Raw genomic sequence first — 72,089 nt, 5'->3', positions numbered from 1 at the left:
TTCATAGATGACTGATCTATCTGATTAGTGTTGTTGTTTCGCTACTGTCTTTCAATGATGTCTTCATTAGATCTGAAAGTAGAACTGGCTGTTTAAGGAGATTGAATCTGATTGATTGATTGATTAAGTGAGAAAGGTGATATTTGATGCTATTTGTTTAAAACTTTGTAAATTGATAGTAGATCTTTAGAATGTCATTGATTGGTACAGTTTGTGGTTCAGAGTTTTTATGATTTAGTATTTTTAGACATATACACAGGTTGGGTTAAAGTAAGTAGTGTATACATGCATGTTAGCTTCATTGAAGTAGTGTATACATTCTGACATATGATTTTTGAGGTTGCATTTGGTTATGTTTGTTGATGCAGTATCCTGGGTTCAGCTCTGTGTTCTAGTGACAATTATCTAACTATTCATATTGATTGATTGTTGATAGATGTAGTTATTACAGTGAGATTTAATGTTTCTAATGGGTCCAGTATGAAAATTTGATGAAACTTGGCCTTCATATTGTATTGTTATGTACGAGGAGCATCTAGTCTGAAAATTTATGAAACGTGGTCCCTGGAGGAAGAGTAAGTGTCTACGTACTGGTAAACATATGAGCTGGTACAAGAGCTAGGGGGTTAGAGCTCCCTTCCAATAGAAGGTGGAAAACAAGTGAAGGTTGTAGCCTTTCGCAGGTAGATGCCTGCGTACTGGAGAAGTTTGCACCAATACAAAACTTGAAAACACTTTTTATTATAAGAAGATTGAAGACTGATGTTATCACCAAAATAGGACCCTGATAGGCTGTTGATCAGAATATCTCAGTGTAACTATTTCAAACCAATCTTTTAGCTAAGGCTTAGCCTCCTCAACCTGAGAGGGCTCTCTCAAAGGGTTAATGATTTTGATTAAAGATATGGATAGATGGCTAACTCTATGGTTTGTGATTGTATATGTTTATAGGTTGAAAGATGAAGGCTCGCTACCATTGGGCTATGGAGTCAAAGTATGTTTAGTACCACAGCAAGATCAGCATAACATGAATTCAGGGCATAGAGAATTTTTATACATCAACAAAACAAAGATACAATGCAAGGAAACACAGTTTATAATACATGAAGGAAGTTAGAGCATCATTGATGAGTTCTAAGTAACATGTATTCATACCACTGCAAGTAAGTGAAAGAGGAATGCCATGAGACAATAGGACATTAAAAAATCTCTTTGAATCCTGAGTAGTGAAGCCAAAACATTCTACCTAGCATGGAAATCAAGGCATTATAGAGTTCAAGTGCAGAAATGCAAATGTAAAACAGTGAAACACGGTTAGTTTATCTATGAAGGAAGTCAGAGCATCATTGATGAATTCTGAGTATCATAAGTAAACATAATTGCAATTTAAGTATTGGAAGATGCCATCAAAACAAGAACATACAAGAACTCTTCATGAATCTTGAGTTGTCTCAGTAGAAATTCTGCATTAGGTTAAAAATATACACAGTCTGCACATAGAGTAGCAACTGAGCCAAAAAGTCTCCAACCCTTTGCTAATTCAACCTCTTGCTCTATATAAAGCATTTAAAATATGTATTCCTTCATCCCTCATCAATAGAATTCGAATTTTCTATGAGTGGCACCTATTCTAACCATAAAACAAACCATTAAATGCATTTGACAGCTAACTAACAGTCCTAGAGTTCTAATACAATTAGGAGTGTAACTCCTTATTATGATTACAACAACCTTATCTAAAAATTTAAAGCATTATTTGACGGCTGCAACCTCATGAAGTTGAATTTGATGAAGCCTCCCATGTTGTCACCTTGCTGCTGATGATAACCCTAGGAATTAGGGAACATGTTTCCCTGTTTTTAGGTTTAGGATCCTTGAAAATGGCACGTGGGACAGAGCATTTATCTTCTCATCCATGACACATTTTTTAAAAATGAAGGAGGTTTTTGTATTCCATGATGTCTAGAACAAAAATCTCTCTTGGTTTTTTAAAACACTTCTCCAGCTGTCCAGAATCTATCCTTGAAAAACACGTGTAAAACAGGAAAAATCTGTTTTCTGAAATTAGGGTCTCAATGAAAGCTTAGTATCTCCCAACTAAAAACACTTATGAAGAAAGTGATATAGGTTATTGCATTGAGAGAGTTGATGAAGAGAAACCTCCCTTAGAATTCCAAAATACGTTTTCCTGTAACCAGAAACTGATCTTGAAAAAGACTGCTAAAACCAGAAGACAAAGCTTGACTTCTAGCAGTTTCGTAGCGCAAGTTTAACAATAAATTCCTCCAACCTCGGAACGAATTTGAAGAAACTGAAAGAGGTTTTTGTATTTCAGCGTGTTGGAAAGAAAAGCCTCTTCAATTTTCAAAATTGAGTTCTTAGCTGCTCAGGAAACCTTCTGGAAGTTGACTAGTAAAAGCAAAAAATAGAGTTTTTTATGCTGAAACAGGCTTTTTCAGGGGTTTCGTAGCGCGCTACAAAAACACTAATTTTGTAGCGCAAAATAGGATTTTTACACTGTCTGCACTACGAAATCATGGATTCATAGCTAATTTGAAAATTTCTCCAAAACGATGTGAGATATGACTTCTAAACACATGGTGAGGCTTCCTGTTGTAGCTCTGATACCACTTGTTATAGATCTAACCCAGAAATATATGATAATGGAAATAAACCCAGAAACAATAAGATAGAAATAGATAGAAATGCTTCTTTATTGATCAAAACCCTTAAGGTAGGGCAACACCATACATTCACTCCTTAAGGAAGGAGAACACTCCACAAGCCATATGCCTGTTCATACAATATTCCTTGACTATATTCCTTGACATGGAGTCTCTAGCCTCTATATAGGCCTCATACATATAATACCATGGGTCATTACCATGGTTCCCTCATACCATCAACTAATACCATGGGCCCATTACATTATTATTAACTACTTGTGGTCCCTTACATGATATGGGTTAACCACCTTATTTATTACTATGGCCCATCCCATTATTACATTATTACCTTGGGTAACTCCCTTGGTACCCCATATTATCCCCCCTAGGTATATAACACTCCACCCCCCTTAGCATGTTTCGTCCCCGAAACATGGGAAGAACACAAATAATAAGATCTACTCAAAAGAGTAGTCCACTGGTACCATGCACGTGCATCTACCCATCCAAGAGAAAGGTGAACCCTCGATCTCGCTGGTGCCTCGCTCGCTTGAGATGGAAGTTGACCATGGCAGCTCTTCTGTGTTGATGTGTAGTAGGTGGATCTTCGCTCCTCGCTATCCGTCATACGGGGGTTGTTTTCCTTGTGGCTAATTGGTTGCCATCTTGTTGGTTGTTTTCTTGCGGGGTGATGTGGGTGATGATATGTTGAAGTTTTAACCCACGGTGTCTTTTTCTTTAATTCACCCTGCTGTGGTGCCTGTTGTGGTGTCTTCTTTTCCAATATGACTTCAACCACTGAGCCCTCCTCTGATGTATCAGCACCTGTAACCTTTTCTGCTTCCGCCTCTGTTTGTGTTTGATTGTCTATCATCACTGGCTCATCATCTAATATGTCAGACCCTGGAACATCTTCTGCTTCAGCCTCCTTGCACTCTACCTGTTTATTAATGGAAATATCCTGTAATGTAATTTTCTTCTTTTTATACCAGAGCTTCAGGAATTTCTTCTATACATTAATATTGATAGTACCCACTATTTCCATCCAAGGGTATCCCAAAACAACATCCATGTTATCCATATCTGAAGCATAAAAATCACCATGCAACACATACTTATCCATAGAAATCTTCAAATCCTTATACAATTGAACATCCTCATCATCCACCTGTGTGTTTTCAATGTGTTTTTCTGGAACTTGCAATTTTTTTACCAAATTAACATTGATAAAATTATGCTTGCAACTAGGATTTATAGAAACAATGATCTTCTCTTTCTAAATCAATCCATGAACCTGCAATAAGGATATACCAGTAGGAAATAGCCCCACATGTTTCTCTTTATCTTGTTTTCTGGCATGAGACCATCTGTCTAAAAGTAATTTTTCAAATTCTTCATCGGGCAGGTTGGAACACTTCTTTTGGTTAAGTAATCCCCACCATGTGGCTGCCTCATCTTCAAAATTAAACACTACAAAAGTTCTCCAATGATGTGTCCATAATAACTTGTGTGTTTTTATGTATTCTTCAATAGTAGGACCATTATCTTTTCCTGTAAAACATAGAACCGCCATGAAGAGGGTTCTGAAAAAATTCACTTACTTGGCGAAAATTTGAAATTGTCACAGTTTAGTCAATATTGCTTAGAATCCCTATTATGACATGTTTTCAGAAATGGAACAATCATTCTGCATCTACCCATGTGATAGAAATCTTGATCATGGCACTAAAATTTCTGATCTGCGCTGCAACTCTCCCGCCGTCACCAAAATTTTTGCAAAAAAGATCTGATTTTAAAGCAGCGATATCTCCCTCATCCGGACTCCGATTCGACTGATTTTTTTTTGAAATTAGGTATTTTTTCATAAAGATTCCATATCTATAATTAGATTTTGTAGATCGTGCACCAGGCCGTCCCGATCTGCGCCACAAACTCGCTACCCTGAAAAATTGTCTGCAACCCCACTGATTTTTAGATCAGCGATATCTCCTTCATCCGGACTCCGATTCAACCGATTTTTTTTTTTGAAATCGGATATTTTTTCACAAAGAATATAGATCTGTAATTAAATTTTGCAGATCTTGCACCAAAATGTACAGATCTGATCTGCAACTCGCCGCCCCCGAAATCCTGCAAAAAAAAAAAAAATCTCCTTGGGTACCTCTCTTGGTACCCCATATTATCCCCCCTAGGTATATAACACTTCTAGGACATGGAATGAGGCTATCAAACTTTATTTGGAAAAGAGATATGGCCTTAAAAGACTTCTAACCTTGTGACCTAACCCTTAAAGCATGAAATGACCTAGAGACCCTTTAACACCATGACTAGAAGAAGGGTTTGTAAATGAGAATGACACTAACTGTGATGAGATGACTCAAAACTTATAAGACTATGACTAGAAACAAGGCAACTTTCCAAAGCTTAGAGACAAAGATTTTAGGGTGATAACAACTGAGATGACAACAAAAGTGGTTTTTTCCCACATTGGGTTTCCACCTGAAAAGTCTTGGTTTTCATGTGTGCTTCTTATGTGTGTTTATTTATTCTATTATTACTACATTTTTTTACTGGTTAATGCATCACACTCTGATTTAAGACAATGAATTAGTTGTTTATTATATATACATTGGTTTCATTCTTTATAATCGCAAACATACACTAGTTGGTTTCAGTAAAGTAGCGTATACTGTTTAAAAATCAAAATCATTATTGTGAAAGTTAAAATACTGATTCACGCCCCCCCCCCCTCAGCATTTTTTCCCAGCAATTGGTATCAGAGCAGGTCCTTCAGAAGAAGCTTGATCGCTTGAAGGGAGATCTCTCAAGCTGAATGATCACGAAGGCATGGGATCTATCAGACCACCAATATTCAATGGAAACAACTTAGTATACTGGAAGATAAGCACCAGATCCTATCTTCAGTCACTTGGATCTGACGTTTGGGAAATTTTGGAAGGAGGATACCAATTTCCAGCAAAAATACCCACAGATACAGAAGGAAATAAGTCATATGAAACCAATGCCAAAGTCATGAATACTTTATTGGGAAGTCTGTTAGAATCAGAATTCGTCAAAGTCGTGCAGCTCAAGACAGTAGAAATATGGGACAAAATCATTCAGAGCTATGAAGGAGACTCCTAGGTAAAATGTGCTAAGCTCCAAACTCTCAGAATTCAATATGAAACTCTCCAGATGCATAGTGATGAAATTATTTCTAGTTACTTTTTACAAGTAGGTAAGATTGTAAATTGTATGAAGAATTTGGGTGAAGAAATAAACGGGGCTACTTTAATAGAGAAAATTTTAAGATCTCTATCTTCTAAATTTGAGTCAAAAGTATCTACCATTGAAGAGAAGTAGGATCTACAATCTATTATTGTTGTTCAACTTCATGTAATTTTAACTGCCTTTGAAATGAGGAAAGGAGGTCCATCATATATTAGAGAAATCGCTTTGAAAGCCTCGGCAAAGGGAAAAGAAAAGGAAGATCTCAAGGAATCAGGATATATTTCAAAAGAAGATGAGATAAACTTTGTAAAGAAGCTTCAACGGGATTCGGAAGATTCAAAGGTAAGATTCCATTCAAATGTTTTACTTGTGGTAGATTTGGTCATTATTCTGCTAAATGTCCTCATAAATACAATCATGACAAAGGAAAGGAGTCTGCAAAAGGTAATAGAAAACAGTTTGTTAATAGAAGAAGTTATTATACTCATGAAGATAATAATGGCTTGTTTAATTGTGATGAGGATGAATCTGAACAAGATATTAAACTACTCATGGCTTATGACAATGACAATTTTATGGATGCCTTAGAAGAGGAAGATTTTCTTGAAGAAATCACTCAACTTAAAATCTGTCTGGAAGAAAAGAATATGGTCATAGACACTTTGACACATCAACTCACTAAAAGAGAAAAGCATAATGAAAAATTAGAATGTGAAGTAGTGGGTCTAAGAAAAGAACTTGAGAAGACAAAATATCTAAATCTTAGATTTGCTAAAGGATCAAAAACCTTAGATCAAATCATCAAGGTTTAGCGTTCTCCTCTTATAAAGACTGGTCTTGGATATACTGGAGAAACATCCCAACCAGAAAATCCTTCAACCATCACTAGAAGTTATCTTGATGCAACAAAAACCAGTGAAGATTGTGTCAATCCTCAGGTAAATCATGCTCATTTTACTCCAAGGGTGAACATCAATAGAAGCACCAACCAAAAGGTGAACAATACCAAAATATTTTATGATCACAGAAACTTCTTCTTTAATGGACAATGTTTTTCATGCCATAACTTTGGTCATAAGGCTACTTAATATGTTGCTTACAAAATTATCATGACTAGAGAAGCACAAAAATAAAGGAGCGTGACAGGAATCAAGAAAAGTTGTTATAATAACTTTTATCCTCTTGAAGATGAAATTGAATGTTAATTTTGCAATAAATTTGGTCATGAAGAATCTGAATGCAGGAGCAAATTTCGGCCAACAATTCAAAAGGAGCAAACATCATCAAATTCCAAAGTATGTAAAAAGAAGGAATTTCAATGAGAAAGATGTGGCATAGCTTTGTTTGCAGAAGGGCAAGAAAATCAGTGGTACATTAATAGCGGATGCTCTAAACACATGACAGGTGATAAAGATAAAATCCTTTCATATAATTCTTTAGAAAAAGAAAAGAATGTCTCTTTTGGAAATGGCACACCTGCTGTCATTAAGGGTAAAGGTTCTGTTTATTTAAAAGAAAAGGTTAAAGTTGTAAATGTTATGTATGTTGATGGTTTAAAGCATAACTTTTTGAGTTTCAGTCAAATGTGTGATCAAGGAAATGAAGTTGTGTTTCGATCAAAAGGATGTGTGGTCCGTGAGCTTGACACAGGAAAGACCATAATCAAAGGTACAAGAACTCCAAGAAATCTATATATACTAAATGGAGGTCAAGAAAAATGTTATCTAACAAAAACAGAAGAAAACTGGCTATGGCACAAAATATTGGGGCATCTAAGCTTTTCTCAAATAAGAAAATCATGGAGGCTCAAGGATTTTCATGATCTTCCAGATATCAGCATCCCAGAAAATACCATCTGCAAACCATGTCAATTTGGTAAGCAAACCAGAGTTCAATTCAATGCCAAAGAAGGATCAGCAAGTAAGCCTCTTGAACTCAATCATACTAATCTACGTGGACCAACAAGGATAAAGTCACCTCATGGAGAAGAATACTACATTTTATTCATTGATGATTTTTCTAGAATGTGTTGGATTGCTTTACTAAAACATAAAGACGAAGCATTTGAAAAGTTTAAAGTCTTCAAATATTTAGTTGAAAATGAATTAGGTCTAAAAATCAAATGTCTTAGATCTGATCGGGGAGGAGAATTCATATCAAATGAATTATTTTAATTTTGTGAACCGCGTGGAATAAAGAGACGATTCTATGTTGCTAGAAATACTCAACAAAATGGCGTGGCAAAAGGAATGAATAGAGCAGTTCAACAAATGGCTCTAGCTATGCTGGATGAGTCTGGTACTCCTCACACCTTCGGGGGTGAAGTTGCACATACTCTAGTAAATATTCTCAACAAATCTCATGTACATGTAAATAGTGATCAAACTCCACATGAACTTTGGTATGGTTAGCCTCCTACTGTAAAACACTTCAGAGTTTTTGGAAGAAAATGTTTCATCGAAAAGACTGATGAAAAACTTGGTAAGTTTGAACCAAGAGCAGACGAAGGAATATTTCTTGGTTATTCATCTAGAAGTAAAGGATACAAATGTTATAATAAGAGACTTCGAAAAACTGTTGAATGCATTGATGTTGTAATCGATGAAGCATGCAGAAATCCGGAACAGTTGACATCAGCAAAGGAAGATGATAATGATGAAGATGGTGAATGCTTTCTTGTATCAAATCAAAATGATATAAAGGAAGAAACCAATGAAGCATCAGAAGAATATACATCTGACAGGGAAAAGGCTCCACCCAGGTTTGTTCAAAAAATCATCCAGAATCTCAAATTCTAGGAGAAAAAGGGTCTGGAGTACATACAAGAAAAACTCTTGTAGGAGCTTCTAGTTATCTAGCATTATTATCCTCCATAGAACCACAGAATGTCAATGGAGCTAGCAGAGATGAATGTTGGGTTAAGGCCATGGATGAAGAACTTGACCAAATTGAAAATAATGATACTTTGGAATTAGTTCCTAGACCTCATGATAAAAATGTTATAGGAACTAAATGGATATTCAAGAATAAGTTGAATGAAAATGGAGAGTTTATTAGAAATAAATCAAGGCTTGTTTGTAAATGGTATACTCAACAAGAAGGTATAGACTTTGAAGAAACTTTTCCACCTGTTGCTAGACTTGAAGCCATAAGAATGTTTCTTTCTCTTTCAAGTTTTCAAAAATTCAAAGTTTATCAAATGGATGTAAAATCTACATTTCTTAATGGAGATTTATAAGAAGAAGTATATATTGAACAACCAGAAGGATTCATTCTAGGAAATGATGCAAAGCTTGTATGTAAACTCAAAAAGGATTTATATGGATTGAAACAAGCTCCAAGGGCATGGTATTATCGTCTCGAAAAATATGTTCAACAACAAGGTTTCACAAAAGGATTTGCAGACAACAACTTATATACAAAAATTGAGAATGATAAACTGCTAATTATTGTTTTTTATATAAATGATATCATCTTTGGCAATAATGAAGAATCTATGAGTCAAAATTTTGCTTTAGTTATGCAGTAAGGATTTGAAATGTCTTTACTTGGAGAACTAACTTATTTTCTTGGTCTACAAGTACAACAAACAAAAAATGGCATCTTTCTTTCACAAACTAAATATCTCAAGCAGATTTTGAAGAAGTATGAAATGGAAGATTCCATACCAGTATGTACTCCAATGTAACGGGATGTAGTCTCAGTTCTAATGATGAATATCCTACAGTGAATCAACCAGTGTACAGATCTATCATTGGAAGTCAACTTTATCTAACAGATACCAGACCAGATATCATGCATGCAGTAGGAATTGTTGGAAGGTTCCAAGCCAATCCAAAGGAATCAGATATTCAGGTTGTAAAAAGAATATTCAAATATCTCCAAGGAACTCAAGAATTTGGTCTATGGTATCCTAAAGATATATATCTCACTCTTCATGCATATACATATGTGGATTGGGCAGTAAATTTTGATGATCAAAAAAGCACTACTGGAGGTGCATACTATATGGGATCACGATTAGTGTCTTGGTTCAATAAGAAACAAAGTTTGACTGCCTTATCTACAGTTGAAGCAGAATATGTGGTTGTCTCATCTTGCTACACACAACTACTTTCGATGATGCAAACATTGCAGGATATTTAAATCACATGTTCTCCACCCATCCCCATTCTATGTGATAATACAAGTGCCATTAGTATTTTGAAAAATCTATTCATGCACTCCAAGACCAAGAACATACCCATTAAGTACCACTTTCTATGAGAACAAGTTCTTGAACAAAAGGTTAAATTGGAGTATGTTCCCTCCAAAGAACATGTTGTTGGTATACTTACCAAACCTCTTCCCAGAGAAGCATTTGAATATCTCAAACAAAAGCTGGGAGTTGTTTCTTCCTCATCCTACTATTAAAACTAGTTTCAAAGGAATTTTTCCTATACACGGGTTTCATGAAGCAGAGTCGTGTATATACGCGAGTTTCTGTGGCTGCAAGAGTGTATATGTTTTGTTGATAGAAAAACAGTGGGTCAAACTCAAAATTAGTTTCTGACATGGGTGTTCATTCTGATATTGATGGTTACAGTCTGCTGATATGATTTATTCATTGTTTTTTATTTCACTGATGAATATACCTTGATGAATGATTTGTTGACAATGCACAGTAGCACAGGTTCAGGGGGAGCATTTCCCTTCAAAAACATTATGCATTGTTGGCATCATGGTTGTTGAATTCAACTATGGTCTCATATATTCATATCATTTCTTGTAAATTTCATATAAATACCTATGATGTAATAATATGTCTCTTTCTGTCATAGTATATTATGAATGAGTCCTTTTGGACATATGATGTAATTTGTACCCCCATTATGCATGGGAAGGATGATGTAATAATTGCATGTTTTCAGTCTTCTATGAATATTTGATATATCCCCTCTTGGTTGGGTGATTGATGTATGTATGAGTCATTGGTGATAGGAAGGTCATACTAACATCGTTGAGTTATAGATTCATGTTATTCTTTTGAAAAATATCTCTGTAGACTCTGCATGTATTCAAGGGGAGAATGGATAGCATAGTATATCTCAAAAGGGGATAATATCTTGGTCCGCCCTTTGCCCTTGATGTCAAATGGGGAGAGTATCTTGGTGTTGCTTGATATATCTAACATATTCTACAGTTTGAAGTGATCAACACATATATGGTTGCCATCAAGTCAAAAGGGGGAGATTGTTGGCATTATGGTACAGGTGTTGTCCTTGATGGGAACCCACTCATAGGTCAGTTTAGATTTGATAAACGGAAATTCACATTGTAACAGGTCAATTTAGAGGTAACAGGGTAATGGTATAGAAGAACAAGATGATGGGACAAAGAATTACAAATCAGAATCAAGCAATTGAAGAAAAATAATGTTTTAAGTAGTATATGTTGGTGGCACTTTGAGTCGAGATCAGCTGGAATCATTTTGCGGAAGGGCTCTGCGATGGCGAATGTTTACACGAGGGTTTACGCGGCCGAGCTCTGCGATGGCGCTGGCTCATGCAACAATGGAGGAAGCGGAAGGGTCAAGCTCAGTCCCGGCAAAAGGAATGGAGGAGCCGTGAAATTTTTCGCAAGACAGAACTTAGATCTGCAGCCTTGTGACGCAGATCAAGCAAAATGGTTCAAGCAATCGCCGTCGAGCTCTGTCCTGGCACCAGTGCCATTGATCCGAGGGTCGGCTCATAGATCCAGCGTAATGCACTCCTCTACAGTCCGATTGACAGATCGACCTCTGCTATGGTCGGATCTGGAAGTCCTTTCTCGGGGAGAGCGAGATCTGGGAGCGGCGGTCAGTGTAGTCCATGGGATCGATGCCGCTGCCCTGGAAATGGAACTCCGAATCCAAAAACGAGCCAACAGTCAGAGGGATCTGCGTAATAGGAGGCCGGATCTGGGAATACAGCTTGATCCCAGGCGGCAGAATGGTGACAACAACCCTAGATCGGGCAGAGTTTCTGCAGATCTAGTCATGCATAAGGGAAAACGAACCAAAACGGAGCCAGATCTGAAACTACGTCACCAGCCAGAGCAGGTAACAAATAATTGTTTTCAGATTCTGATTAAACCCCCTCAGGGGAAAACTCGTTTAGTATGGGTTCATGCAGGAGACACCTCCAGGCATCTGAAAAATCGAATAAGGGCAGAAATGGGATACCCAGTTCAGGCCCAGCACCTGGTCAGTGGAAGGAGGTCCCTTCAGGACTGTAGATCGTTGGAAAGTTACGAGATTGGGCCAGGTTCAACCATTACTTTAAATCTCAGATTAAGAGGGGGGGCTCAGCCTCCAGGACAAACAAGCCCCACAGGGGGGAACAAGGGGAAAAAAACTGCAGCCCAACCAAAGGGCTCCTACAAAAACATCTTACAGGGCAGCAGGAATTCAGGGCTCCCTCCAGATCAAGGCGGACACATGCCCAAGCCATACATAGTGGATCAGTCAGAGCAAACCCCAGCGTTAAACTTAGATTCTTCAGGGCTTGATGATTTCGTCAAGTCCTATGAAACGCAAGCTATAATTTGCCGTTTCAACAGTTTCTGGCCCAAACCTATGGATCTTTTCCATTGGATCTTCTCCAACTGGACCATGGAATGTGATATTCATTTATGTTCAAAGGGTTTCTTCATAGTAAGATTTACATCCAAGGAAGTCAGAGATACAGTCATCAGTGCCGGGCCATGGTTTTGGGGAACGTCCGGGCTGTTTGTGACCCCATGGTTTCCTGATTTCGATCCAAATAAAATGACTGTAACTAAAATGCCAGTCTGGGTTAGACTTCACAATCTCCCCTTGCACTTTTGGGATGAACGAGTGCTGGAGGGCATTGGGAACAGCATAGGGAAATACATCAAAACAGATCTGGAAAGGATCGATGAAAGGATCTACACCTTCGCACGTATCTGTGTGGAAGTAGATTTAAGTAAAGGGCTGCCGGAAAATATAAATTTGATTTACAAACAACAGAACTGGCTGCAGGTATTAGATTATGAAAACACCGCCTTCAGGTGTAGGATCTGTAGGCAGACAGGACACTTACAAAGCTCTTGTCCAGAAGCCAAGAATAAAAAGAAACAGCAAGGGAAGCAGAGAAAAGGATGGCACTTTCCTGCCCCAGATTCAGAGGACGAAGAATCGGAAGCAGCTGAGGAAGAACTCCCAGAAGAGAAAACTGAGGTAGCTCAAGAAATGGAGAATCAGAAAGGAACTTCATCAGACAACAAGGCAGTGGAGACACGCATGGATCCTTGTACAGGAGGCATGAAACGGCACCACCACTCAGACACTTCAGATTCAGACAAAGAACCTGGTCCACAGAATGCAGAGACACAGTTAGTTATTGCTTCGATCGAGCCCTCTCAAGGAGAATAGCGTAAGGTCGAAAAGAAAAAGGGGAGAAAAACCTGATGCGTGAGCCCTACTCACTGCCGATTTTCAGTTTTTCTGCCCCTCTCTTTCTCATTTCTCTCTTCTCTTTTCTTATTCTTTTTGCACATTAATTCACTAATGTTGCATTGGGTGCAAAAGCACTCGGGCCCCTGTGGCTGCATACGGAATGCTTCATTGCATCTGCTTGTGTAAATTTTCATTATCTTTTTAATAAAAAGTTACCGTTTTTTTCCTTGGAAAAAAAAGTAGTATATGTTGGTTCACCTAGTCCAAATCATGTATACAAGTGGGTTCACAGAACAAAACTCACGTATACGTATGCACACACTTTCACAACAGGAAAAGCACGTATGGGATGAAAAATTAAGAAAAATTAAAGTTAAGAATACCAAGGGTCCATACCATGGAATTAGCCCACAATATTGAGCGAAATAATGCTTACTTGATCCCATCTAAGAATACCATAGGTTCTAAGTGTTGTTTTGCTCCGAGGTATTGAGAAAGGCTAAAACTATATAAGGAGGAGAAGATCAAAGGGCTAAGTGTGTAAGTGAAAGGGTTTTTCATGAATACTTCTATCTGAAGTATATTTTATGTTGTAAGGGCTATGGTTATGATATCATCTAAAATATCTTGTGCGCCTTTGGATACAATGTTGGATCAGGATCATGCGACCTGAAATGACTTATAATTGTATGATTTGATAATGGATGGTCCTGATATGAAGGCTAACGCATGTTTTATTCTTTAAATGTTATGATCTGGGTGTGTCTAAAGTCTGGAATAGATGTGAAGTTATAATTTATTATTTGCAGATCTATACGTTGATTCGCCTTGGTGAAGGCACGTATACACGTTGGTTCGGTACTTCCAAGTAGCGTATGTATTGTTGTTTAGAGATGAATGATATATCTGATAAGTGTTGTTATTTTACTATTGTGTGTCAACGATGTCTTCATTAGATCTGAAAGTAGAACTAACTATTTAAGGAGATTGAGTCTGATTGATTGATTGATTAAGTGAGAAAGGTGATTTTTGTTGCTATCTATTTAGAACTCTATAAATTGATAGTAGATCTTCAGAATGTAACTGATTGGTACAGTTTGTGGTTCAAAGGTTTTAAGATTCAGTATTTTTAGGGGTATACGTAGTTTGGGTTAAAGGAAGTAGTGTATACATGTAGGTTGGCTTCACTGAAGCAGCGTATACATTCTGACATATGATTTTTGAGGTTGCAGTTGGTTTTGTTTGTTGATGTAGTATTCCAGGTTCAGCTCTATGTTCTAGTGACAGTGATCTAACTGTTCAGATTGAATGATTGTTGGTAGATGCAGTTATTGCAGTGATATTTAATTCTTTTGATGGGTCCATTATGAAAATTTGATGAAATGTGGCCTTCATATTGTGTTGTTATGTACCAGGAGCATCCAATCTAAAAATTTATTAAACATGGTCCCTGGAGGAAGAGTGAATGTAGTAGCCTTATGTAGGTCAGTGCCTACGTACTAGTAAACATATCAGCTAGTACAAGAGCTTGGGGGTTGGAGCTCCCTTCCAGTAGAAGCTGGAAAATGAGTGAAGGTTGTAGCCTTCAACAAGTATATGCCTGTGTACTGGTAAATTCTGCACCAATACAAAACTTGTAAAAACTTTTTATTATAAGAAGATTGAAAACTGAGATGACAGCAGCGGTGGTTTTTTCCCACATTGGGTTTCCACCTGAAAAATCCTGGTGTTCATGTGTGCTTCTTATGTGTGTTGATTTATTATGTTCTTACTACATCTGTTTACTAGTTAATGCATCACACTCTGATTTAAGACAATGAATTAGTTGTTTATTATATATACATTGGTTTCATTCTTTATAGTTGTGGACATATGCTGGTTGGTTTCAGTAAAGTAGTATATATTGTTTAAAAATGAAAATCATTATTTTGAAAGTTAAAATATTGATTCACCCCCCCCCCTCTTAGCATTTTTTCCCAACAGGATTTGTAGACCCTTTTATAGTTCTCCTTCACCAGGTGTTATCAATAAAGATTATTATTCATTTAAAATTCTTTCCATATTGGTTTATTACATTGGATATCTATAGTTGTTTGTTGTTTTGGATCGCATATATCTTTTTGTTGCAAGTTTTCCTCATTTTATTATTGCATATCGAAAGCATAAGCAGGCACAAATTGTTGTCAAGGTCACTTGTCACCAATGACTTCAGTGAGATGTTTTTGGTACACCTTCCAAAAACTTTCATACTAAAATATGTGATCCAGAGCAACAAACAGAAAACATCATACCCTTGGGATGATATGCGCCATCATGCGTATTTCCTTTCGCAACAAACCCATGACCGATATGTTGTGGAGTCCAAAGATTTCATCCATGGGGAGGTCGACTGGTTCAATAACCCCTTACTTAGAATCCATGAATTTGAACCACATACACCTTATGGCCATTACATTACCACTCAATGTTCAGGTAATGGGGCATCCATTTTTGAGAGTCCAGGAGATATCATTCTCCCCAACCCTCGTGTCACATCTGATAGTGCCGAATTTAGTGCCACTATTCTTCCCCATTTTGAAGAGTCTTTAGAGTCCCATATCACTCCAGATCACCATAGGGATGATCCAATTAATCATTCCTACATTTTACATCGACAATCTAGTCCCTTAGACATTATTTTTGGTCAACCACAATGTCGTTTAGGTGAGCATCATTTGATTATATCCAAAGAAACACTTTGATATAGTGACACCATGTATGTGAACCTGTAAATTCAATCCATTTGACTTATATATGCAGTTCCAAATGATATTGGTAATCCACCATTTCATTTCTTTAATTTTATCTATCCACTCTTCCCACAAGAATACACCCATATCATAAACAAATGGCGAACCACATCATCAAAATGTATTTGGAGTCCACTACTCTAAATACATCTAGTATGCCCATAGCATACTACATCTATACATACGAAATTGGGGGACACATATGCCCCTACATCTCCTCATGATCCTCTGCAGGGTCTTGTGCCAGTAGGGTCAAATGATTGAATCAATTATTTGATCACTTGGAACATAATGGCACTCCACAATCTCATCCATCTAGGGGGTATCATTCCCATATGATCATTCCCCTACAACATCACATGCTAAGGGGAAGCATCCCATGCTTGGGGCATGATGGCCATTAGAAACCTTCTAACTTGATTAACATAAGTATCAGCCTAGACCCTAATGATCTAGGTATGGTCAATTATCCTCTCATTCCTTGGATATTTTTTTCCTACTAGCCTATCTAACAAGCCATATATACATCGCATATCATAGATGTTTGATACCATATCTGTAAATATTCTACTCTATGTGATTCCACACTTACCACGCGGTCCCCATGTTTGACTTGGTGGGTAGGGATGATCCTAGGCCTTCTTTAGTAGTTCATTCATGTATTCATTACCTTGATTCTTCACCAAGAACCATCCTTCCAAGAAGCATTAAGGCAATTTTTAGGCAATTTTTAGATCTAAAATTCAATGGTTATTTTTTCCACTATGATATCCTCAAGATTTGGGGCCTTCTCCTCCTCTCCAAATATCCACCATCTCACTATGAAAATGAATTGGATTTTGGGGCAAGAATCCCTTTTATAGGAAAAACACTAGTTTTTTTGTTGCCCGTTGCAACCAAACTGTAGCTCGGTTTGATGAACCGTCAGCATCATTGGAAATATCTCATCAAGTTCTATAATGGTTCTCCATTCATTTTTTGTAATGTAACACTTCACCAGGAAACCATTTTTTCTATGAGGTCTCACTTTTCCACCTATTAAAACCGAATTTATTCACTTGAGCGACCTATACTTGGGTACCACTTTACCCATGCACTGGTTGACTCACATGTCAATTTTCATCTTGAGTAACCATTATTTAATCATGTTTTTATGGTCCCCTCCGGGCCTCCCCCATGTGGCAGTATCATGGAGTCACCCTTATACATATAGAGTTTGTTCTGAGTCCCCTTGAGTCTAGTTACAATATTTTATACATCTTTGTGTCGCATTCATCCCATCATGTTCATATTTGGCCTCCAAATATACTACTTCATCTTTAAAAAGACTCCATTCGAGTAATTGACCATCCCCTCCAGAATCGAGTCAGTTGATGTCAGGTCAACCATGCATATCATGCTCTGACAAGGGAAGTCGTCAGCCCACCACTCATTTTTTTTCTTTCATCATCATCCCTGGTGTTAGATTGTTATTCACTTTACTACAATCCCTTGTGCCTTTGTTGAGGATTCCTCATTGCGTTAATTTTGTCGAGCCCTCTTCTGTCGAATTCAGCACATTTATTCGAGAAGAGTGGTCTAGAGGGCGATGTACCTTGGTTCTAGCCTTCATCTTTGTTTGGTGCCTTGGGTCAAGAAAAGGGACTCGGCATTGCCCTTTGACTTGGTTTTTTCTCACGTGCTCGAATCCAGTACATTATCACATGATTCATAATCGTACACTTGATGGTCTGATGATCGAGATGATTGTACCAGTGATTCCGTGGTTTGTGTGAGATGTTCCAAACCTCATGAGGGGGTGGCCCTTCAGGTAGCACCCACATGCCTGGATGTCTTCAGATTTTGATCCAGCCTCATATGCATTTTCGCAAATGTGATGGGTTTAGTTTCAGCTTCTTGCAGTGCCCACAGCATGCATGTATTCTTTAGATGATCCATTTAGATCTTCAAAGCCCTTTCTTGTTTAGCAGGGAATTTTTGGTTATGAACCCCCCCTCACCATGTCAGCTTGACGGGAATTATGTCTCATGTAGTTATATGTTATTGTATTCAGCCTTGGCCTATGTCTTTCGAGGCACATTATGTATATGGGATTCATTGTATTATTTTCTGGCCCATTGATGCCAAGATATCATTATCATGTACTTTGTAGCTCAATCTCACATTGTTGGGCTCACCATTATTCTTTGTACTCAATTATCTCACTGGGTATGGATGTGATTCCCTTGCCTCATTTGAGATCATGTACTCCAACATAAAAGGAGACTTCTATCAATTTAGTAGGTTGCACCCCCTCCATATTTGTCCTTTCTTGCATTTCTTCGACTCTCTCTCTCTCTCTCTCTCTCTCTCTCTCTCTCTCTCTCTCTCTCTCTCTCTCTGAATCTCCTTTGATGTCTCATGGAAGTGTAACCTACAACATATTTTGGTCATACAATTTTCTCCTAACACTCACATGTTGGGAGAAATCTGTTATCACCAAAAAAATGATCACCTAGCCATTGCTAACTAGGTGGATCGAAATACACCATATAGCATTAATTTTACCATAGTAAAATCACTTTCACCATAGGAAATAAATTAGTAAACCATTTTTATTAGATTATTTCTAATTAAAATTTAAAAACCCCATGAGAATAATTGAATAAATCATTATTTATTTAATTTTCTCTCGGAATAATTATTAAATCATTGTTTGATAATTATTCTTGGTCACACTTGACTAAATCACCTAGGAATAGTTAAATAAATCACTATTTATTTATTATTCTTAATTCTATTATTGGAATAATTTTTAAATCATTATTTAATCATTATTTCAGTTTCACGCCATTCTTGATCCTCGTGAAATAATTAATAAATCATTTTATTTGTTAATTATTTTTAAATAAATATATTTGACTATTTTGAATATCTTTTCCCTCTCCAAAAAATATAATAAAGTATGCCTAGTGGTTAGATCTAGATTCAGTCAAATATATTTAATTATTTTCCATTTTCGAGATCAACCCAGTACTTTGTTATACATAAGAGGGTGATCATTATCATTGTCACCACTATCGTCTTCTTACATTTGAGATCCCACTTGAGTTCTACACATTGTTTTGGGTTTTTTTACATATTGAGAGAGAGAATCGACTATTGAAGCATCAAGGACATCAAAGGACCCTTCCCATGAAGGGGATTTGTAGACCCTTTTGTAGTTCTCCTTCAGCGGGTGTTATCAATAAAGATTATTATCATATAAAAGTATTTCAATATTGGGTTATTACATTGGATATCTGTTGTTGTTTGTTGTTTTGGATCGCATATGTCTTTTTATTGTAGGATTTTCTCATTTTATTATTGCAGATCTAAAGAATAAGTAGTCATAAATTGTTGTTAGGATCACTTGTCACTAGTGACTTAAGTGATATGTTTTTGGTGCGCCTTCCAAGAAATTTCATACTAACACAATCTTCAATTTATTACAAGCTTCAACTTGATTACATCAATGCCCCACAATCTACTACTTGTAGGTTTATTAGCTGCTACTGAAAGGAACTTCTATCCCTACTTGTTTATCAATCTTCACTGAAAGGGATTGTTGCACCTACTTGTTTATTAGCCTCTACTGAAAGGGACTCTTGCCCTTGGTCATTTATCAGCCTCTGTTGAAAGAAACTCTTGTCCCTACTCATTTATCAGCTATTACTGAAAGGAACTTGTTATAGGCCATTTGGTCACATCCGATCAATAGGCCTCCTAATGGGATCAATCAACATCCTATCCCCCCTTGTCATCATCTTTCACAAATCCCTAAGCATGCCTCTTTCATTCCCCAGAGTTTCTACCTAAAATTGTATCATCTGAGCTAGTTTTAGGATCAATGCTCCCTGGCCTCTTGTTGGACAACGTTCACCTGCATGTTTCTCCACTGTGGCCTGCATTGATCACCTATAGGTTTCTCCCCTTTTCACTTGTGTTGGTTTTAGAAATTTTGGAAAAAGAAAATTTTGGAAGCTTCCTCTTCTAGAAGCTTCCATAATTTGTTACAACCATTTACCTAGGATAAAACATTCAGATCCTATCCTACCCTACTTTGGAGTTTACATCCCTTATCCTTTGATTCCATCCTCCCATCTAAGGTGGATCTAAAAACTTATATTGGTAATTGGATAAGAACTCCCAAATTACCCCACTCCTCTATACATTTACAGCCTTCCATATGTAATATGTTGGCTTTTGGAGAGTGATTCTACCCTTATATTTTTGTTGTGAGACATTTCATTTCATGCATTTAGGGTGATTGGAGTTGCACATTGTGACAAGGAAAGGAAAACTCATCTTGGAGGAGCCTTTCTACAAGATCAACATCTATTTATGGTTGTAACTCCTTCCATTTGTATTAATGCAAATATTTCTTTGTTTTCCTATATGTGATGTTGTTATTTCATTTATTTCAATACCATGTTAATCTATTGAATAGAGTATTTAGATGATACTGCATAGATCTCGTAGTTTCTTGGCTTGTGTTATCTAACTGTGAAGGTTTTAGTTTTGGCAGCCAGAGCTGGAATTAGAGAATTCAAGCTAAATAAGGAGAGAATCATGTGACAGATTCCAGGTAGGCTTCATTCCATCATCTATTTACTTTAAGGAAAGAATTTGGTTCCTTGTCTCTATGTTGTTATAGGTTAGCCACCAAACCTACGGGTGATACTTTTGTCCGCAATTGTAAATCCCTCATAATAAATTGGCGAGTCCATTGCGGAACGATGTATTCCCTTGGTGGTTCCTTTGTCCAGTATGTTTGATTACCTCTTTGATAGACCTTTGTTGCTTTACCCAGCCAAGAAAAGACCGAGGAAGTGATTTCATTGAGTCCCTTTTGCAATTTGTGTGTCACAATACTCTATCCTTGGACCAACGCTCCCCCATTGCCTCTTATAGAATTGTACCTCACCTGGGCCCACTTTTTACCAACGTCACAAAGCACTAGTGCCTCTTCTGCATTAGCGTTGGCCCCTATTTTTGTACAAAACTTTCCCTTGTTTTTTATTGTCTCTTTGATCAACCTACTTCCAGCTGACCTTCCCTGAGTCTTGAGTGTCTTATGGTCTCTCTAAAGCCTCCATTTGGTTTGTGTTTGTGTTTGATTGCCTTTGGTAAGAATTGGTTTTGATTTTTCTTTGTTTTTATAATTTTTTTGCTTGCAAACTGATTTCTTTTGGTCATTGACCGCTTGGATGAATTTTTGTTTTAGTCCTCATTATAAAAAGTGAATTTGAATCAGTGAGTAAACATTTTCATATTATTTTTCTTCATTTCGATAATTAAGTGTTTTGAAAAGAACAAAAAATTGCATTTCCGTTTAGGGTTTTGTATGTGCATTGATATAAGAACAGTTACATTGAAAGGGAAATTGCATCTTGCATCATGTTTGCTACATGTTGTATGTTGCATACTGATTGTTTATTCCCTTCCTTATCTAGATTTTCATTGAAAGAGAAATATTTCCATTTTCTCATGCTAGATTTGCATTTTAGGATATTCAGGTGACATTCGTGGTGAGCCCAAAACTGAAACTTAATCAAAGATAAACAGTAAAATTTGTTGAATCAACCTAAGGAGCATTTGTAACATTAACGCAAACACTTAGAGGTCTAGGCTAGAGATGTGTTACAGTGTCATTAAACATAGGATCTGTCGTTGTTTTCCAGCGTTGCATCCTGGGGGTGATATCATGTTCCATGTACGTAAGTGTATAGGATCTACTCCGCTTGTCTTTTGGTATATTGGATGGCACTCCATGCATGAAAAGTGTATGGGAACACTCTCATCGAATGGTTACACATTAGACATCACTATTACAGACTGCACTCCCACGTACCATTGAGTCTATTTTTGGAGTCCCCTATAGGTTTTTATCCATCCATAGACAACTGAGTCAGTCACCTTGTATACCATGATACACCGAACACAACCTTCGGGAATATTTCCTGCACGTAGATTAATTCCTTGGTTCGCTAAGGTGTATATTGTAGTTCAAGGTTTCTTGGTAAACCTTTATGCCTAGTTACCCCTTTGTTTTGTTGTGTCATTAATTTCTAAAATCAATTAATTGACCATGGAACAACATCCTCCCTATGGAAAAGTGCCTTAATGGATCTTAGGTTGAGACTAGTAGCAAAAATTCTGGTGTCTACCAATAAAGGGAAGCCCTCTGATGGGAATCTTGGTCCTTTTCCTTCTTTTGGAAATATTGGTGCTCCTTATATGGCAACATTGTCCCTTCCCAGATTTACCATTGGTTTTCCAATTTGGTTATTTTTTACCCCTATGGTTCTGAATATCCAAACTACTTCTCAATTGATTTCTCCTCCACCTGAACAACATCAACCTCATGTTGATCTTAAAGTTTACCCTTTTCCTTCTTCACCTATTGTTTATTCATCCCTTTCTTCCTCTTTTCCTAGTGAAATTCATGATTTTAGTAACCATGAAGCTAAGAAGAAGAAGAAAAGGACAAAGAAAAGGAAGCAAAATAAGCAGGGGGGAAACCAGGCAACCATTGCTATGGACATAACTACTATGGATAAATCTTCCTATCAGCCCCATAAAATTAAATTCCCTTGCATGTTATGTAAGGGTGACCACCTTCTGATAGATTTTCTTGGTATTCCCAAGGTATTAGAAGTGTGGTCCACAGGCTCACATCGGCCTTTGCAGTCAACTTCTAGAGATCATGTTGGTGATAAACCCTCAACTAGAGATAGTAAGGTCCATGGGAAAAAGGGTAAAGTCAAATTTCCATGTAAGTTATGTGAAGAGAATCATCATATTCATCTTTTTCCTTATATGGATGAAGCCTCAAAAGTGTTGGGAAAACTTACAGCTTCTTAGCCACAACTTACAGTTGGTTACTGGAAGCTTTCTCCCAATCCTCCACTAGTTGATGAAGTGATTGATTAGAATCTGAATCCAATCAATCCCGCTCTCTCTGAATGTGAATCCCATGAGTTTGTTCCCAGCTAACCATTGGTTCAGAAAATGGTTGACTTGATTCCACCTTCATTTGATCGTACCTTTCCTGTAGAGAGTGAAATCCATATCACTCAAGTTCTTCTTGTTTCTTCTAATTCTACCAGACAACAGGACATTTCTCCCATTCCCACGAAACCCCCTCCAATAAAACAGGCCATTGGCATTGATTGGATTAGATTAACAAAATCTTGTCTCCATTCTTACATTCCTTTTAAGATCATGGTAAAGGCTTATGATAAGAACATACATCACACTATTATATATGAGGGATATTTTGTTAGTATTATATCCTCCATTGCTTGGAAAGCTTTGGATTCCCCATATATTTTGTTTTTCGCTCCAAATTTGTTATCTTTTAACAGAAGAACTAGTCAACCCTTAGGGATCCTTACTCAGTTTCCTATTACCTTGGGAGGAAAAATTGTATGTATTGATTTAATGGTTGTCATGGATCCTTTGGACTTCAATTTTCTCTTGTGACAAGACTTGTTTATGCTATGAATTTTGTTGTGTCCACGCTCTTTCGAGTGATGTGTTTCTCGCACGATGGTAGGATTGTGACTATTGATCACCTTTCATTTGTTTCTTCCGATTTGACTACCAATCATCCTACTTCCCTGAGCGTTATGAATGTGCAAGTGGTATCTTCACCACCATAGGTTAATTATGTGGCAACCTATCCCATTCACGTGCCTACTGCTAAAGATGAGCCTTTCACTGTCTGCTCAACTTCTTTCAACCTAGATCGGGTAGGTGATATGGTGAATCATTTACTAGGGGCAGTGCGGCATGATCTTTCCATTAGATCCCTTGATATATATCCATTCCATATTTTTATTCTTCCATCTAATGAGAACCTCTTTTAACCCATGGTCTCTCGAAGGCCATGATCAAGATCGGAGTAGAATTCCTTTTCTTGTGTCAAGCTTGTTAAAAAATGAAACAAGATCTGATGAGGATAGTTCTTTTACTATGTCAACCTCGTTAAAAAATGAAAGGTTCCTATGAGCATAGTTATTTCCTATGTCAAGCTTGTTAAAAAATGAAATAAATCCCTTTCAATTAGAGCCTTTGATTAGATCTCCTAAATTCCCAGTCGAGTCTTTCACTTGATCTCATAAATGAATCTTCATTCCATCCACCTGTTAGTACCCGGTAGTATACTTAGGTGCATGAAATGAAGCTTGGGGGGCATGTACCTCGAATTGAGTCATTATGTTGGGGGCATGAAAACTAATTTCAAACATATTTTCCCATGTTTCAAGCTTGCGTAAAAATGAAACCAATTTCATGCATAGTTTCCCATGTTTCAAGCTTCTGTAAAAATGAAACCATTCCCATTTTTTCCCTCGTGATTACCATTTTTATCAGCCTATTTTTTCAAAATGAGCCTTGGTTTTTTCATTCCATTGTCACCATCTTCTTGGTTGATCATACACTTTCACTTGGTTTTACCGATAACTATTTAAGGAATTAGCTATTGTCTTTGTCTTGTTGTGACTAGACCCACTCTAGGGCTAGAGGAGTTGTCTTTTTCCGCAGAGGGAACATATCTGCATCACACTAATGAGTAGAAGCCATAATGCCTATGGAATACATCTTGCCTAGTCTACACATAGCAGCGCTCACAGGTATGACGAATCACGTAGCCCTGGAAGAGAGGCTCACGTAGTTGGATGAGCTTGAAGAAGAACGTTTTTTTGCTGGATTTCACCAACAGGTCCAAAAACAACGTGAAAAGGCATGGCACGACCGACATATCAAGCTATGCACATTCAAGGTAAATGATCTGGTGCTGTTGTATGATAGTAAGTTTGTTAAATTCCCAGGGAATTTCAGGATGCACTGGTTAGGGCCATTGTAGAGCTATAAAAAGAGTCTCTTTCACCACTAATTACCTCACATTAATATGTCAATCCGGTAACGTTTGGTTATTTCAAAGAGTGACTCAATCCGAGGCTATTTGTCAGAGTAATGCAAGTAGTACAGCGTCCTACAAAATACAAGAGTAAACTGATGCTTTTCTATAACTAAGTTCCTTCAAATGACTAAAGCACACACTCTCAAAATATCAGTCAAGGGTCCGACAGTAGTAGTCCATCCCTTTGGAAACTGATGAAAAAGGAAACTAGAGCATGGATCACCGGTCTGGGAGCAGGGCAGTAAATGCAGAGGCTCACTACAGCCGCAGATCGTCTCTCACACCAAATGCGAGTAAATGAAACGGCAGATAGAAATGGAACGGAAAATAGGAAATTAAACAGTAAATCTAGAAAGGAACAGCAATGCTTAAAATGGAACAGCAATTCTGAAATGGAACAGCAATCACTAAAACTAAACCTCGCGAGTAACAATCACACTTTATACTATCAACTCAAAAGCTCTTATCGTAATCAAAACTCCAATCTTTCATTCTCCAAGAAAATCACACAATCCGCTAAAGGAACAACAATAACTCTCAATTATGGAACAGCATGTGAAAGTCATACACACATAACATTCTAAGAAAGTAATCTGAATTTAATCCCAATCATCAACAGGAATTATAACTGTGTTTCCAAATGGAGCAGCATGAACTCCGAATCATAAGGAACACACCTTTCAGATAATTACCTTAACACACATACTTAGCATAGAAGCTTCATAACACAAGGATAACATTGTTCAGTTGAATCCAATAAGATTTCATCCACTCCGAAAGTATTGATAATATAATGCAGAGTCAATGGAAAGAGAATTAATGAACGAATCTTAGCAGAGCATGTAATGTAACTTATAAAGCATATCAGATTACCAACTAGGGACGATAAGCAAACCACGCAGAAATCAAATCGTAGTGATACAGAAGCAAGTGTCCTCCAGGGCCGGGCCCTTAGCCTCAAGGGTACACCGCTTTAAGCTAATCTAGACGTGAAGATGAGATAATCACCAGGTTTATATTAATGCATAAAACAGAAAGTACAATGAGCCAAGTTCAACGAGACTCGATGATCAAAGTTAAGTCTTTAACAAAAAGTTACATAAAAGCCTCTCCCCAGACTAACAGTGCCGCCCCTTTATATAAGGATAACGGCGGAGATGTCTAAGTGGTAAGATAAATAAAGCAGCGATCCCTCAGGATCGAAGATCCTGAGGGATTCACAAAACTGTTAATTCCTAATCACTTCTTTCTCTTCCGTCGAGCTGGTGCCTTTTCCTCCTTTTCCGGACTGGTTTGCTTCAGCTTGCTTTGCCTTGTCTGCACTCGGTCCTTCGTCAAAGGGATAGAAGTTACCCTGTTCTTATCTTCTTCTTTGGAACAGTAGCTCCTCGTTTCTACCCTTTACTACACAGGAAAATGACAATTATCAGCGGATAAGTCTTTGCATACTAATTCCACATATTCTACCACAATTCACTATTGTTTTCCTCATTCATGATGTGAAAGATTCATAAGTCTTACTGAAAAGCCACTAAAATGATCATTAAAAACATACCTTTTTAGTACTCCACACACCCCCCTGCTTACCCTATTTCATGCCCTCATGAAAACGTTGTAGTTGACATGTAAAGCAGTGAGAGAGTAGGCTGGAGAAGGAATCTCATGTGGAGGCCTACAGCCATGGTGAGTGACTAGGTAGTCAAAGAACTGGCCTGTTTGACCCTCACGCATCTCATATAGGGCTTGATATCCGGGTGCAAGGTGCCAGATAATTGGACTGCGGAATCTATATCCTAACCAGGATGGCCCTGCCCTCAAGATGCTTTCGCCATAGAGGTTCAGAGAATTGGCGGCTAACTGAAAATTCTCATACTTGAATGGCTCCCTGAGCTGGATGTTTGGATTAGAGGTTCGGTACCGGAATTTAGCTGCATCAATGGCGAGGTCTTTGATAGAAAGAAAATATTCTAAACTTTGTCGAATGAGTGCCTCGTACATGGGTCCTAATGTTTCAATGACACCCGGAGTTCTCATAAGGTTTCTATGTGCTCTCCATAGCTGTGCTGGGTCCCTAGGCTCAGCCCTTACCCACAGGTCTAGGCCATTTTCCTGTCTCTGAAAAGTGTTATAGACTTTGAGCCATTTAATCTGATTGACCCCGAATGAGATGAATGCTTGCAATTGAACGTCCCCAACAAAAGGGCCAGGGTTCAACTCAGTTTCCTGATCTAGCACGAGGTTATGCAAATAGAATTCACATAGCAATCTCCGGACCTTCACTCCATAATGTTTACAACAATCTATAAAGTCATTGACAATATTAATTTGTATTGGGGCACCTGCTTTAACAGCCTTTATCTTTAATTGCAAGTATCGCTCCAATAAAAACAAAGCATAGTTTTTGGCAGGGGCCCTACATGCTAAAATGTCATTGTATAAAGAACACAAGGTATCCATCTGTTTGATAACAGTATCTAACCTACAGGTTAGCTTTGCAACTTTCTCCTGTTCCTTTTGCCACCCTTCAAAGGCCTGGCTTTCAGATTGATTAACATTCTATAGTTGATGTTGGAGTTCTTCATACTTCTCACGAGGGACTGTCTGCTCTCCAAGCCTCTCCATCTCTTGCTGAGCCTCTTTCAATCCTTTGTGCAGGGTCCTTGTCTTTGGATCTCTTTTCCATGCATCAGTGGAGGCCGGGAGTTTTACCTGAACTTTCTTATTTCATTGCTTTGAGTTCAGAACCCTTATCACCCCTGAGGGTGGTGCCTCTGTTTGAATCTCCTTGTTGTATTTTTCTATTTTAACACGAATACCGGCTGGCATCTGTTCCTTTTCAAATGGAACAGCAGTCTATCCCTTAGCTTTATTTGGAATAGCAGCTGAACTTTCAGCTTCATTTGGAACAGCAGCTGGGCCTTCAGCTTGATTTGGAATGTCAGCTGGGCCTTCGGCTTGATTTGGAATGTCAACTGGGCCTTCGGCTTCATTTGGAACAGAAGTTGGGCCTCCATCTTCAATTGGAACAGCAGTTGGATTTTGGGCAGGGTTTTGATCAACAGAGCGATTTTTAGTCCTCCGCCGTTTTATCCTGCGGTTTCTTACTGCAGTGGTCATCTTTTTCTTACTGGCGGTCTTCCTTGTCCTCTGCCTTGCTTTCAGAATCCTGATCTGCTGGTGGAGCTGGGCTATTATGCTCAATAACCTCCGTTGTTCCTTTCGTAATTCTCTAATTTCCAATGTTTTGTTAGAAGGAACAGCAGGCTTTTTGCTGCATTCTGGGCCTTGACTAGTCCCTTGATTTTTCTCCTGGGGTACTTCTTCACTATGTTGTGCTGGCTGTTCCGGGGTAAGAACCCTAGCTGATTCCGTGGCTTCGCTTTCTATTCTCACTTCTTCTGGAATTTCTTCTGGTGCCGTGGGAACAGATTGTTCCCTCTCAGTATCTCCTATCTCTTTTTCATCATGAACGGGCAGATTTCCTTCCTCTGCCTCTTCTGCATGTGGTTTTTCAGATGCATCTTCTTCCTGGGGTTTGTCGCGGAGGTATGGTGGAGTGGAAGGTTGGCCATACTCACCCATATTGGCCAAGATTATGGCCAATTCCTCTTCTCCTACTAGGTCCTGTGGTGGGCTACCTACCTGCTGTCCCATTTCCTCCTCCTGCCTGGATTGTCCATCTTCTGCCTCAGGATGCTCAATTTCTATTTCAGGGTTCTCGGCTTCTATCTCAGGGTGTTCAACTTCTGTCTCAGGGGGCTCGGCTTCTGTCTCAGGGTGTTCAACTTCTGTCTCAGGGGGCTCAGCTACTTCATCATTTTCTTCTTCGGATCGCTTAGCCTTCTCGGCCTCCCCTTCCTTTTCTCCTTCAACTTGTTATTCTTCTATCTCTGGTCGTGTGGGTTGTTCATCCTCAATTACCACTGGCTAGCTAGTGCTTTCCTGGAGTTTTTCCAGCCTTCCTCTTATTCGGGCTAACCGGACTAATTTTCTACGTTTCTCTGGCTGTTCCGGTGTCTCAATGTCATGCTTCCGTTTTGCTGACTCCTGGCGGGTTTCTGGTCGTTCGGATGTGCTTGCAACAGGTTTTTGTTTTCTTAATTCTCTGCGTTTTTCCGATCATTCTGGTGTGCTTAGAGTATGTTTACGTTTTGGGGAAGGTGTTGTCGCTCTCCCCTCGATTATTGCAATTAATTCTTTCCAGCTGCTTTGCTGCTGGGTGAGACTATGACTAACTATTAGTCAGATTAATCCATGGTGGCTGACAACTGATTCTACATGCTGTGCCTTTTTCAGGCTTCGTGCGGCGTCATGGAGTAAAGAATTCAAAAGTGCAGGAAGCTTTACAAAGCATTTATGTTTTAAAACAGCTAAGAGTTTAAGGTGTCGTGGCCTTACCACGTCTTTTCTCCCCTCGCAGGTGATGTAGCTTTGCACTGTTCTCGCTAGTTCTGCCCAGGGTTCTCCTAGCATTGCTGGCAGGACTCCCTTCCCTTTAACTGTTAAGCTCTGGCCTTCGTCCTGGAAAATTTCCATGATCTTCTGGAGTCTTTCCTTCTTCAATGTCCATACAGGTCCGGTGGCTGGTAGTCCTGAGACTTCGGCAATTATATCGTCGGTGACTGTTATTTGCTTCCCCCGCATCGTGGAGTGATCCTCCTGCAGATTCTGCAGAAATTCCATTGCTACTGTTTCATTGGACTCCTTCAGGCGACTGAAATAAGTTAGCCACCCTGCTCTTTCCAGGATCTCCCGAGCAGTAGTGGAGACTGTCAACTTTTGTGGTTCGCTTCGAACTGCCCTGCCTCCCATGGTTTCACTGTGGATTCACAATGGAACAGCAGCTGCTTGTGCTGTTTGAAACACAGAGAGAGTAGTGATCGTCGGATTTGGAAAAAAACACAGAGTATGCAACAGAAATGAGTTATGAACAGCAACTTGTATAGAAAAAATAGAAATGTCATGCCGTTAAACCATGCCATTTCCTGGTATGCTATCTTTCCCGAATAATGAGCTGACACATAACCCGGGGAATCATGAGGTGAACCTCCCCCCCCCCCCCCCCCCCGCAATGCGATAGGCTGCCCCAGCCGTCAAAGAAAGGATCAGCACCCCGATCTATAACCAAGTCATAAAGGAACAGCGTATGAAAATATGCCATGTTTTAGAAAAACAACGGTTTGCCAAAATCGAGGCGTAAAGTTGGATCGCATATTACGTAAGAGGCTGTTGTGATATGATGTGAGGCCAGGGATAGGATGTCTGTCGTACTTGCCAAATATGAAGTGGTCATTGTCACCTCCTTTGCCATGATTGGTGTAATAAATTTCCATGCGGTATATAAATCGGGAGATAATATATGATTAGTGCCTAGGATATAAGAAACAAAAGAGTATTAGTATGCTGCCTATTGGGGTAATTAATGTGACCTCGATACCATTAACAGTGCTCTACGGCCGACAGGTGTCCATAACCTTGGTAGAGTTGTTTATTTCACCTGCAGAACCATGATCCTTTGTGTGCATATTAAGGAATGCGATGTCAAAGTGTAGGTCATTATGCTGGCTTGGTAACCAGGTAGCCATAATGCCATTCACGAGGAGGGGGCGAAAAGTGGGCAGGCCGGCTCGTGATGAGACCTCCTGTTCCAAGGTTTTTTCTTTTACTATACCTTTTGGACCATATCCCTGGTGTGGTGGCCATAGTGGGAATGCCACTTCGCTTCCATCCTCATGATCATGGTAGGCTGGCTCTTGATGAGACCCCCTATCCTGCATTTGACAATTTATAATTCATTTGCTTTTTCTTTCTCTTTTTGATAAAGTACTATTCCTTATATATCCACAAAGGGTGGTTCAACACTCCTTAAGAGTAGGAATGGTGGAAGAAGTCTTATCATCTCAATAGGAGAATATAAACCCTTTTCTCTTATTCCTGAACAAAATCAAAGAAAAGAATGGCATGATAAAAGATAACCAATCAGGGTAGGATTAGTAAGACAATGATAGCAAAAGATAAGTACATCATTCCTTCTGTCCTCTTACCAATACATAGCCTTATAAAGATAGCGATTTATAATTGCCTGATTTCAGTGTGTTGTGATTTGGATTCATTGCATAAGTGCATTGCTTGTCTCTAAAAGACTTTGAAAGAATAGGGGCAAGAAGCATCCTTACTTAGACCAGCAAGAGGTTAGCTATGTCACAAAGAGAGAAGAAGTATACTAGATGAATAAAGGAGCATGAGTTCAAAAAGTGCAAATGCCGTTCCTTTTGAAAAAGAAACAGTAGAACACAGCAATGTCGTTCCTTTTGAAAAAAGAACAGCAAAAATCAAAATGTGTTGTTCCTTTTGAAAAGGAACAACAGAAAATCCAAACGTGTTGTTCCTTTTGAAAAGGAACAGCAGAAAATCAAAACATGTTGTTCCTTTTGAAAAGGAACAGCAGAAAATCAAAACGTGTTGTTCCTTTTGAAAAGGAACAGCATAAAATCAAAACATGTTGTTCCTTTTAAAAAGGAACAGCAGAAAATCAAAACGTGTTGTTCCTTTTGAAAAGGAACAGCAGAAAATCAAAACGTGTTGTTCCTTTTGAAAAGGAACAGCAGAAAATCAACAAGTGTTGTTCCTTTTGAAAGGGAACAGCAGAAAATCAAAACGTGTTGTTCCTTTTGAAAAGGAACAGTAGAAAATCAAAACGTGTTGTTCCTTTTGAAAAGGAACAGCAGAAAATCAACAAGTGTGGTTCCTTTTGAAAAGGAACAGCAGAAAATCAAAACGTGTTGTTCCTTTTGAAAAGGAACAGCAGAAAATCAACAAGTTGTTCCTTTTGAAAAGGAACAGCAGAAAATCAAAACGTGTTGTTCCTTTTGAAAAGGAACAGCAGAAAATCAACAAGTGCTGTTCCTTTTGAAAAGGAACAGCAGAAAACCAAAGAGTGTTGTTCCTTTTGAAAAGGAACAGCAAAAACATGCAAATGCCATTCGGCAGAAAAATTGAAATCTATGTATGCACAACAAGTTTGAAAAAAAGATTATGTACAAATTGTGAAAAGAAATAAATTGCTTAATGAATTATGGGTGAGGAAGATTTCTCTTCCTCACCTAATATCTCCATATCAGCGTCTCTGCGTAGCTGTTGGGAGAAGGATTCCCGAGTGAGTGGTTTATGATAAAGACGAACCCAGTGGCCATTCACTTTGAAAGTATATCCAGACCCGTCAATGGTATTTAAAGTAATGGTCCCATTGTCATGTACCTTCTGGATTTCGTATGGTCCTAACCAACGAGTCTGGAGTTTCCCAGGGAAATCCTGAAACCGAGAGTCATATAGTAGAGCCCAATCTCCTTCATGAAAGACTTTGTTTTTGATAAGCGCATCATGCCATTTAGCTCACTGTTGTTGAATCAATGCTGTATTTTGTAGTGCGGAGAGCTTGATTTCGTCCAATTCATTGATCTGTTGTAGTCGATTAATCTGTGCCTCAGTTAAATCTAAGCCGACTTCCTGTGATGTTCGTAATGTTTGGATTTCAAATTCTATAGGGAAAATGGGTTGTTTTCCAAACACTAGTTGATAAGGTGAGTAACCAGTGGTGCTTCTCCATGTTGTTCTATAGGCCCAAAGTGCTTCAGGTAGTCGGGCAGCCCAGTCACGCCTATGTGAGGCAATGTTTTTTGTTAGGATCGATTCTATTATCTTATTGCTGCTTTCTACTTGTCCGTTCGCCTGTGGGTGATTGTCGTGGTGGAAAAAGTCGTTTGTGCGGACACAACTGACCTCCCTAGGAGTCTAAACTCTCTAGCGACAAACAAGACAAAATGGAGTGATCTTTCTCTAAATCTACCTTTTAAAACATGAAAACTACAAGTGTTTAGGCTTACCTTATTCCAAAACGCGGTTGTTGTAGTCCGTCCTTGCCGATCCGGATGAGCTCCTCCTTCAAGTCAATTCCTGCAACCACAAACAATCAAACAATTACCAAGCACTTGCATTTCATATAATAAAACATATATTCAACATGCAGACCAAGGAACACATGAAATAACTCATTAACACAAGCTATTGAGAAAAATAAACCAGTTTGTATTAATAACGAAACAAAGAAACTCTTACAACCTGGCCTTGGTGTTGTGCAAGTTCCTCCCAGGGTCCATCAAGGGTTTTCCTCTACTTTGACAAAGCTCACCCACTTCCAAGTAGAATCAAGCAAAGACAATCTCTCCTCACAAGGTTCTAAATGGGAGTCATAATTCCTGCAGCATTTACCCAAAGAAAATGTATAGCTCCAACCTCCCCTCCCTCTGGCTCAATGTCTTTATTTATAGTGTTGTAAAGAGGTTATTTAGGTCCACCATCAATGGGATAATCCCCCTCTTTGGGTGGGATAGCTCCCTTATTGATGGGATAAGTTCCCCCTTAATAGAGATACATGAACCAACTGGAGGCGCATCCAATTCATCAAACCGACCTCTAGAAAGTTCTAGAAGTAACCACAAGTAACTTTTTTAAGATGAAACTCGTGCATTTTTCCTTTTACAGAAGGACGCACCTGTCCCTTAACATACAGAGCGTCCAAGGACGCACCTTTTGTGAACATGGTCAGCGTCCCCGCAGGTAAGGCTAGAGAGAACCTGCGACCCCAGAGATAAACATATTTTTGACAAGACTTTCTCTCTTCTTTGAGTTTGAGATGGATATCAGAGGCATAAGACTTGCCTAAGAGGGTAGCATGACTGTTGATTTGAGCCATACTAACTGTAAGTGGTCATGGTGACATTTTTTAGTGTAACAGATTTCCCCCTAAAGTGCGAAGCCTGGAATAGATTTAGGGTTTTGTAATTCTAGGAAGGGTGAAGCGCTTTATCATTTCAAGGATTGTCTTGTGGATGACCTGGTTGGAACCTGCAATTTTCAACACAAAATACATGTATAAGATTATATCATCACTGAGGTAGGCATTCCCATACTCAGATTCAAAACTTTAACTAATGGACTAACTATTCTGATACAGGAATGATCTTGCAATACATCATTTTTATAGACTTTTGTAGACACAGTATGGACGCAGCCATCTGTTTATGATTAGTCTACATAGATAATGAATACAAAACTCCTCGCAGCCTGGATGGTAGAAACTAGATCCAGGGTCTTCACTTCTACTTCCCGAATTGGTACGATTCTAGCCATGTGATTAAATGATTCGATGTCGAACATGTTAGAAACCACTTGATTACCAGTCGATGATGCAAACTGTTAACAAGCGTGAGAGAAACCACCAGTAATTTCAATGGTTCTCAAAGTACCAAGCACAACCCGTGAAATGTGAATAGATGTTTTGATGTCGAACACTTCACGGAATCCTTTGATCGAAAGTCAATGATGTAAACTGACGTCAAAGGCGAGAAACCTGCCATTGATGCATGCAGACTTCAAGGTGCTGTCGATTCCTAAGTCATCTTTCTAGATAATGTGTCGATGTCGATAGAAAGCGACCCGTTGCAGGCAAGCCCGCAACACGAAATCATTGTTCAAGTTGAAGAAATGTTGCTGTAAGGACTGACTCAGGGATGGTCAAATGGATGACAAGTATTTTGCAGATGAAAGTTTTTGCTTGCAGACCTCTTGAACACATAACGACACGACAGATGGCTTGGTGACGAATAACTCAAAGTTAATCCCCGGAACCCGGTTAAAGACTTTCAAAGTGGTTTGGTCAACTGTGAGGTAAAAGATTTCCCAACCCAGGTGAATGAAAAAGTGTCGTGTTCAAGAGTGGTAATAAAGTTTCTTTTGAGACAAAAGGTAACAAACAGGTTCATTCTTCTCTCTTTTCCCCCACCATTTCTGGCAAGTACCTCTTTATTTTTAACAAGCTTGAGGAGGATAACATATGCTTGATTATAAGCTCATCCTTCGGACAAGTCCAACCTAGTTTAAATTCGAACCCTAGGAAGGAGTGGTTCGTTCCTGTTTGTAATTGAACAGGTCCTTTACTGTAAAAGTTTAACGAGCCCAGTATAGGAGAAACTCGGCGTTTTTCATTTTTAGAGAGTCTGAAAAAACAAAAGGAGACTCCACGTTGAACTTTTTCGTATATTTGTGTCCCTCAAGCCCGAAAAAGTATAAAATAATACCTGGGGGAACCGCTTGATCTTGCGACCAAGGAGTACTTTCATAATAGTGTTGTTGACCTGAAAAGTAAAAAGCGATCAAGGACACGTCGTTTTATTTCCTTATCGAGTTCGAAACGACAAAAACCCGGCAATCTTTTCTTGATTTTACGGTCAGAAAAGGGCTATAAGGGGACCGTCTTTTAGTTCCGTTTTAACGAGTGTAAAAGAAACGCTCGGCAATCTTTTCATATTTTAGGAGTCTGAAAAGGGCTTAAAAGAGAACTCCAAGGTTTCACTTTTTCTTAAGTTTTAACGAGTTCGAAAAAGGGATAAAAATGTACTCATGGTTTTCACTTTTTCGTAAATTTTAATGAGTTCGAAAAAGGGATAAAAATATACTCATATGACCGACTTTCAATTTAATTTACGAGCAGGAAAAGACGGAAAGAACTCGGCATTTTCATTTATTTTACGAGAATGAAAAATAGCAAAATAATCTCGGGATTTTCATGAGTTTAACGAGTCTTGAAAATAACTGAAATTGACTCGAGATAGGTTTCATTTTTACAAAAGCTTGAAACAGATAAAAACTATGCTTCAAATTAGTTTCATTTTTACACAAGCTTGAAACAGAGATAAAACTGTGCTTGATGCCCCCTAAGCATAACTGTTAGAGCGCATGCCCCCCAGCTTCATTTCATTCAACTAAGGTGGATGAAATGAAGGTTCAAGAATGAGATCATTTGAAAGACTCGACCTAAAACTGTAAGAAAATTATGCAAAAACTGAAATAACTAACCTAAACGTACAACCTAACATCTATGAGGTCTAGTCAAACTCTCGACTCAATTAGAGGAGGATTTGTTTCATTTTTTAACGAGCTTGACACAGGAAAAGAACTATGCTCGGATTCAGTTTCATGTTTATGCAAGCTTGAAACGAAAAACTATGCTTGTTATAAGTTCACATGCCCCCAGCATAATGATGCAAATCAAGGTACATGCCCCCCAAGCTTCATTGCATTCAATGAGGTGGATGGAATGAAGCTTTACTTTCAAAATCTTGGAAAGACTCGTGGGAGTTGTTTCATTTTTTAGTGAGCTTGACACAAGACGAGGAACTATGCTCATAACTACTTTCTACAATCTACCTAACAAAAAACTCTACTCTAAAAAACCTTGATTCATTTTTTAACGAGCTTGACACAAGACAAGGAACTATGCTCTAAAATCCTTGATTCATTTTTTAATGAGCTTGACATAAGACAAGGAACTATGCTCATGACTACGCTCTACAATCTACCTACTTAACCTACCCTTGTTTCATTTTTAAACGAGCTTGACACAAGACAAGGAACTATGCTCAAAAAGTTCGCATGCCCCCAGCACAATGATGCAAAGCGAGGTACATGCCCCCCAGGCTTCATCGCATTCAACCGGCTGGATGAAATGAAGGTTTACTTTCAATATTTAACTTGAAAAGGGAGTTGTTTCATTTTTAAAGAGGTTGACACAAGAAAAGAACTATCCTCATACCTGATTCATTTTTTAACGAGGTTGACTCAGTAACAGGAACTATCCTCAAACCTGATTCATTTTTTAATGAGGTTGACTCAGTAACAGGAACTGTCCTCAAACCCTACTTTCTACAATCTACCTACATATCCTAAAATCTAGCTGATTCATTTTTTAATGAGGTTGACTCAGTAAAAGAACTGTCCTCATGCTAGCCTATTTCATTTTTTAACGAGGTTGATACAGGAAAAAACTATCCTCGTAACAATGATCATGGCTTCCAACTGGAGGAAAGACATGTCAATGGACACACCTTGATCATGGCTTCCAAGAGGTCTTCATCCGAAGGAAGAATACTTCTTGGGAAGGAACACATGTCAAGGGACTCAAAAGGGATAAGAACATCGTGTTCAAGTAATCCCATAGAGTTTTCCATGTCAATTACCGGAGCTAAATCAAAGGAAGATGAGCAAGCAGTGAGAGGCTCACTTACATCGGTAACTGAAATCATGGGACCGGTTGCCACATAATTAACCCGTGGCAGGGTAGATACCACTTTAGAATCAGGAACATTTAGGGGTGTCATATTATTGGTAGTTGAGACAAGACTAGGGAACGAAAGCTGGTCTACAGTCACAATACTGCCATTGTGAGGGAAAGACATCACGCGAAAGAGTGTCGATACGACAGCTTTCATTGCATAAACATAGTCTCGCCCAAGGAGTAAATTGAAATCCAAGGGACCTCGAACTACCATAAGATCAACACAAACAGTTTTACCTTCCAAGGTAATAGAAAACTTAGGAAGGATCCCTAAAGGTTCACTAATTGTTCTGTTAAAAGCTTTCAGATTCTGCGTAATAGGCGCAAGCTGAGGGGAACCCAAAGCTTTCCAAACAGCTGAGGATAAAATACTAACAGAAGCACCTTCATCTACCTGAGTACGATGTATGTCCCTACCACCAGCCTTGACAATGATTTGGAAAGGGATGGAGGAAGGAAGACGAGGTTCTGTCAGTCTATTCCAGTCAAAGGAAAAGACCTCAGTACTTGGAGGGGGTTCTGTAGAAACAGGTGAAATGCCCCCCGGCATAGAAGAATCTGATGTAACAAGAAGAACATCAGCGGTATGAAATTTACTCTTGAAAAGGAGAGTGTGATCGACCGAATGTGAAATTGAATCGACCACTTGATCAACTAATGGATCATCAACCTGAGTGACATGAGTTTCACTCTCCAATGGGAGAGTGTGATCGACTGTACTTGAATTTAGATCAATCACTCCGTCAGTTGACGGTAGGTTGGGAGAAAGTTTACGGTAACCAGTTGGAAATTCTTGCTGTGGAACAGTAAGGTTTTCCAACAATGTTGAGGCTTCATCCATGTGAGGGCAAATGTGAGTTTGATGACTCCCTTTGCATAACTTACAAGGAAACCTAACTTTACCCTTTTTCCCAGGAACCTGACTATCACTGGTTGATGGATCAATGGAAAGTTGATGAGATTTTTCTGACCATACTTCCAAGACCTTTGGAATACCAGGACAATTGACAAGGAAGTGGTCACCCTTACAAAGCCTGCAAGGGTATTTGGGTTTACGATGCATGTCGGAATTTTCCTCAACACAACTAACACTTACAGCCATGGTTGGTTGGTTGACTTCTTTCTTATCTTGCTTCTTCTTCTTCTTCTTCCCTTTCTTCTTCTTCTTAGCCTCCTGGTTACTAACATCAAGGCTTTTACCAGGCGAAGAGGAAGAAATGGAGGAAGAAAGATTAGGCGAAGAAGGTAAAGGGTCAACAGAAGGTTGGTGATGTTGAGATGGTGAACTCTGTTGAGGTGAAGCATCCGGTTGAGATGGAACAATTGGAGTATTTTGGGCCAACGAAGTTGAAAATAACCATATCGGTAAACCTATTGTAAATCCAGGTAATGACAAAGTAGCCATATAAGGAGGACCAACATTTCCAAAGTAAGGAAAAGTACTAGGATTCTCATTAGGAGGGGTTCCTAGGTTGATAAATTCCGGAACATTTGCCATTATATTCAACTTCAGTGAATTTTATTAACAATTTAAAACTAAAATTAACAATTCACAATTCACACTTAACAACTAAAATTCACAATTCACACCTATGGTCTCTAAAAGTAAAAACAAACAAATTAACACGCGCTATCAAATCTAGGAGTCAAACCACACACAAACAGTAAGCTCTCCAGACCGAAAACACTAGTTGGTGATGAAGCCCAACCTCGCAGAATTCAGTACAGAAATGGCGGGTGGAACAGTTACCCCGGCAACCTGCTTAATGAATAGACCGGCACAAGTTCCTCCACTTTAACCGTCTCGAAGTGAAGTGAACCCCCCGGAAAATCCAAGTGAGTATAACCGACGTCTGCTCCAGGTACAGTGGGACCTTCCCTCCACCGTCACCTCGGTAGAACCCTAAAGATTATGGTCACTAAGGTCACCAACAGTAACAAATACACCTGGGGGAACAGTCTAAACTCCGACAGCACGCAAGGGCAGAGTAGCAAGCTCAATCCCCTTACCGGCTCCTTGACAACAATCCAAGGTTTACCGATAAGTGACCCCTGGCTCCTCGACAATGGTTAATCCGAGGTTTACCGTTTGTAATACGTACTGTCTGGCGTCGTTCCCAACGAGGGGGGAATGATCCCCTCACTGGTTCGGACACGAGCTCGTGCTTCTCCTTTAAGAGGAGCTTTCCCAGAGTGCAATTGAAACAATTGGATTTATTCTACTCAAGATAAACTATCTGTTTGGTTTTGTAGTCTTGGAGAGTTAAGTACTTACCTACTCCAAGACCCTAGCCTAAGCTATGTTGGTGTTTCAGAGCCCTAGAAATGTAAAAATTACTAGATGAATTTTAATTAAGCGCTGTGTTATTAAGGCTGTTATTACTCAAATGGGTAAATGGAGATGAAACCAATGGTGTTATGGCCCGACTCAACTGAATGCAATCGAATATGATAATGCAATTCTTTCAATTCGATGAATCCTAACTAGAGTAAGGAGAGAGTTTCCATTCACTTCCAACAATGCAAAAAATTGATCATTAAGAGAAAATTTAACAAATTCTCTAATGCACTAATTTCATCAAGAAAAACTAATGCAAATCAATTCCAAACCAATTTTTATTTTTATTTTTGTGTAAATTCAAATCAAAGAAAGCTGATCTAAATCTACGATTGATTTTTCAGAATGTAAACTATGCAATTGTAATCTATGCACAATTCACATGAAAAGTATGCAAATGTAATCTATGCACATTTTTCATTCATATTCTGAAACTGAGAACTCTAATTATGCAAATGTGATCTATGCAAGAGAATTCTCAAACACAAGATGATTCTAATGTAATCTAAGAACCAATCAAGTGCAAGTCGAGAAAATTGGGTGAGAGTTCCAAAGATCAAAACATAAAAACACTCAAAGGCGATTAACACTCATACACAATTTAGCCCCCCCCCCCCCGGCGAATGAGGGGGAAATTTTTTTGCAAAAACAAAAGCAAAAAGATGCAAAATTGTGAAAAGACTGAGAGAAACCTCCAAGTAATGACCAAAGGAAATCAAATTAAGAATTTCTCAAAAAAGAGACTCAAAACACCCAATTGATGAAAGCTAAAAGCAGGAATGCTAATGAAACAAGTTCAGGTGAAAATTTTTGACAGGGTACTAAAGGATCTGGGCAGAAAACACTAAGAAAAACCAAAATCTAAAAGCAATTAAAGCAAAAACGGAGTTTTCCTAAATTTTTACAGGAAGACGCAGGCAACCCGTTAGAACATGCGCGGGCCCGCTCTGTGCAAACGGCAACAGTGCGTCCAAAGATGCACTGTGCAGTACTCAGAGGGTGCGTCCTTCTGGAAAAGTTAAGAAAAACCAAATTTAACTAAATCTAAAGCTAAGCCACCCAAATACTAATTCTCACAGTCAAAAACCAGAAAATAAAAATGATTTTCTCAGAGCAAAGTTCACACAAAGGAAAAGACTTTTCACATTAATGGAATCCCCAGCGGAGTCGCCAATTTGTCGTGGCGGAAAAAGTCGTTTGTGCGGACACAACTGACCTCCCTAGGAGTCTAAACTCTCTAGCGACAAACAAGACAAAATGGAGTGATCTTTCTCTAAATCTACCTTTTAAAACATGAAAACTACAAGTGTTTAGGCTTACCTTATTCCAAAACGCGGTTGTTGTAGTCCATCCTTGCCGATCCGGATGAGCTCCTCCTTCAAGTCAATTCCTGCAACCACAAACAATCAAACAATTACCAAGCACTTGCATTTCATATAATAAAACATATATTCAACATGCAGACCAAGGAACACATGAAATAACTCATTAACACAAGCTATTGAGAAAAATAAACCAGTTTGTATTAATAACGAAACAAAGAAACTCTTACAACCTGGCCTTGGTGTTGTGCAAGTTCCTCCCAGGGTCCATCAAGGGTTTTCCTCTACTTTGACAAAGCTCACCCACTTCCAAGTAGAATCAAGCAAAGACAATCTCTCCTCACAAGGTTCTAAATGGGAGTCCTAATTCCTGCAGCATTTACCCAAAGAAAATGTATAGCTCCAACCTCCCCTCCCTCTGGCTCAATGTCTTTATTTATAGTGCTGTAAAGAGGTTATTCAGGTCCACCATCAATGGGATAATCCCCCTCTTTGGGTGGGATAGCTCCCTTATTGATGGGATAAGTTCCCCCTTAATAGAGATACATGAACCAACTGGAGGCGCATCCAATTCATCAAACCGACCTCTAGAAAGTTCTAGAAGTAACCACAAGTAACTTTTTTAAGATGAAACTCGCGCATTTTGCCTTTTACAGAAGGACGCACCTGTCCCTTAACATACAGAGCGTCCAAGGACGCACCTTTTGTGAACATGGTCAGCGTCCCCGCAGGTAAGGCTAGAGAGAACCTGCGACCCCAGAGATAAACATATTTTTGACAAGACTTTCTCTCTTCTTTGAGTTTGAGATGGATATCAGAGGCATAAGACTTGCCTAAGAGGGTAGCATGACTATTGATTTGAGCCATACTAACTGTAAGTGGTCATGGTGACATTTTTTAGTGTAACAGTGATATGGAGTAGTAATTTTGTGCTAGACATGATAATTATTAAGTGTTGCTGCTAATCTATGGCCAGCAAATTGTGGTCCTCCGTCTGTGATTATTTCCCTTGGAAGGCCATAACGTACAAATAGATAGAAGAGGAATTGTATAACAGAGTCTTCTGTGGCCCTAGGCAATGCTTCTACTTCAACCCACTTGGTGACATATTATGTTGCCACTAAGATATATGTTCTCTGATTTGATGAGGGGTTGATGGGTCCAACGAAATCAAGAGCCCATCGCTCAAATGGTTCGATGACTAACTGAGGTTTAAGGGGCATCTCATCAGCTTGACCAGGACGTCCTGCTCGCTGGCAGCTGTCACAGGCTTGGACAAATTTCTTTGCATCTCTGAAAATCGTGGGCCAGTAATATCCTGTCTGTAATACTTTGTGTCCCGTTCTACGCTCAGCGAAGTGTCCCCCACATGGTCCATTGTGACAGGCTTTTAGGATGTCAAAGATTTCATCTTCTCGAACACATCTCCTAATATGCATGTCTGCCCCTGTATGAAACAAATAGCCCCCAATCCAGGAAAATCGAGTACTCTTCTGAACAATCTGTTTTCGCTCATTAGGGGTTAAGTGTTTTGGTAGTTTACCTACTGCAAGGTAATTGGCAACATCGGCATACCAGGGTGTTCGAACGGCAACAGCAAACAGATGTTCGTCCGGAAATTGATCTTCAACTGCTGCTGCATCAACTGGCTTTGGCATTCTTGAGAGAAAATCGGCTACAGGGTTCTCTTTGCCAGGCCGGTCCTTGATTGTGATATCGAATTCCTGCAATAAAATCAACCATCTAGTTATTCTGGCATTTGTGACAGGCTTATTTGCTAAGTATTTTATGGCGGAATGATCCGTATACAAAATAACAGGATAGCCTGTAATATAATGTCTAAATTTATTGACAGCATGTATTATAGCTAGGAATTCCTTTTCAGTAACAGTGTAATTTAATTCAGCAGGGGATAAATTTTTGCTGATATAATAGATAGCATATGGTTTTTTATCTTCTTCCTGCCCAAGGACTGTGCCAATGGCTGTATCTGAGGCATCAGCTGATATTTGAAATGGCAAGTCCCAGTTTGGTCCTCGCAGGACTGGGGCTGTAGATACAAGCTTCTTTAAATCCTTGAAAGCACGTTCACACTTGTATGTCCAAAGAAAATCAACGTTACCAGTTAGTGCATATAAAGGTGCAGCAATATGTGAATAATGTTCTATAAATCGTCTATAATATCCAGAAAATCCAAGAAAGCTGCGTACCTCTGTTTGAGTAGTAGGAGTGGGAATAAGAAAAAGTATTTGGATCTTAGCCGGGTCTACCTGAATGTCGGCTGCTGAAATATAATGTCCTAGAATAAGTCCTTCAGTCATCATCATGTAACATTTTTCGTGACTTAAGCAGAACCTGGTAGCTATACAGCGTTGTAGGAATTTTTCTAGGGCATTTAGTGCTGGATCAAAATCATCTCCATAGGGTGTAAAGTCATCCATATACACTTCAAGTCCATCATTTATTAGATCTGCAAAAATGCTAAGGATAGCCCTTTGGAATGTGGCGGGAGCATTACATAGGCCAAATGGTAGGACTCGGTAGGAAAATGTCCCCCAAGGACAAGTGAAAGTTGTTTTGTCCTAGTCTTCAGGGGCAATCTGAATCTGATTGTATCCACTGAAGCCATCCAGGAAGGAAAAAAAAAATTCCCTGCCAGAGTATCTAGCACTTGGTCTATGAATGGGAGTGGAAAGTGGTCTTTTTGTGTTGCTTTATGGAGTTCTCTGTAATCCACACAAATTCTCCATTTCCCATTCTTTTTTGGTACGACCACAAGTGGAGAGACCCATTTACTGTCAGAAATAGGATAAATAAAATTAACATCTACAGTTTCTGAAGCTCCGCTTTGACCACATCTTTTAAATGAGGATTGAGTCTTCTCTGCGGTTGACGGACAGGTCTAGCATCTTTTTCTATATAAATGTGGTGTGTACACAAATGTGGGTCGATTCCTTTCATATCAGGGTAATCCCATGCAAATGCCTATTGATATTTTCTTAATATATGGATGAACTTAGTTTCTTGTTCAGGTGTGAGGTTGGCATTGATATTTAAAGTTTTTCCCGGTTCAATTTCCACAATTTTACTATTTGCGACAGAAGTAACATGTATTGTTTGATCATGTGTGTCTTTCAGAGGATCTTCCTCTAATTCATTATCAAATGTTGCTTCTATCATGTGACATTGTGTGCAGGATTCAGTTTGACTGATGAAATTACTAATGGCATCATCTTCTGTTTGATCTTTAAAATCAAGTGCCTCTTGCAACGTCAATGGAGATCTAATGTTATCAGTAAGGTATGATACAGGATACTTGTTAGTTCTAATTATTGTGAGACTTGGCTGCGCTGGAGGGTATAGAACCAAATTCTTAATATCAGGTCCTTTAGTTATGGTCATATTTCCTTGCCGGCAACCAATGTAAGCATCGACGGTGGCAAGCCAAGGCCTTCCTAGGATTAGCGGGTGTCCATCAAGTCGGGTTTTTGGATTAATTATCAGGAAATCGGTCAGATATTCCCAGGAGTCTACAGAGACCATGACATTGTGTAGAGTACCTTCCGGTCTAATCACAGATCGGTCAGCTAATTCTAACAAAGTAGAGGTAGGTTCTACAGATGTAATGCCGAGCTTTTGACAGGTGGTGGTTGTTAAAATATTGATTGCAGCTCCTAGATCAACTAAGGCATTAGACAAGGTCTGACCGTAAATTTGAACAGTTACAATTGGATTTCCTGGGTCTTCATATTTGATGGGTGTTTCTTTCCCGGATAAGAGATCAGATAAAGTGCCGACTACTTGGACTCTTGGATTAGTTGTTATATTCCTCCTTGGTTTCTTTATGCACAATTCTTTAATAGTTTTTGCATATATAGGAATGTCTTGAATGGCTTGGAGGAATGGGATTTTTATGTACAAATTTTGTAATTCCCCCAGAATGTCAAAGTCAGGGTACTGTAAAGCTCGAGCTATGACTAATCGTTCTGGGAATGGGGGAGAGGATGTGGTTGCTTGATTATGAGACTACTGATTATTTACATCCTCTCGTTGCAATTGATGTTCTCTTACTAACTGATCTTCATTATGAACTGTTTTATCCCCCTCATTTTGAATGATACGTCCAGATCGTAATTGAAGATCATTACACTCCTGCAGATCAGGTCCTATTTCTAGTGATTCAATGATTTGAAGAGATTGGACTGGTCTGTTATTTGGATTGGGGTTGGGTTGGGCTGGGAGTTGCGGTCTCAAGTTAGACTGGGGATTTTGTTGTAGAGCTGGCAGAGTAGGTTGAGGGAGTGGAATAGTTCCTACTGGTTGTTGCATCGGTCTTTGCCAGTTCGTCTGCCAGGATGAACTTTGTGAAGTAGGGGGAGTCCATTGCGGAGGATATGGGCTATTTTGCCAATATGGTGAATTATAAGGGAAATTCGGCCAACTATATTGATTTGGATGATTCAGCCATGGGTTTGAAGAAGGAAACGGTGGTGGTGACCAATTTGGGAATGGGGGTGGGGGATGATTTCGCCACATATTATATTGTTGAGCGTTATATTGTGGAGGCTGAAAAGAAGAGGTTGGGTCTAAAAACATACCGGATTGTCTTTGTTGCCACTGGCGGCGCTGGTTGATCAAGTACACTGATTCTGGTTCTTCCTCTGCTTCCTTATATACTGCCTTTAATCCAGGAAGTGAGGGGCAGCTTTCCGTAAGATGATCGTTTGTACAGATGGCACATGTTTGGACTGTATCCAGTGGACACTCCTTGTGGCTATGTTTTTTTCTGCATCGGGGGCAGAAGATTGCCAAATTCTATTCTACCTCCATCTGCTTCTGCTTGGCCTGCAAAATATCAAGTTGTGTAGTTAGTGTCCCTAGAATATCAGTTTTAAAATTTTCTAATAAATTTCCAATCTCCACGCGCATTACTCCTTCTGTTGCTATCTTATTGTCTCTTGTAAACCAATCATATTCTGCCGGTTTTATTCTTGTGCTGCCTCTCGAACTCCTGATACATAGATCAATAATGTCAGCAAAATTCTCTTGATAAATATCCCCTTTTCCCATAATGTTTAATGTTTCGATCCATTGTTCTTTCATGCCCCTTATCAATGCAGTTTTTAACACATTATCAGGTAAAGCTAGTGATGCATAAGGAGATCTTTGTAAATTATATTGAAAACGTTCCACATATTCCTCTAATGTTTCGTTTGGTTTGGCTGTCATTTGAAATATTTCATCTTTCAATTCTCTAGACCTACAATAATCCTGATATTTTTTTAAGAAGGATTCTTTCATCTGATCCCAATTGTTGATGACCCCACCACCTAGTCCCATAAACCATCTTAGAGCAGCCCCTTTTAATGTTGAGGGGAATAATTTCAATTTCTGGGGATCGGTGGTGTAATCATATCCCATACACAGTACATCGAATTCGAATAAAAATGCATCCGGATCTTCTGATGTAAGACCGTGAAAGGTTGGGATATGTTGAAGAGGGATAGCTTTCATGGGTGCATTTGCTGCAGAATCCACTATAGGATATTGTAATGTAGAGGTTTGAGTATTTGGCTGATTCTAAGCCATAGGATCAAATATGTGCCAATAACCTTCTAGGATATCTAGGAGGGTATTCCTAGGTTGGGAGGGAACGATTTTAGCAGGGATAGTTTTAACAGCACTTCCTTTATCTGGGATAAGAGGAATACCTGATGTTTGAGGAGATTGAATTCCTTCAACAATGATTTTCGCAGCACTCCCCTTATCTGGGTTGTTTACTGGCTGATCTGTTCCAATGAGAGATTTTGGTTCTTCTGTTTCCCCTGTTTCTCCTTCTCCTTCACAAAAGTTACTGAAATTCCCTTCCTGCAATAGTTCTGGAGTAGAATTTTCAATTTCCTGAAAGTCCTTCTCTTCAGTTTGACTATGCACCTCAGCAAAGGCTATAGATGGTGATCCTGTGGCCTGAAGGGAACTAGTAGGCTGCTTAGAAATGGTTTTCCTAAAACCTACTGATGGCTGATATTTTGTTTTCTTATAGATTTCGTCTATGAAAGTTGTTCGGCCAAGGGTCACCGACCCCTTGGCTTTTTCAAGTTTGGATGGAAGCTTGTTATTCTTTTCTAGTTTTTTCTGCTTAGTCATGCACTCAAATAAACTGCTAAGTTCTAATCAAAGCAAAAGCAAATCTGTTAGGAAAGCGGACAATGGAGCAGGGCTTTTACATGCTCCATACGCAGGTTCTTACCTTTCGTTTTTAAAATCCAACTCTTTCCCAGCAGGTTCGTACACCACTCTGAGGAAACAAATGGCTACACTCTTTCCTCGGCAACGGCGCCAAAATGTAGAGCTATAAAAAGGGTCTCTTTCACCTCTAATTACCTCACATTAACATGTCAATCCGGGAACGTTTGGTTATTTCAAAGAGTGACTCAATCCGAGGCTATTTGTCAGGGTAATGCAAGTAGTACAGCGTCCTACAAAATACAAGAGTAAACTGATGCTTGTCTATAACTAAGTTCCCTCAAATGACTAAAGCACACACTCTCAAAATATTAGTCAAGGGTCTGACAGCAATAGTCCATCCCTTTGGAAACTGATGGAAAAGGAAACTAGAGCATGGATCACGGGTCTGGGAGCAGGGCAGTAAATGCAAAGGCTCACTACAGCCGCAGATCGTCTCTCACACCAAATGCGAGTAAATGAAACGGCAGATAGAAATGGAACAGCAAATAGGAAATTAAACAGTAAATCTAGAAAGGAATAGCAATGCTTAAAATGGAACAGCAATTCTGAAATGGAACAGCAATCACTAAAACTAAACCTCGCGAGTAACAATCACACTTTATACTATCAACTCAAAAGCTCTTATCGTTATCAAAACTCCAATCTTTCATTCTCCAAGCAAATCACACAATCCGCTAAAGGAACAGCAATAACTCTCAATTATGGAACAGCATGTGAAAGTCATACACACATAACATTCTAAGAAAGTAATCTAAATTTAATCCCAATCATCAACAGGAATTATAACTGTGTTTCCAAATGGAACAGCATGAACTCCGAATCATAAGGAACACACCTTTCAAATAATTACCTTAACACACATACTTAGCATAGAAGCTTCATAACACGAGGATAACATTGTTCCGTTGAATCCAATAAGATTTCATCCACTCTGAAAGTATTGATAATATAATGCAGAGTCAATGGAAAGAGCATTAATGAACGAATCTTAGCAGAGCATGTAATGTAACTTATAAAGCATATCAGATTACCAACTAGGGACGATAAGAAAACCACGCAGAAATCAAATCGTAGTGATACAGAAGAAAGTGTCCTCCAGGGCCGGGCCCTTAGTCTCAAGGGTACACCGCTTTAAGCTAATCCAGATGCAAAGATTAGATAATCACCAGGTTTATATTAATGCATAAAACAGAAAGTACAATGAGCCAAGTTCAACGAGACTCGATGATCAAAGTTAAGTCTTTAACAAAAAGTTACATAAAAGCCTCTCCCCAGACTAACAGTGCCGCCCCTTTATATAAGGATAACGGTGGAGATGTCTAAGTGGTAAGATAAATAAAGCAGCGATCCCTCAGGATCGAAGATCCTGAGGGATTCGCAAAACTGTTAATCCCTAATCACTTCTTTCTCTTCCGCCGAGCTGGTGCCTTTTCCTCCTTTTCCGGACTGGTTTGCTTCAGCTTGCTTTGCCTTGTCTGCACTCGGTCCTTCGTCAAAGGGACAACAGTTACCCTGTTCTTATCTTCTTCTTTGGAACAATAGCTCCTCGTTTCTACCCTTTCCTGCACAGGAAAATGACAATTATCAGCGGATAAGTCTTTGCATACTAATTCCACGTATTCTACCACAATTCACTATTGTTTTCCTCATTCATGATGTGAAAGATTCATAAGTCTTACTGAAAAGCCACTAAAATGATCATTAAAAACATACCCTTTTAGTACTCCACAGCCGTATATTATTAAGGAGATTATCGATGAAGGCACGGTACATCTGGTCAAGTTAAATGGAGAACCCTTCCTAGGAAAGGTGAATAGCAGTCGCTTGAATCCATACACCGATGATCCGACAGCTGAAAGGAGGCACGGGACTATAAACTACTCTGCCTGGGAACTACACGATGTTAGGATTGCGCGCAGTAGCGGAGTGTCACAGGGTCTGTAACAACGCGAAGACAGCTGTATTGGCACGCAAGTCTGCCGAAAAGTGACTGTTAAAGTCACTATTTACGATTTGATAGTTGGTTTCAGGCCAAATGGAGCGGCGGCAGGCATTTAAGGCGAACTTTATGGGTTAGATTTTTGGAAATCTGTTGATCCGGATTTAAACAGGAATGCAAAAAATTACAGAGATAACCTTAAACACAGAGATGCAGTGGAAATAATACTTCATTTCATTAATGTAAAATACTAAAATATGCTTACAAACAGAAATGGAAATAAACTAACTAGGGTGATGGTAGCTTATCTCTGAGAAGAGATGTGGCAGCAACATGCCTTTGAACTACCTTACAATGAGGCTCAAAGGCCTTATTATTATTGAACAATAAGATCGAACCCTAAACAACCAAAACCCTAACCCAAGGAGATGTAACACCAAGAGTTTATGGGCCCCGTTGGGGTGAGTTGGACAGCCAAATTCCCGGGGTCATGACTTGGTCATATTATCTCCGTTTGACGTGCATGATAACCCATTGGAAAGATCTCTCCAAGGACTAGGATAGAAAAGATGATTTTAGAAGAAAAAAAAATTGCTAGCAAGTAGATTTCCAAAAAAACTTCGTTTAGGGCCTCAAAACGGCTCCGGAAGCTTAGGACCCCAAAAACTGCTAAAAATAGTAAATTGTGCTACAATTAAGGAAACTGAAAAACTGAAAGAAGAAATGGTGGGGGTCCAAGTGTAATTGGTGGGTGGCCACTAATTTCCACCTGGATCATTCCTCCCCCCTTAAGAAGCAAAGGTCCCCATTATGTTGAGTTCCTCCATGAGATGAGGAAACTTTTGTTGAACTTCGTCCCTGGTGAGCCACTTGCCCTGGTGAAGGAGTTTGCCTACTTTGACAACTCGATACAAATGGATATTCTGTTGGCAATTGTGCTTGATCTGTGTGTCCATGATCCGATCAGTTGCAGCTTGTTCCACGCAATCTGGATTTAACTCTGTGGGTGTGAGCTGTTCTGCAATGTTGGATGTGTTTAGTAATGTTGGAAAGTATAGCCAAAGGCGGTCCACATTGAACACTTGGTGTAGGCCAAGGAATAGGGGAATGTTGAGCTCAAATGCATTGCTCCCCATAGCCTTGGTAATGGTGTAAGGACCATATTGGAGTTGTCTGAGTTTCCGATAGGCTCCGGTAAGGCATTCCTTTTGCAAATGCAAACAGACTTTGTCGCCCACCTAAAACTTGTGTGGCACCTGATGTTGATCATGTCGCTGCTTGTACTTGGCATTTGATTTCTCCAGAATGTCATGGACATGCTGGAAAATATGTTGGATGTGCTCAATGAAGTTGTTTTCCTTATCTCTTTCAGACTGGACATGAGTTGAATCTACATGAGTAGCTACAAATGGCATGGCCACATCAATGGGACATAGTGGCTAGAATCCCAAGCACACCTGAAAAGGGTTGTGGCCAGTCAAGCTATGGAGAGCCCGGTTGTAGCTATGTTGAACATAGGGGAGGCTCTCATCCCATGTGCATGGATGCTTTGAGTTGTACATGTGCAGAATGTGTACAATCATCCTGTTGACAACCTTTGTCTGGCCATCAGTTTGCGGATGGAAGGTTGTGGACTTAGTGAGTTTCGTGTCCAACATCGACAAGAGACTAGACCAAAATGTACTGAGGAACCTGTTGTCCCGATCTGAGATGATAGACTGTGGGATCCCAAAGTGTACCCACACTCAAATAAGAGTTTAGCAGTGACTTCTGTTGTGATATTCTTCTTGCAGACCGCCATAATGGCCATCTTCGAGAACCTATCGATGACCACAAAATCACAGTCATTTCCATGCTTAGTGGAAGGAAGGTCTGACATGTAATCCATGGAGATGGATTCCCAGGGTCAACTAGGGGTACAAATAGGGGTATAGAGGCCTTGCTTCTTGATGGTCAGTTTGGTAATGGCACAGGCAATGCACGATCTAATGTACTTCCTGACATCCTATCGAAGATTTGGCCAATAGAAATACTTCTGCAGCACTACCACCATATTCTCGAACCCGAAATGCCTAGCACCCCGACTGTAGTGTGCTTCCCAAATCATCTTGGCACGCTCGCTTGAAGGAACACAAAGGTGACCCAGGTGGCATAACATGGCATCTTGGAGGTGAAAATCTGGAACATGTTGACCCTCCAAGGGTGTCTGGTATGTATGGCCGAATTCTAGGTCGCTTTTGTAGAGAAGTGGCCAATCAAAAGTCTTGTGCCCACAAGAGTTGAGCACGGTGGTTAACGCCATGATCGGTGGTCGACTGAGGCAATATGCAACATAACTAGTGCTACCCTTCTTATACTTGATATTCAAATGGAACTGTTGCAGGTATGTGGACCACTTTTAATGGTGATCATTCTGCAATTCCCCTGGATCTGTATGAACTACAGGGGTCGGTGGTCTGTGTGGATGACCGTTTCCTTCCCCAAAATGTAATGCTTCCATTGTCGGCAAGCCTGCACAATGGAATACATCTATTTTTCATAAGTGGGATACTTCCGGACTGTGTCTAAAAGTCTCACTATGATATGCCACTGGATGCCCGTGTTAAGTAAGGACTGCCCCAATAGCATAGTCAGAGGCATCTGTCTCGACCTCAAATGGTTGTTGAAAGTATAGTAATGCGATCACGGGTGTCGAGTAGAGGCGATATTTCAACTCTTTGAATGCCTTCTGTTGAGATCCATACCAAAATAATTTTTCTTTCGCTCCTCCCTTGGTGACTTGACTCAAGGGCCAAGTGATATGAGAAAATTCCAACATGAACCTGCGGTAGAAGTTGGAAAGACCCAGAAAGTTGTGAAGATCTGTCAGAGTGGTTGGAGATGGCCAATCTTGAATGATTTGGATCTTGGTTAGATCCACATCGACCCCATTTTCATCAATAATGTATCCGAGATACTAAAATTGGGTCATGCCAAAAGTGCATTTCTCCAAATTGGCACATAACTTATGTTGCCACAGTGTTTGGAGAACCTATCGGATGTGGTGGAGGTGCTCTTCCCAACTCTTGCTAAATATCAGGATGTCATCCAAATATACCACTACAAATGAGTTGGTGAATGGCCATAGGATGTCATCCATTAGCGTCAGGAAGGTTGCTGGAGCATTCGTCAATCTGAAAGGCATAACCAACCATTAGAAAAGGCCCTCCTTGGCTTTGAAGGTAGTCTTCCACACATCAGAGGGTTTGATTGGTACCTGGTGATATCCTGACTTCAAAACAATCTTACTGAAATACTTTTCCCCCTTCAGTTGGTCCAAGAGGTCATCAATCCGTGGGATTGGGTACCTATTACGAACATTGATCTTGTTCAACGCCCGATAGTCAATACAGAGTCTCCAAGTCCCGTCCTTCTTCTGTACCAACACAATTGGACTCCCACAGGGCGATGAACTCATACGAATGTGACCTTTCTGCAAAAGCTCCTGAATCAACCTCTTGATTTCATCATTCTCCAAAACAAAGCACCGATAGATTGGTCCATTCGGAAGTGATGCACCTGGGGTCAGATCGATGGAGTGGTTGACCTGACAGTGCAGAGGAACCCCTATGGGGGAGGTGAAGATGTCCTCGTACTCCTCCATGACCTTGTCCATCTGTAGTTATCGTGCAGAGGGGCCCTGTCTGGAGGTCGTGGCCACCATCTTCTTCTTTCCTTGAGGGCGTATCATCAAGAAAACAAATTTCCCGCTTTTGGAAATGAGCTTACTGCATTGTTTTGCAGTAACCAAAGAGATGGCGGTAGGCGGTGCTACCTCTGGTATCCTGTAAAACTTATTTCCCAAAGTAACAATAACAGCATGGGGCCTTGATTCATACATAGCATGTATTTTCCACAAGTATGGTTGTCCTAATAATACATCACAAACTTCAAGGGGATCAATGTCACACAATACCTCATCCGTGAAGGTATTGATGTTGTATGGAAGGCGACACTGCTGGTTCACATGAAGATCCCATCCTTGGTGAAGCCACCTGATGGTGTATGGTTGTGGATGTGTTGTGGTCGATAAGCCCAGTCACTTCACGACCTCTGCCGAAACGAGGTTATTTTGGCTCCCGCTATCGACAATGAACTGTAGCGGGGAGCCTTTTACCCATTTCTGGGAGTGGAAGAGACGCTCCTCCTCCTCTGGATCTTCAGGTTCCTCCTTCTGGATCTTCATGGTGGCAATGGTGGCATTGGGCTCCGCATCGATAAAATGCTTCCCTTTTTCATTCCCCTTGTCGGGTTCTGACTCAAAGTCGAAACATGCATCTCATTCTGAAACCTTTAGCTTGGCCACCAGTGACTACTTGGCCTGACACTGACTTATGTTGTGAGTGGAACTCTTATGGAACTCACACCACTTTCTCGTGTCCTTTTTCAGCTTCGCGGTGTTGTTCCTTGCTTGCAGCTTTGGCGGATTGTCTTGGGATGCCCCGCCTTGGCTTTGTCCTTTGTTATGCGGTTTGGGGGCACCTTTCCCTTACTTCGGATTTGCAGATCCAAAGTCTCACTTCTTCTGTTTAAACTTTTGCTCGACCTTAACGGCTTATCGGTATGTCGTACTGAGCAAGGAGATGTTCAGGAATTCTATTTCTTCCTGGATGTACTTGTGCAGGTAGCCACGGTATTTGAGTACCAAATGATGCTCTGAATCCTTGATACCCAACTTTATGCGAAGGTTATGGAAAATATTGGTAAACTCTGGCACGTCTTGGTCCCTTCCCTTCCGCAGCATGGTCCACTTTATGTATTGATCCTCATAACTTCTGACAGGGTCGTATTGCTCCTTGATGGCATCCCAGAATGAATTCCAAGTGGGTGCAGCTGAAAATAATGAGCCTGTACTTTCATCCTTCTGCTCGCAGAAGGTTTCCCACCAGTCCTTGACGTGGTGGGATGCTTTGAGAAGAGCGAAAATAATCTTTTCCCGACTAGAAAAATCATGAACAGAAAAATAACCCTCTAGTAGATTTAACCATTTATCGACAGCATTTGCATCTATCTGACCCTCGAATATGGGGATTTCAAAATTAACTTGTACCTTAATGGTGTGGCATTTCCACAGTAACTGTTGGAAGCCAATGCGTTGCCCCTGGGTAGTCGCTAAAGGATCTGGGCAAAGTTGTCCATCATCGCGTTCCTTTGTTGCTTGAGGGCTTCTTCGAGCAATATTTTGATAGGATCTCCTGCCCCCTTGTCTTTCTTTTCATCTGCCATGGGAGGCCGTCGGGATTTAAGAGGCTGGTCTCTCAAAGGTTCGACCAGTTCGAGCCCTAACTCCTTATATCCTGACCTCATTGGGGACATGCAAAGAAAAGTAGAGAAGAAAAGCAGACCACTCTGATACCACTGATCTGGATTTAAACAGGAACGCAACAAATTATAGAGATAACCATAAACACAAAGATGCAGTGGAAATAATACTTCATTTCATTAATGTAAAATACATAAATATGCTTACAAACAAAAATGGAAATAAACCAGCTAGGGCGATGGTAGCTTATCTCTGAGAAGAGATGTGGCGGCTACATACCTTTGAATTGCCTTACAATGAGGCTCAAGGGCCTTTTTATTATTGAACAATAAGAGAAAACCATAAACAACCAAAACCCTAACCCGAGGAGATGTAACACCAAGAGTGTATGGGCCCCGTTGGGGTGAATTGGACAGCCAAATTCCTGGGTCGTGACTTGGTCATATTATCTTCGTTTGACGCGCATGATAACCCGTTGGCAAGATCTCTCCAAGGACTACAACAGAAAAGACGATTTTCGACAAAAAATTGTTGGCGGGTAGATTCCAAAATAATGTCATTTAGGGCCTCAAAACAGCTCCAGAAGTTTAGGACCCGAAAAACTACTAAAAATAGTAAATTGTGCTACAATTAAGGAAACTGAAAAACTGAAATAAGAAATCATGGGGGTCCAAGTGGAATTGGCGGGTGCCCACCAATATCCACCTGGATCATCTGTAGAGTGACTCTAGGGCAAGTCACGATGTTTGTGTTGGGGGCCTGTTGGGCACGGGATCCCCCAAGGGCAGTTTTGGGGCTTAGAGCCCAGATTTTGGTCCAATTTTGTAATTCCAATGTAAAGACTCCGCATTTTGTGGGCACAGAGTGCGTAGTTGTTAAAGAGTCATAGGGTTGTTTTCCCGTATTTTGATAATGTAATGTCGGCTGTAGAAGATCTACCCATGGTCCGCGAACCATGGGAATGTATAAAAAGAGCAAAGCTCTAAGTAGTCAAAGGCATCTAATCTCTAAGCAATGAAGACGTATGCGAGATAGCTCTAAAGTTTGTTTTGGGTCGTAGCATAGGTAGAGGCTCTGCAACTGAGTGTGAAGAGGCCTAGTATTCTACAGCTGAGTGCGCAAGGCGAGTCGAGTCTCTAGCCGTCAGGAATCATTAATAAAGAGAAGTTTTCTATCATTCTGCGTATTCAACTCTTGTTTATGCATATGTTATATTGGGTATGAATTTCACTTCTAATGCTTATATGATGCACAAACGTGTATAACTGTATTGGTTAAGTGAACGCAAGTAAGAACATCTATTTTTGTGAAGCTAACTAAGATCTGTTAATAAGATAAGTAAGATACTTAACCTAGGTTGGGAAATAGCACAGTTTGTTGCCCTAGCAATGCGAAAGAACTTCAGCCCCTGGGTAGGGCTGCACGAAAGCTGAGTGTAACGTTTCGTGAAGGCTAGAACAAAGTGCAAAGGCAGGTATAGTTGGAATAAACCAACATCAAAACCATCTCAAGGGTGTGGAAACTTGGTTCCAACATCCCCCCATACTGCTTCGGGTGAGACTTCAGTCCATGCTCTATGGGCTGATACCGAAAGGGCCAGTAGTGTAGGGATTTGTTTGGCCAACTAATGATGAATCTAGGTAAGGCCCCCTAAAGCCAACATGAGTCCTTCTTAATACATGGACTACATGCATCCACTTTGTCAACTTCATCATGTAATCTTGTAAGACAACCTCATTCACATCATCATGCATGGGTTAGTTCTTTTATTGCTTTATAGAAGAAGCAATAAATCCTTGGGTACAAACCATATATCCTTCTAATTCAACCCTTGGATAGAGTTCCCAGATCAACATACTCATATAATCAATACCTTGTCTTTCAGCTTCATCTCAACTCACTAGGGTTCTAAATTAGCAGGATCCCAAATGAAAAGACTCTAGATTCAATAATCAACCAATAGATGTCTACCATTTTTTATTCAAATGGAATTAATAAAACACCTTTGCATATGTCTACCATTGGTGATCACTAGTCAAATAATGTTGTTGGAAAGACACAATCATCAAATCTATTTCCTTTTATGGTTCTAATGTTTGGGTACCTAGCTTTCTCTGAGTTGGTTGGGCTTAGTTGCAAACTAATATTTCCTTAGTGAATCATATAAATAGAGTTTAGGGCCCATCCTTTACATGTCAAGGCATATTTAGACTTGTTTCTTTCCTTAATAGAGTCCAAACTCTTGGTGAAATTGTTCTCTATGGGGATTAATACCCCTACCTAACTCTTTATTACTTCAAGAATTTTTCTTATTCATGACTCCTTGGGTGGATTCATTGTTGGTTTCCCGTGGCCTCTAATTTAGTTTATAAATTTTCCATCTCTACTAGTCATCTTTACCCTCATAGGTACTCTTCATATGCTTTATGTTACCCTCTTATCATCTAGACATGTTTTAAACTAGGTAATTAGAGGGACATCTAAAAGTAGTATATCTACATTACTTATATTTCACCCTTATAGGATCTTATCCCCAAGATGGCTTTCTATTATAAACATTTCATGTAGTGGTTAGGCTTTCATATTCGTGTAAAAACAAAATCCATGCCCTAAGGATCCCCCTTGGATATTTTTGGTTTGGATGTCATTAGATCTGGACTAAGTAATCACCACCTTCCTCACTTGGATATAACTTGCACCTATTTTTTCCACATTTAGGGGACCAATTTAGGTAACCCCATCTTCATATGCCTTATTTACTGTAAAATCAAGAGGATAGTTACTACATTTACCACATTTCAAGTGGCTCTATCTTCAAATTCTTATGTTATCCACACTATATATGTTTAGATTTTTTCTGGAGGGATATTTTCAAACTTAGAGGGTAGTTGCTTTCTTCCCTGTTGTCCCATCCTGCTTGGGGCAACATGTAACATGTAGAGGTCCAAGTTTCTTCAAATATGAGATTGGTGAGACCTTGGATTTTCTCATGGTCTCGCTCAAAAATACTCCATGAGACTTCTAAGTAGCTCCTATCCTAAACCCTAACATAGATACCATTGGACCAAAAAACAAATCAACAACTCTAGGAGGGATCAATCCTACATTTCATTCACATAGAATGCTACTCTCTGGGTTTTATTCAATAGACAATTCTCCTTTCATTGATTCTCCCCCCTGGAGTCTAATGCGTTTTTATGTAACGGACTAGGGTAATTTTTTCCCTAGATTCTCCTATAGCAATGGGTTCATTTTTTTTAAACAATAGATGAATTTATTTACAATTAATATTCCAATAGCTAGAAGATTCCATATCGTCAAGGTCGTAATATCTCCCTCTTTCCATTATGCTCATCATTATCATGGATTCATCATTTAGCATTAATCTTACTTTACCATCCTCCTCGTCTTGCTTTCATAATTTTGATAGCCTTCATTAAGTTCCTGCAATCCTCACTAGCAAGTACAACCAAGCAAGATATACAAATACAAGATCATAATTTCAATCCGACCAATCTATGGTTTCTATGCTTTCTTAAAATTGTATTTCTAGGGTTCTAGTCATAAACCCTATACATTCCTAGATTCATCCCTTATTATGGATTTTACTTTAGCGGAAACATCTAGCCCTAGGTTTTATCCAATTCATCCTTTGCTAGGGTTTTAACACATACCCTAAAATATTATTTCAAAACTAGGGTTCAAGGATCATTTTCCCCTGCAAACCCTAGATGACCTTTCCCAAGAGCTAGGGTTTTCTAAGAGGGGATGATTATATAGGGTTAATCCAATCTATGGTTCAGAAACCCTAATACTTCAAAAATTTTCAAGACCTACAAACCCTATAAACCCTTATATGTAGACCTCATCTAATGACAATTACCATCATTTTGACCTGTAACATGAAATGCATATAAAAATTGTACATATGAATGTTTACATGTATGGAAAATATGTAAAATTTAGTCAATACACACAACAAACAAGAAACAACATTCCAAAACTTACAAGTCATATAATGGCCATCTAATCTAAGAGAGCATTAATGGCATTTCTTTAAATGGAAAATATTTGCAATAATAATAACACATCAAGCAGTTAATAGCAATAGATGTTAATTCATTAATGTTGTTCACGAAGAGACGTAAAAAAAGTTTTACCTATGTAGAAACTCACTTTTGAGTTGCTATAAAGCATTTACAATTTATCAAATTGAGTGTCAACTTATTGTTGAATAATTGGTTATTGAGGACCATCCAATCTAAATACTTGTTTTCCTAGTGTTGGAATGCATTTTGATGGAATTATGAAAGCTTGGATTCACATTTCATTATTTTATATACGCCATCATCTTGGTCCTTAGAATTCCAGTTCTCATGTTTCATGTCTCCCTAACTCACATTGCTACAAAGGCCTAAATATTGTGTGTATATTTATGAGGTTTATACTATTATGTCCAGTTTGAATTTGTGGACCTCACCTATGCATGATTTACTTTTTGCAAGAGGATAGCTTCATTTTATTTTTATTGTTGATATTAATTCTTATTATTGTATTGTTTGGTTATTTACAACATTGAAGGTTTGGTACAGTAATGTCCCACATACTCGTTTGGTGTAAGATAAAGGTGGTCAAAATTGGAATGTATTAGATAAAGATAAATTCAAAATTCCATGAGGTGGAACCCAATTCATACATGGGGAATATCATTACATAGCTCAGATTTCTCAGGTTCTTGGAAATAATGCTTGTTTTTGTTCTATCATTATGGGTTCTATCTAATGTTGTCTGGAACTAGATGCATTGTGATGTTATTTATTGTTGCTAGGCCTTGAATATTTTTGTTTATTATTTGGTTATGAAAATAGTTCCTCGTGTGGCTTAGAGTGTTCATACCAGGGTTTTTTTTGTATGTGGGATGTGGTGTAGCAACCTTTGGTGCCTTTTTTCTTTCTTGAAATGTATCAACACTTTCCATAACTCCAAAAGAGTTTCATGAAAATTAGATCTAGTTTTCTCTTGAATGTGGTGTTCCTGCTATGGTGGCAACTTTTGTAACACATCTCCTTTTGTATCCCAGTTAGGCTTTCAACATGATTCATTGTTCCAATTTTTGAATTGAATGGACTAATTATGGTATGGTTTAGCTCTTCTTTCATATACATGAACTATGATATTATATCTTGTGAATTTTGTATGGAATTAATAGAAATATGAACAACGGTTTAGTATTGGTTAGGTACAAAGCTACATAAAATAAATTTTTAGAGGTCAAGTCGTGCAGAAGGGTTAGGTGTATAATTAAGTGGTAAAGTTTGTTTGTTCGATACCTTAGACTCACATGGAAATAATTTGAGTTCTCCAAAGAATAACAAGATAACAAATATCATAAAATAGGGCAAGGCATGTTTTTTGAATTTGAATCAACATTCCATTGTTTTGTGATCTGTACTAGAATGAATTTGGATTTTGATTCAATTCATGTTGTTAGAGGGGAGAAGGAAAAAAGCATAGATCGTTAGCCTAATCTAGACCGGGACACATGCCCTGATAGAGAAACTTAGGTATAGAACACAAATGAGATGGACATTAGGTTTTTTGAACCCCTCAAAAGTACCTACAAGCTTCACTTTCTAGATTTACACAGCCTTTATACAAGGTTTTTTCCATTCACTTTCCATTTGACTCCTTTTACAAGGGAAGAATTTAAGAAAAACAAGCAAGTTCATTTTTTGCTATAAGATATGTAGTATTGTGCCTAATTTCACTTTTATTTTTGTTATTAACCTCTTATAAGTGTTTCGTTCAGCATAGACTACTTCCAAGTAGAGTCACAAGTGATGTTAGTCTTAAAATAGTATTTGGTAGAACAACTCAATAAGTTTGAATAATTTTTAGTTGTGGAGAGATCACCAGGCATATGTAGTCTTACTTATAGTTCAAAGTAATGAAACAAAGAGATGATTCAAAGCATGCCATTCTATTTTAATTTCAATTTGATGCCTATTGCTCTGAGTGATTTTTCAATGCCAATTGGTTTTAGGAGTTTCTCCTGCAAAATTGTGTAGCAATCAAGAATTATCTATGTTTCAAGTCCATGAGTTGGTTCAAATTAGACTGCTTTTGTAAATTATGTTATAGATTGCTTAGTCTCAAATGAAAGGAAAAATGTTTGATGTACTTTGCATCTTTGTGAATGTGACTACTAAGTGCAACACCAAATGATGTTTTTGACACCTTATGGTTATTTTGGAAATTAAGACTCTGATGTTGCACCACAGGGAACACTTTCACCCTGTTCAGGTATTTTATGATATTTTTTAGTTGTTTTTATGTAATTCTTTAATGGGCTAATCAAGTCTAATTTTCAAACAACCCTAGTGTATAAAAAAATATTTTATAGAATTTATGGATTTTAAAGTATGTATATTCATTACAATATTGTTTCCATAAGATGAACTTACAAGTAGTGGTATTTTGATCATTTTAGTAATGAATGTGCAGGCTAGTGAAGAAAGTGAATCAGTGATGCTGATGGCCCTCATGTGAATGTGATTGCTTATCATGACCAAATGAGATTTGCAACACCCTATCATGGTTTGGTAAATCAAGGATACTTTAGTAAATAGTATAGTTTCTGACTTATCAAAGAATTTCTCTCATAATTCAATTCCAAGTAGTAGAATCATTGATGTTGATGGCCTTCATGTTAATGTGACTTCTAAGTGCAACAAAATTATATTTTCATTACACAGTTGGATGTCACAATTCTAGTATGGAATGGATTAGAAATAACGCCCAACTCTGGAAATTGTGTTGAATTGGAAACATTGTGGTTCAAATGTTGAATAATGAATATTGATATGTTTGAGAATGCTTTGATATAATATGTTAATTTTAATTGGCAACATCAATTGGTTCCTTAATTGCATTTGGGTGGATTATTCCCTTATTTAGTTGGGACTTCATATTAGTATGAATTCCTATGTAGATAGTGCCCAGCTTGTTGTAGAGATCAATTAAGGAAAAACATTGTTTGGAACAGTTGCAAGAGGAAGGAATTTCATTGATTGAAGACCTATGATCTGATTGGGTGCATTAGGAACCCTAGGGAATTTACAATAGTAAAACTAGAACAAGTAACTTCCAATCCTTTTATACTTATTCAGGCTACTGGTAAGAGTTGTAGATTTGTGCATACCATGCCTAGTTATTTTTTATGGAGCATGATATAATTGAGCATGTAATGGATTAAATGTTGTGGTTCAAAAGGTATTTTTTTTTATTGGCACTTTCCAACTACAAGCCGATATAAAAATTTAGTTGTAGATAGTCTTCCCTTCAGAATTGGTGTGTTTAGAGGAATTTTATACATCATTCTATCAGAAGATTGCTAGGGATTTTTATTCCAATAAAGTATTGTTAAGGAAAAATCGATTTCCTTTTAGACATATGAGTCTTCTACAAATCGGAAAATTAATACATTCATAGGGGATGTATATAGCAGACTAGCAATACCTTTATCTTATATGTGATTATAGATTGGTTGGATCTCATTTTGTACACTACTCTGCCCATCATTCTCTGTTATTACTAGCACTTGGGCACTATATGTAGTGTCTGATTTATATTTTTATTCATTATGGATGCCATCTAGATCAAAGACTATTCGGAGTCCATTTTTCTAATCGAGCTTCAAAGAAAGACTTTGTTTCCCAACCATTTCATTGCAAGTTTTATAGAATCTCATTTGATGTTCTACTATCATTTTTTTCTCTTCCTTTGTTTTTCTAAAATTGGAAAAGCGCAGAGCTCAAATTTACATCCATTTTTATCACCCACATTGGAAATTTTCACCATCCACGTAAGTGTTTTTTAATGATCAGTAGCCTCTTGATTGTTCACTTATATATTTCCTCGCGATCTTTGGCACTATTCAAATCATCCTTCCTAAAAGATCCAATATGTTGAGGGAGTGGGGTGAATAGTGAAAACCCATTGCATTGGCTCTACCTACCTTGGTAAGAGGGCAGCCCCTACCCTTGCAAGTGTTAGTTCATTTAATCATGGAGATCAGTGTCCATCATAGGATATCCTTTGTAGCACATCACATGTTGGGTCCCTATAATACTAGTGATTACCCCATTACTATTGTAGTTATACCCCTTATTTATATTGTTGTGCCCCTATTACCCCCATATTGTTATTTCTGTGCCCCATAGAATCCCTCTATTGTTATTTTTGTGGCTTTATATTATTATTGTTAGGTCGGCTGGATTATATTGTGACTCCTTAGACTCCTATATATAGAAAGGAGGTTTTGTCATTTGTATCATCCAAGAATTGTTCATTTATGTAATGTAAATGAGGTTTCCCCCTCGAAGAGGCTGAATTCTAAGGCGTTGATCTATCTTTTCTATCTTTTCCTTAGCTGGTTTCATAACATTTGGTATCAGAGCTTTGGATTCTAGGGTTTCGTTGCTCCAAACAGGTCATTGTGGAATTTTCGCTATAACTTTTTTTCTGTGATGTTTCAGAAGTTGCAAAAAAAACCCATTTGAGAAGAAATCGCGCTGAACTTTGGGTCCGAATTTCAGAGCTTTTCGCGTGATATTTGCGGAGATATGATCTGAGGAAGTTGGTCTTTTTGCAGACTCCTGAATTACATTCAAAACAGGTGACCTGGGGAAAATCGTCATAACTTTCTCTCTGGGGATCGGATTGAAATTTCGTAAGAAGGTACAGAAAGAGGACGGACTATAGTTTCTTGTATGTGTGTTTCAGATTCAAAGGTTGAAACAGTGACTCGTGGTACGTCGTACAAGTTTGCTCTACTGAACCAGTCTAAAAGCAAGTCACTGTGGAGATTTCACATAACTCTTCCTTGGAGAATCCAATTTGGCTCAGACTTGTGGCATTGGAAAGAGGATGCAGAAGGATACTACAGGTAGAAATTTCAGAACTGGATGATCCGAAATTACAGAGATACATCAGATTCAATATCAGGCTTCTATAAAGTGAAAAAAGGTGTGTAGTTTTTTTTTAAATTTTTGTGTAAGCTTGGTTTAACGGAATTCAAAGGGCATAGTAAAGCATTATTATCGGTAACTGATGCCCCGAGGAAAGAAAATGCAAACACCTAGTAAGGAACCTGAAAGCTCTAGCATGACTCATGAAGAAGATGAAGAAATGCTACATGATATATCAAAATTACAAGAACAAGTGCAACAAATGTCACGCTCACAAAAGCTAACAGAAGCTAAGATAAGTGGCGTGGAATCTAAGATAAAGGGCATGGAAGCTAAGATGGATGATTCGAAGACAGATTTGAAGAGAGAAATGGCAGATTTGAAGATAGATTTGAAGACAAACATGGAAGAATTGAAGAAGTTGCTACAAGAAAGGGTCACTAATGGTGAAAAGGTAGTAAAGGAAACTCATGATGAGAACAAAAGAAATGTTAATCATGATTCCATAGACGCTAATGTTGGATCGAAGAATCACCATATTCCAAAAATCGATATGAGGAAGTTTGATGGCAAGGATCCTGCCACATGGATATTACAGATGGAGCAATTCTTCGATCTCAATAATGTGCAAAACGCACAAAAGGTACGTATGGAAACTGTATATTTGGAACCAAATCAGTTTTTATGGTATCAATGGCTTTGCTCTCGTAAACAATTTATCACTTGGGCAATTTTTACGGAAGAATTGATAGCACATTATGAAGATACAAAAAGCAACACTTTTTTTAGCCAATTGATAAGTCTCAAACAAAAGGGTTCAGTAATGGAGCACATTGAGGAGTTCCAAAAATTGAACATAAGGGTAAAATATATTCCAGAGGAGCATAGGATTGATGTGTTCATAGGGTCTTTAAAGGATAATATCCAACATGATGTTCGCCTTTGGGAACCTGATTCATTAGAGAAGGCATTCAGGTTAGCAAGAAAAATGGAAAGCAAAATTATGGCAACCAGGAAGCATACCACTCACAACTATAAAGACGGAAGTGTTGTTGCCCCTAGTCTTCCACAACCTATAAGGTTGACACCACAACAATTGGAAGAAAAAAGAGCAAAAGGGCTTTGTTACAGTTGTGATAGCAAATACACTAAAGGTCATAAGTGTGCTGAGAAGAAATTATTCTACATAGATTGTGAAGAGGAAAAAGAAAAGGAGCAAGAAAGGTCAAAAGAAGAAGATATACTTCGGGAACAAAGCCTAGATGAAGAACAAATAAATCCGACCATATCTTGTAATGCATTGGCAGGAATTACCACTCCTCAAACCATCAAGATAGAAGGACAAATCAAGAAGAAAAAGGTAATAGTGTTGATTGATTCAGGAAGCACCCACAATTTTATTCATTGTAGGGTAGCAAAAGAATTGAATTGCTTCCTATATCCAGCACCAGAGTGTCAAGTGATGATTGCAAATGGAGGAACAATAAATTGCTCTGGAAAGTGCCATAATATCAAGCTATCCATGGGAGAATATGTATTGACTAGCCCAATGCTTTCCATTCCAATGGGAGGTGCTGATGTTGTACTAGGAGTCCAATGGCTACAATCCTTGGGTACAATAGCTTTTAATTTTCAAGAACTTTTCATCAAATTTTCTACGGAAGGAAAGGAAGTTGAATTAAGGGGTATTGCAGGGAAACCAGGAAAGATAATCAGCTCTAATGGCATGACAAAGCTTCTAAAAAAGGAGCAAAGAGGTGTAATTGCACAATTATGTTCGCTAGATGTTTCCACATTGGAATCATCTATTTCTCCAGATCTCCAAAAAGTCCTGGACAATCATTCCAAGGTATTTGAGACTCCAAAAGGTCTCCCACCTATGCGTGATCATGATCATGCTATTCATCTGATTCCAGGAAGTGTTCCTCCAAACATCAGGCCGTACAGATATCCCTATGTCCAAAAAAGTGAAATTGAACGTATGGTTGCAGAAATGCTAGAGGCTGGTATAATTCAACCGAGTCAAAGTTCTTTCTCAGCTCCAGTAGTATTGGTGCACAAGAAGGATGGATCATGGCGCATGTGTCCGGATTATAGGGAGCTCAACAAGCTCACTATTAAAGATAAGTTCCCCATTCCTGTTATTGATGAATTACTGGATGAATTGCATGGATCAATTTACTTCACCAAGTTGGATCTTCGTTCGGGATATCATCAAATCAGAATGAAGATTGAAGACATTCCAAAAACGGCATTTAGAACTCATGAGGGTCATTATGAATTTTTGGTCATGCCTTTTGGCCTTACCAATGCACCTTCAACATTTCAAGGTTTGATGAATTCAATTTTCAAACCATTCCTTAGAAAATTTGTGTTAGTATTTTTTGATGATATACTAATCTACAGCAAGTCTTGGAAGGATCATGTTGAACATGTTGACAGGGTGCTACAACTATTGGAGGAGAAACAATTATATGCAAAAAGATCCAAATGTTTCTTTGGAGTCCAGGAGGTGGAATATTTGGGTCATATTGTATCTCATGAAGGAGTTAAGGTAGACCCTAGCAAAATTAAAGCCATTAAGGAATGGAAAATTCCCACATCCATAAAGCATCTGCGAGGATTTCTTGGGTTGACAGGGTATTATCGCAAGTTTTTTAAGAATTATGGGAGAATAGCAGCACCTCTAACAACATTATTGAAGAAAGATTCATTTTCATGGACTCCGGAAGCAACAAAGGCCTTTGAACATCTTAAAGAGGCAATGTGCCAAGCACCGGTCTTAGCTACACCAGACTTCACAAAAACCTTTATTGTGGAATGTGATGCTTCAGGAAATGGAATTGGTGCTGTTATAATGCAAGATGAAAGACCCATTGCTTTTGAAAGTCGTCCAATCAAGGGAAAGTTTTTAAGAAAAGCTATTTATGAGAAGGAAATGTTGGCAATACTCCATGCACTTAAGAAATGGCGACCCTACCTAATGGGAAGACACTTCAAGGTAAAAACGGATCATGATAGCCTTAAATACTTTTTAGAACAAAGATTATCCTCTGAAGAGCAACAAAAGTGGGTCACAAAGATGTTGGGTTATGACTTTGAAATCATCTACAAAAAAGGGAAGCAAAATGTGGTGGCAGATGCACTCTCAAGAAAGGATGAGGATGTGGAAGCATTGTTGTGTGCCATTTCTATTATCCAACCAGATTGGATAAACGAAGCAAGGGAGGAATGGAAGAATGACGAAGAAGTGTGGGCACTTATTCGAAAGCAACAACAAGATTCTAGTACTTCTGATACATTTAGCTGGCAAAATGATTCGTTATGGTACAAAGATCGCTTATACCTCTGTAAGAATTCCCAGCTAAAACAAAAGATTCTTATGGAATTGCACACTTCTCCCTTAGGAGGGCACTCAGGATTTTTAAAAACTTACCACAGGGTTAAGAAGGAATTTTTTTGGGATGGCCTTAAATCAGATATTCAAAAGTTTGTGGCGGAATGTTTGGTTTGCCAGAAAAATAAAGTTGAAACAATTAAGACACCGGGTCTATTACAACCTTTATCCATTCCAAGCCAACGTTGGGAGGAGGTTTCAATGGATTTTATCACAGGTTTACCCAAGTCTGAGGGAAAGAGTGTCATCATGGTGGTAGTTGACAGACTTACCAAGTATGCACACTTTTGTGCATTATCACATCCATTTAAAGCCAGTACAGTTTCTACTGCATTTATGGAAACAGTTCAAAAGCTACATGGAAACCCAAAGATTATTGTAAGTGACAGAGATCCCATTTTCACTGGAAATTTTTGGACATAATTATTTTCTTGTCTTGGTACTCAGTTAGCTCATAGCTCCTCTTATCATCCTCAATCTGATGGGAAAACTGAGATAGTAAACAAATGTTTGGAAGGATATCTTCGTTGCTTTGTATCTGATAAACAGACACAATGGGTCAAATGGTTGCCTCTGGCTGAATGGTGGTATAACACTTCCTTCCATACAGCAACAAAAACGACCCCATTTATGGCACTTTATGGGTATCAACCACCATCCATCACATCATATTTAAGAGAAAATTCTAAGGTTCAGGCAGTGGAACATCACATCGAACATCAACAACAAGTCCTCCAACTCTTAAAGGATAACCTCGTGTTGGCACAAAATAGAATGAAACAACAGGCAGATCAACATCGCAGTGAAAGAAGTTTTGATGTAGGTGATTGGGTATTCCTACGGCTACAACCATATAAGCAAATGTCCCTAAAGAAAGCTAAGAAGGATAATAAATTATCACCAAAGTATTATGGTCCGTACAAGGTGTTGCAAAAGATTGGTACTATGGCATACAAATTGGAGCTTCCTGCAGCTTCTCGATTGCACCCAGTTTTCCATGTTTCATGTTTAAAGAAGGTTATAGGTGACAAGCTCCCAATTCAAACAATATTGCCAGAACTTGACGAGGAAGGAAAAATTATATTGGAACCGGAAGCAGTCACAGAAACAAGAACTCAACAGCTACAAAATCGATCAATTTCAGAGCATCTTATCAAGTGGAAGAACTTATCCGCCGAAGATTCCACATGGGAGGATGAGAATTTTATGCAGAAGTATCCAGAACTACTCAAGCGTTGAGGACAACACTTTTTTGAAGGAGAGGGGCATGTTGGGTCCCTATAATACTAGTGATTACCCCATTACTATTGTAGTTATACCCCTTATTTATATTGTTGTGCCCCTATTACCCCCATATTGTTATTTCTGTGCCCCATAGAATCCCTCTATTGTTATTTTTGTGGCTTTATATTATTATTGTTAGGTCGGCTGGATTATATTGTGACTCCTTAGACTCCTATATATATAAAGGAGGTTTTGTCACTTGTATCATCCAAGAATTGTTCATTTATGTAATGTAAAGGAGGTTGCCCCCTCGAAGAGGCTGAATTCTAAGGCATTGATCTATCTTTTCTATCTTTTCCTTAGCTGGTTTCATAACAATTTCCTTGCGATCTTTGGCACTATTCAAATCATCCTTCCTAAAAGATCCAATATGTTGAGGGAGTGGGGTGAATAGTGAAAACCCATTGCATTGGCTCTACCTACCTTGGTAAGAGGGCAGCCCCTACCCTTGCAAGTGTTAGTTCATTTAATCATGGAGATCAGTGTCCATCATAGGATATCCTTTGTAGCACATCAATTCGACCTATATTCTAACATGGTTATTAGGCATCCACCTTCAAAGTTCTAATTGTTGCTTTGGAATGCCCACATGGGCCATTTATGTAGTATAGTTTCTTAAAGTTTCACTCATACTAGTCTTGGTAATGTAAGGGACTCTCCATGTTAATATGCAACTGATCGGGAAAGGAAAACATGGATTGAAGGCTTAAGAGTATTGTAAAGGGACTCTCCATGTTAATATGCAACTGATCGGGAAAGGCAAACATGGAATGAAGGCTTAAGAGTATTGATTCATAATGATCTAAATGATGTTAATATGCAACTGGATCGGGAAAGGCAAACATGGAATGAAGGTTTAAGAGTATTGTAACGGACATAAGTTGAATGACTTCTCTTGAACACAATGGTGACACTGAAATGGAGTTGGAAGGATTGACCCAAAACCTAAATGGAGGTTATGTGAAGGTATGATGAACTAAAATACAAGCATATTACCCAACACAATAGCCATGGAGATGAAGTGGAAGAGTTTCGTGTTCAAGAGTGACTCACTCCCATTAACAAATTGAGTACCCTGTTTTCCCAATTTCCCCAACCATATTGGTCAGTACCTCTTTATTTTTTAACAAGATTAAGGAGGATAACATATGCTTGATATGTAATTCCATCCTTCGGATGAATCCCTTTGAGTATATTCAACGAACCCTGAGAAGTAGTGGTTCGTCCTTGTCATGTTCGAAAATTCCATCATCGTCTGATGTTTTAAAAAGTCCAGCGAAGGTAAAACTCGACATATTTTTCATGTTTAGAGAGTTTGAAGAAGAGGTGAAAAAGAAAACTCCAAATGTCCCTTTTCATAGGTAGTCCCTTAGGTCCGGAAAGGTAGAAAATAATACCCAAGAGAACCTCTTAGCCATGTTAAACTAAGGTATTAATTTTTCATAGTTATTCTATCTCAATCTGGGAAAGGGTTAAACTTATGCTAAGTAGAATTTTTTTCATTTAATTTTACGAGTTCGAAAAGACAAGTGCTTGGGAATATTTTCATGTTTTGGGAGTCTAAAAAAGAGTTGGAAGAGGAATCCAAAGGGTTCTTTTTCATAGGTTTAAAGAGCCTGAAAAAAGAGATAAATGTATACTCTTCGGTCAAAATCACCTATGTAAAGCACAACAAAATTTGTTAACAGTTGTCGACCAGCTCAGAACAACACAGAAAGGATTAAACATACCTGTTTCATAGTAAAAATGGATCATCACTAGGTCAAAACTTTAAATATGAATAAAATAATGCGAATATGACCATATATACTCAAAAATGATTGTTCATCTTTACCATTTCACATTTACCTCTAACAGTGAGAGTTATGAGTACCTTTTTCCCTAGATCTTCTGCAGTTGATTTCAACCAATCCAATGGACGATTTTGAGTACCATCACTTCCAGGTAGGAGCTAAAACCTTTATCTTTCTTTCAGTGGTTCCATTCTGTGATTTCAAGCAAAATTTATGAGTTTTTGAGGGCCCTTGGGTTCCAAAATTTCACCTAGGACCAACAAGAACCCAAAGGGTTGAAAATTTTGTTGCGCCTAGGTAGTCATGCACTGCAGGCAGAGATGAAATGATCTAGTTTTCTCTTCTAGGGTGCGTTGGGCGCAAATGTAAATCTTGTTTATCAGTTCTCCCTCAAAATTTGACAAGTTTTTTGCATGAAAAGGATCCTAGTGAATCTCTTGTTGATGTTTCGGGGGTTTATCAACACAAATTGGACTTCGTATGGAGAGAAAGAGAACATGAGGAACAAGATTTAAATGCAGTAAATGATCATGCTACCATCTAGGCATTAAATAACTATATATTACTAAAATTATTATGGGTTCCTGATATGAGGCGACAGATGGAGTTGTTGAAATACATTTTTCTTTCATGGGATGTTCAAGCACAAGCTTTCAGGTTTGGGGAACATCTACTTGAGATAAAGATAGAGGATATCTACTTGCTAACATGGTTTTCCATGAGGGGTGCCCCCATATCTCTCCTAGGTGGGAAAAGTGGTGGGGAGACAGTGAAAAAATATATTGCCACCTATTGTAGACCTCGAGCCCAACCAAAAAAGTATGGAAGCATCAGTATAAAATATGTGACCCGGTTACCATTGAGAATGATTCTATTCATTATCGTAATATTGGCAGGTAGCTCCACATTGCATGTGAAAATCAGATCATATCTTCAATATGGAATGGAGTGTCTGGAGCCAAGACTCTTAACCTGGAGCAAGGGAGTTTTGGTCAATATGAAAAAACAACTGACTAAATAAAAAGAGGGAAAACTAAAGAAATTTGGATACAATGCGATCTTAATTTCCTTTGCATTAGAATGGGTTCCATTAATTCAACCTCATCATCTCATACTTGAGCCTATTGATCTAAGGGTGTCATGGATGAGGAAGTGGATAGATCACATGTCCCGACATGCAGGTCAACGGTGATCATCTTTTCACCAGCCTTCTTCAGATGGATGCGTAGATAGTTATCATGATCAATCACTGTCCTTACGCAAGCATGGATTTTTTTGATGACCCTGAGCTTGTGCTTCCTGAGGGTGAGGAATGGGGTGTTGCTGGTAAGAAATTTTGACCTTTTAAGTTTTTAAAGTTTTACAATTTTTGTTGTGTTTTTTGATTTTTACGAGACTAAACTATTGATGTTTCATGCAGATGTGGGACCAGTTCTACCTACTGGTGCTTCATATCTCCATCTTGTAGAGGAATGACAACAAGAGGAGGTAGTAGAACCAACACGGGTCGTTGCGGTGGGATGGTATATGCTACGAGATCCAAATGTAGAAAAGGTCCTATCAAAGGTAGAGCACCACATGGAAGGGTTGACACATGGAATTGATGATACTGCAGTCGACCAACTTCCACTACGACTTTAGCGATACAACATAGGAGTGTCTAGTCGTATCGGTCGACTACTGCACAAGATGGCTCATGTAGTGTCATTATGTCATGAGCACCTTTGATTATGTCTACTTAGATCTTTGCATGTAGTTTTTTATATGGGTGATGTATGCCATATGTGTCTCAGGCACAAATTTTTGTAAAACCAAACTTATATATATATATATATATATATAGATATATAGATATATAGATACACACACACACACACACATGGAATTAATGATATTTTGGTCAACCAACTTCCACTGCGACTTCAGCGATACACCATAGGAGTGCCTAGTCGTATCGGTCTACTACTCCACAAAATGTCTCATGCAATGTCATTATTTCATGAGCACCTTTGATTATGTCTACTTAGACCTTTGCATGTAGTTTTTTATATGGGCGATGTATGCCATATGTGTCTCGGGAAAAATAAATTGTAAAACAAAACTTATATCTATATATATTCATATTTTATGAAATCGAAATGTCTTTCTAAAAGGCGTACTCTTAAAACCATAAGTAAGATGGTGGGACTTCTAACTGAATAGATATTTTCAAGTTGTAGTACTACGATCTATGAGTCAAGTCTAACGACTAAA

Source organism: Pinus tabuliformis, chromosome 4_2, assembly GCF_031772625.1.
Source record: "Pinus tabuliformis cultivar Carrire ecotype Pingquan chromosome 4_2, CPIR1, whole genome shotgun sequence".
NCBI classification, from domain to species: Eukaryota; Viridiplantae; Streptophyta; class Pinopsida; order Pinales; family Pinaceae; genus Pinus; species Pinus tabuliformis.
This window is presented reverse-complemented; position numbering follows the sequence as displayed.